The 72089-nt window shown below is 44.2% G+C and overlaps 3 protein-coding genes and 1 pseudogene across 3 annotated transcripts; 3 read left to right on the plus strand and 1 right to left on the minus strand.

The window, feature by feature from the left end:
- Positions 1–14631: 14631 nt before the first annotated feature.
- Positions 14632–17198, plus strand: LOC147982554 (uncharacterized). Its single transcript, XM_087516343.1, has 2 exons — positions 14632–14645; positions 16760–17198. The coding sequence occupies exons 1-2, from the start codon at positions 14632–14634 to the stop codon at positions 17196–17198; spliced, it is 453 nt and encodes a 150-aa protein (XP_087372469.1).
- A 6612-nt stretch (positions 17199–23810) lies between these two features.
- LOC125549571 (wall-associated receptor kinase 1) lies at positions 23811–26609 on the plus strand. Its single transcript, XM_048712951.2, has 3 exons — positions 23811–24859; positions 24976–25134; positions 25393–26609. The coding sequence occupies exons 1-3, from the start codon at positions 23866–23868 to the stop codon at positions 26388–26390; spliced, it is 2151 nt and encodes a 716-aa protein (XP_048568908.1). The 5' UTR covers positions 23811–23865; the 3' UTR covers positions 26391–26609.
- Positions 26610–33403: 6794 nt separating this feature from the next.
- On the plus strand, positions 33404–34946 carry LOC147982555 (uncharacterized; annotated as a pseudogene).
- Positions 34947–53058: 18112 nt separating this feature from the next.
- LOC125549570 (uncharacterized) lies at positions 53059–54276 on the minus strand. Its single transcript, XM_048712950.2, has one exon. The coding sequence runs from the start codon at positions 54274–54276 to the stop codon at positions 53263–53265; it is 1014 nt and encodes a 337-aa protein (XP_048568907.1). The 3' UTR covers positions 53059–53262.
- Between the last annotated feature and the right edge of the window lie 17813 nt (positions 54277–72089).

Here is a 72089-nt window from a genome sequence, read left to right on the forward strand (position 1 = left end):
GACACAGATTTGATTTTTCAACCAATTTATATGCACTGGAGAATGTGCATGTAGTTCAAATTTGAATTATGCACATAAAATGCCTGGGAAACCCTGTTAATGTATAAAAATGTCCAAACGAACCCCGAAAAATTCCATAATTAAACACAACACTCATGTTGTTCTATGTTGACAATCGAATTTTTTTAAAGCAATAAGAGGCAACGTATATCATTTCGTCCCCAATGGTGGCACATTCCATACCGAAACCATCACGTTTGTTGTGAGAAGCTCTGGTTTGTGAGAAACTTATACCCAAACCTGCCCCAAATGGGACAAAAAATTTACCACAACATGTTGATGCTACTCCATGATAGCATGCCAAGTTTCACGAAGTTTAGACGACTTTTGGATTTACTAGAATTTGAAAGCCACATATCTAAATGTTTACGGCCGAGTGACGGTGGCAGGGTATTTGAAATTCATTCTCATTTCTTACATGGGACCTAAGCATGCCGCCAAGGACACATACTTGATTTTTCAACCAGTTTATATGCACTGGAGAATGTGCATGTAGTTCAAATTTGAATTATGCACATAAAATGACTGGAAAACCCAGTTAATATATAAAATGTCCAAATGAACCCCGCAAAATTCCAAACTTGAACGCAACACTCATGTTGTTCTATGTTGACACTCGATTTTTTAAAGCAATAAGAGGCAACGGATATCGCTTCATCCCCAAAGGTGGCACGTTCCCTACCGAAACCATCACGCTTATTGTGAGAAGCTCTGGTTTGTGAGAAGCTTATACCCAAACCTGCCCCAAATGGGACAGAAAATTTACCACGACATGTTGATGCTGCTCCATGATAGCAAGCCAAGTTTCATGAATTTTAGACGACTTTTGGATTTACTAGAATTTGAAAGGCAGGTATCTCAATGTTTGCGGCCGAGTGACGGTGGCAGGGTGTTTGAAATTCATTCCTATTTCTTACATGGGACCTAAGCATGCAACCAAGGACACATATTTGATTTTTCAACCAGTTTATATGCACTTGAGAATGTGTATGTAGTTCAAAATTGAATTATGCATATAAAATGCTTGGAAAACCCAGTTGCTATATAAAAATGTCCAAACGAACCCCGAAAAATTCCAAAGTTGAACACAACACTCCTGTTGTTCAATGTTGACACTCAAAAATTGTTGAATTCAATAAGAGGCAACGGATATCGTTTTGTCCCCAAAGGTGGCACGCTCCCTACTGAAACCATCACGGTTGTTGTGAGAAGCTCTGGTTTGTGAGAAGCTTATACCCAAACCTACCCCAAATGGGACAAAGATTTTACTGCGACATGTTGATGCTGCTCCATGATAGCATGCCAAGTTTCATGAATTTTAGATGACTTTTGGATTTTCTAGAATTTGAAAGCCAGGTATCTCAATGTTTGCGGCTGAGTGACGTTGGCAGGGTGTTTGAAATTCATTCCCATTTCTTGCATGGGACCTAAGGATGCAACCAAGGACACATATTTGATTTCAACCAGTTTATATGCACTGGAGAATGTGCATGTAGTTCAAATTTGAATTATACACATAAAATCCCTAGAAAACCCAGATAATGTAGAAAAATGACCAAACGAACATCGAAAAATTCCAAAATTGAACACAGAACTCCTGTTGTTCTATGTTGACACTCGAAAAAATTTGAAAGCAATAAGAGGCAACAGATATCGTTTCGTCCCCAAAGATGGCACGTTCCCTACCGAAACCATCATGCTTGTTGTGAGAAGATGTGGTTTGTGAGAAGCTTATACCCAAACCTGCCCCAAATGGGACAAAAAATTTACCACGACATGTTGATGTTGCTCCATGATAGCAATTCAAGTTTCATGAATTTTAGACGACTTTTGGATTTACTAGAATTTGAAAGGCAGGTATCTCAATGTTTGTGGCCGAGTGACGGTGGCAGGGTGTTTGAAATTCATTCCTATTTCTTGCATGAGACCTAAGCATGCAACCAAGGACACATATTTGATTTTTCAACCAGTTTATATGCACTTGAGAATGTGCATGTAGTTCAAAATTGAATTATGCATATAAAATGCTTGGAAAACCCACTTGCTATATAAAAATGTCGAAACGAACCCTGAAAAATTCCAAAATTGAACACAACACTCCTGTTGTTCAATGTTGACACTCAAAAATTGTTGAATTCAATAAGAGGCAACGGATATCGTTTTGTCCCCAAAGGTGGCACGCTCCCTACCGAAACCATCACGGTTGTTGTGAGAAGCTCAGGTTTGTGAGAAGCTTATACCCAAACCTACCCCAAATGGGACAAAGATTTTACCGCGACATGTTGATGCTGCTCCATGATAGCATGCCAAGTTTCATGAATTTTAGATGACTTTTGGATTTTCTAGAATTTGAAAGCCAGGTATCTCAATGTTTGCGGCTGAGTGACGTTGGCAGGGTGTTTGAAATTCATTCCCATTTCTTGCATGGGACCTAACGATCCAACCAAGGACACATATTTGATTTCAACCAGTTTATATGCACTGGAGAATGTGCATGTGGTTCAAATTTGAATTATACACATAAAATCCCTAGAAAACCCAGATAATGTAGAAAAATGACCAAACGAACCCCGAAAAATTCCAAAATTGAACACAGAACTCCTGTTGTTCTATGTTGACACTCGAAAAAATTTGAAAGCAATAAGACGCAACGGATATCGTTTCGTCCCCAAAGATGGCATGTTCCCTATCGAAACCATCATGCTTGTTGTGAGAAGATGTGGTTTGTGAGAAGCTTATACCCAAACCTGCCCCAAATGGGACAAAAAATTTACCACGACATGTTGATGCTGCTCCATGATAGCATGCCAAGTTTCATGAATTTTAGACAACTTTTGGATTTACTAGAATTTGAAAGGCAGGTATCTCAATGTTTGCGGCCGAGTGACGGTGGCAGGGTGTTTGAAATTCATTCCCATTTCTTGCATGGGACCTAAGCATGCAACCAAGGACACATATTTGATTTTTCAACCAGTTTATATGCACTGGAGAATGTGCATGTAGTTCAAATTTCAATCATGCACATAAAATGCCTGGAAAACCCAGTTAATCAATAAAAATGTCCAAACGAACCCCGAAAAAACCAAAATTGAACACAACACTCCTATTGTTGTATGTTGACACTCGAAAAAAATTGAAAGCAATAAGAGGCAACGGATATCGTTTCATCCCCAAAGGTGGCACGTTCCCTAGCGAAACCATCACGCTTGTTGTGAGAAGCTCTAGTTTGTGGGAAGCTTATACCCAAACTTGCCCCAAATAGGACAAAATTTTTACCACGACATGTTGATGCAGCTCCATGATAGCATGCTAAATTTCATGAAGTTTAGACGACCTTTGTATTTACTAGAAATTGAAAGCCAGGTATCTAAATGTTTGCGGCCGAGTGACGGTGGCAGGGTGTTTGTAATTCATTCCCATTTCTTGCATGGGATCTAAGCATGCAACCAAGGACACATATTTGTTTTTTCAACCAGTTTATATGCACTGGAGAATGTGCATGTAGTTCAAATTTCAATCATGCACATAAAATGCCTGGAAAACCCAGTTAATCTATAAAAATGTCCAAACAAACCCCGAAAAAAACCAAAATTGAACACAACACTCCTATTGTTGTATGTTGACACTCGGAAAAATTTGAAAGCAATAAGGGGCAACGGATATCGTTTCGTCCCCAAAGGTGGCACGTTCCCTAGAGAAACCATCACGCTTGTTGTGAGAAGCTCTAGTTTGTGAGAAGCTTATACCCAAACTTGCCCCAAATAGGACAAAATTTTTACCACGACATGTTCATGCAGTTCCATGATAGCATGCTAAATTTCATGAAGTTTAGACGAGTTTTGGGTTTACTAGAATTTAAAAACCAGGTATCTCAATGTTTGCAGCCGAGTGACGGTGGCAGGGTGTTTGAAACTCATTCCCATTTCTTGCATGGGACCTATGCATACAACCAAGGACACATATTTGATTTTTCAACCAGTTTATATGCACTGGAGCATGTCCATGTAGTTCAAATTAGAATTATGCACCTGAAATGCCTACAAAACCAAGTTAATATATGAGAACGTCCAAACGACCCCTGAATAATTCCAATTTTTTACGACACACCTATAGTTGCATGTTCGCAGTAGATAAAAGTTCTAGCAATTCAAACGCCATCCTTTGTAGCCGTGACATCATTACGTAATTCAAATCAAGATGATAAATCAAGTAGATCACACACAATTTATTATCACCGACCGTGTGAGATGCAGCACAAAATATCTTGGAGCACCATCAGTGTATAGTACACCTATGGCTTACGCGAGAAGGTGCATCGGCTACAGTCCATAGCCGGCGTGTCAAGCACACCAGCTTACTCCCCAAATATCATTTCACTGTTCATTCATCGGCGGTGAAAGATGGGGATGTGAACCCACGTCGCGAGGGCAACTTCGGCGGCCCACTCCGGTGAGATCGCTGCCACAGCCGCCAGGCGCGTGCTAAGAAGCTTCATGAGGGTGACAACAGTCTGCGTCCGGGAGGCCAAGGCAGCCCAAATGGCTGTGGTTGCTTCTTAATCAGCGGCAGCAGCATCTGCCTCGAGGATAGCAACTGGGGAGAGTGGCACAACAGTTGTCTGTTCCGCAACGGCAGCCTTAGACCTGATGGAGGCTGCCCACTACCATGTCGAGGCCATCCATGCCCAGCTCATGGCGGTCACCGCACAAATTGAACGAAGCTTCTCCGATAACGGTCGGCAACCCACGGCCGAAGAGTTGGCAATCGCCGAGAGAGTTTGAGCAGCCGTCCGTTCCTACGCGGCATACCTTGCCATGACGGAGCCCGCGAGAGCCCAGATCGCGGCCGCCCACGCCCAGCTCGTGGCGGCCTATTCCAAAGATATGGCAGACACGAATGGCGAGATGCTTGCCGAGTATGGTGCAATTGATGACCTGGAGCCACTTCCCCAGGAGACCGTCGGGCACGAGCTGGACATGGAGGCGACGACGGAGATTGACGAGCACCAGCCATAGTAGTACTCTTTGTTTTGTTTAATTAAGAGTGCTAGTCTTTAATTTGTTAGAGTAATGTTTAGGTCAGCTAGCTCTGTTTAATTGCTGAACTTGCTAGATTAAGAAATTAGTCTCCTTTGTGTACCCAAATTATGCAATGACGTGGATGACCACTGTAACCAGGGAAAATTCGAACCAAAATTTTTGACGTTCAAACTCAATACACACGGCTTAAGCTATCTAAATTGTTTGTCATGTTCACATATCGTACACAGTTCTGAATAAGCGATTCCAAATTTTTGGCTTCCGTGGAAATATCTACCTCCCTGCCCCTCCCCCTTACCAAAAGCCACATATCCCCTGCTTCCGCTTCCTTTCCAAGTTGAAACCTTCACTCCTTATTCGCAGCGCCGCCTCCTCGTCGGCGACCCTCCTCCACGCTGCTCGGCCTCGCCTATCCAGGCAGGTAATCCAAACCCGACCCCCATCCTCCTTCTCCTTCCACATCCCACATGCCTCGACCGCTGGCGTGACATCTTCCACCCAAATCACCGACCCCTTCACCAAATAAGCGCTGCCCTAAGCCATGGTGCACGCAGTATTGCCAGGATCCCAAGGAACATTTGGCAGCGGAGAAGCAAATCGCGGCCGCACGCGCGGATTAGGTTGCGGTGGCTGCCATTTGTGTTGACCCCTAGATCTTGGAGGAGCACCTCGCCGTCGAGGCCACCGTCGACGCCTCACGCACCGACGGCGCGATGCGGTTTGTTGTTTGGTTCAATTCTGCAATGTGATGTTCAATTGTTGTGGGTGCATTCTGTTATTGTATACCATGTGAGAAATAAATCAAATTTGGCTGTACTAAATACATGAGAAACAAATACAATTTCTATATTTCCATGTTGTTAAGCATGCTTGGTTTGTTTAACTGTCTGATCTTCTATAAGGAGTATGTTATATTGTGCAATATGGTGCTCAGTTAACGTTTGGTTCATGTTTTGTGGTGTTTATTTAACTGTTTTGTTTGGTTCAATTCTGCAATGCGATGTTCAATAGTTTTGGGCGCATTCTGTTTTTCTATACCATGTGAGGAATAATTGAATTTGGCTATAGTAAATACATGGCAAAAAATACAATTGCTATATTTCCAAGTTGTTAAGCATGCTTGGTTTGGTTAACTGTCTGATCTTCTATTAGGACTCTGTTATATTGTACAATGTGGTGCTCAGTTAATGTTTGGTTCATTTGTTGTGGTGTTTAGCTAACTATTTGGTTCAATTCTACACTGCAATGTCCAATTGTCGTGGGTAGAATTTTGTATTGTTGTGCATGTGAGGAATAAATCAAATTTGGCTGCACTTAATACATGAGGAACATATACAAGTGCTATATTTCCTAGTTCTTAATCATGCTTGGTTTGGATAAATGGGTTTTCCATGTGGCTTGAATTAATCTGATGAATCTGCAATGTGCTTATTTTTCATCAACATATTTTACTGATACCATGTGAGCCCTTACTTACCCTGATGACTAACTACCTTATATGTGTTGCAGGGAAACAATGGGAAGCTGAGGTTTACAATCGAGGTTAGCACGTGCATGGTCTGTTGTCTAATAGCACATTATTGTGCAATTGCTGGAACCATTCTAATATTTAGGTTTTTAACAATTTGGGCTTGCACATATAGGTCCTGCTGTTAGAGGTTTTGACCCACTGTTTGATCATTTTTGCATGTGGGGAAATGAGTTGTCCATGAATATCAGTCAAGTCAAGAAACTCAAAAAGATTGTTAGGATAAAGAAATTAGCGACAAAAAACAACAAGATCTTTGTCTGCACAACGAAGAAGACATCAGTTCACTACAGGATGGTACTAACTATTATACCTTGCCTTTTTTATTCATTTGCCCCATTTCCAATATAGAGAGGATATTTATGCACATCCTTGTTTTTAGGCCTTTCCAAAGCAGTTCACTAATGATTACCTCTCAAACCACATGTATGGTCAGGAGGCGAGGAAGTTATTCGTACAACACCCACGGTTCAATATTGAAGTGTTCCTGAAGAGGACGAAGGATGGACGGTCAATCATCTACAGGCATTGGCCTAAAGTTACAAAGACCTTCAACATCAATGAAGGCTCAATATTCGCCTTCTGCTTCAGTAGTTTCCAGATGAGATACATCTGTCTATGTACCGTCTATGATGCTAATTTTAAAAGGTTATAGATGTTGCATGTGAAACTTGGTCCTGGTGTAGTTGTGTAATGGGGTTGCTAAGTGCTGGAACTATATGATGTTGTACTCTGATGTATTTCAATTATGAAAATGAAATATATTGTGTGCTTAATATGAAATGTCAATTAGATTAATAAATGAATTATGAATAATAGAATAATTAGCCTGCTAATTGGGTTTTTCTATTGCAAACGGTTATTGAGAAAACACCGTGTGTGATGCATTCAATAACGCACACAGTTTCTAGGAATAAACCGTGTTGGATTAATGAACAATCACACATGACATCCTCTTGAAAACTGTTTCCGTTAAGCCATCTGGCGCAAACGTTTACCACATTAAAACTCTATGTGATGGACAGCCCTTGACACACAGTTTCTTCTAGGCACCGTGTGTGACAAATTCAAAATTGTTAATACCATGTGCAATGGAAACGCTATCACAAACGATTTAACTGGGAAAATTGTGTGTGATGTACTTGTGAGCAGAAACGTTTTTCTTGAGGTGAATGTGTGGGATGTATATACAAATGGAAACGTTTAGCGCTGGCTGACTGTGTGGGATGTACTTACGACCGGAAATGATTTCGCCTGTATAATTGTATTTTTGAGCACCACTGTATGTATTTCTGTATTTGAGTGCTCGCCGGTCGCACACGACCTCATTTTGCCGAGCTTGTGTGCCAGGAGAGCATATCCCCGACAGTTTCTGGGTCATGTGGGAAGGACCCCCCCTATCGCCCACACTCACTTGGCGACGGTTCCAAATGCCATCACGGAAAGGGTTAAAAACCGTTTGTTTAGCACCTCGTTGTACTAGTGTAGAGTGAAAATATTATAGTTAAGGTTTTTCGGCAATTTATGTCGTAAAAGAGAGATGTCAACCATAAAACTAACTCTCTATGGTCCGCTCGGGTACGACAGATCCCCTTAAATATAATATTATAATTCCTTTTCAAATATTCCAAGCGGCCACAATTCAAATGTCCAAGAAAAGCTCCTCGTAGAAACTAGGCGTAGAAAACATACTGAGCCAATATGATCCGGATTGGAAGTACGGCTAATATTGAAACTTGTCCAACATATACTACAAAATGGGTAGTGTAAAATCAGATGTTCAATTGTTTAATCCAAGGCCGAGTCACAAAGGAGACATCTCAAGTTGTTACCAATGTTGCAATTTCTCTTCTTCAACACATTTCTAGCATTTAGCTCTTGTGACAAAACAATCCATGAAAAAACCTTCTACTCATAACCACATAAGATTTCCGAATCCATTTGAAGTGTTTTGATACAATGATGTCGTTCAATAAAAAATGTCATATTCTGTGGAAGAATAATGTGTGACCCAACTATATGACCATTCATCACAGATCCTACAGACGGATTGATGGCATGAATAGTTTCTCTAACAAGACGTAGGTAATTGAAGGATTTTGTAAATAGGGGTAGATTAAGTAACTCACAAAGCTCATCTTGGTTTATGAAGAAATGATGAAACCGAGATTCCTACATTAATGCCTTGAGATGTAAATAGGGGAATATCTCATTTAAAACCCCACTATTTTATCCACCTTGACATGGAATAACATATCTACCAATACTCCCATGAAAGGAATATATTATTCTGAAATTTTATGTAATAACACCTACCAGTCAAAACTCATCTTCGTCATCTCAAGTTTTTCCTCATGTACCTAACCACATGCCCCAAGCTGTACAGAGACATATAGGAGCAACATTAACCTACGTGTGTGTCCTGAGCGAGCGAGTAAACCTGAAAACAATCATCGCATACATGAGATCTCTTCTCATGGATAGCTTAATCCCGGCTTCTCACAAGTTAGAGAATCTCAAGCAGATCAGCTAAACTGTGTCCTCTAAAAAAATAGTGTACGGTAAGCCCTAAAACGAATTTGTGCGAATTTATGATATGATTTAGATGCGGGCAAAGCAGATCCCGTAAAAATAAACGAATATACAAAAGGGTCCCTGTAAATAGCACAAAACAACCTCACCCATAAAAATTAAAAGCAATCGGATCTTTCTTGCGTCAGCCAGCTAGCGGCAGCAACGGCCAACAATAGACAGCTTGCTCACTCGCATGGCGGCCTGCGCACGTCCTGCAACGGCAGCTCGCTCACTCGCCGGCCGCCAGCGCGTGGCCAGTAGCGGCAATAGTAGCTCGTGACGACAGTTCCGGCTAGCATCGAGGCGGCAGCTCACGGCGGCGGCGGCTCCGTCTAGCGTGGCGGTGGTAGGCAGCAACTGGCGGCGGTGGCTCCGGCTAGGGCGGCGGTGGTAGCTCACGGCGGGAGCTGAAACTTCCCTCCTGCAAACTGTTTCTATGTTTTTTAGGTCCCTGTAAAAAAGAGTTCAAATTCCATATATATTGAGGAAATGGGCCGGTGTATCTGGGATCCCACAAAACAATTCCGGGACTGTTGAATATACATGATCTATTCGGGCCTGCTAAATGTTTCCATCCCGTAAATTGGCGGTTATTTTGCCGGATGAACCTGTTTACGGGATCTACAAGAGGTTCTCTTAAAAATTTATGAGATGCTAACTATGGTCTATCTAGTAATGGCTAATTATACTATGAATTAGAATGTCCACTACTTGAATATTCGAGGGCTTCCTTTTTAGTTGGTAGATTGAAAACTATGGAGAAATGCTACCTTATGATACGTCTTCAATGTATCTACTTCTCCAAACACTTTTGCTCTTGTTTTGGACTATAATTTGCATGATTCAAATGCAACTAACTAGGACTGACACTGTTTTCAGAAGAACTACCATGGTGTTGTATTTTGTGAAAGAATAAAATTTCTCAGAATTAGACGAAATTTTGTGGAAAATTGTTTTGGAATATATAATAAACACTGGCTCAAAGATCCACTGGAGGAGGCCCATCAAAGAGCCACAAGTCCCCCACCCCCACTCGAGCGCGCCACTTAAGCATGTTGGCCCCTGAGACTCCGTTTGCCCTACCTCCAAGTCCATAAATACTGTCTTCCCGAGAAAAAAATCAGAGTCAATTTTTTAGGGCTTGACCCCTAGTATCAACAATGTTCTGATATTGATCTTGCTATGACTCTGATATGTTTAATGCTTGTCACTGGAGCCTAAGTGCAATGATTTTAGATATGGACCTATTATGTTTTCATGAACATATTTGAGTTCTTGATCCTATCTGTAAGTTATATCAACCTGATATTGGTCTGAAGTATAGACCCCAAGGTGATAATAATTGGGATACTCTAAAGGGATGACTGTAACTTCAGGAGTTCATATATTCACTTTGTGTTAATGTTTTGTTCCGGTTCTCTATTAAAAGGAGCGCCTTAATTACCCTTAATTTCCATTAGACCCCACTGCCACTAGAGGGTAGGACAAAAGATGTCATACAATATATTACCGCAAGCATGTATGGCAATATACGGGAATACATGCCTACATATCATTAATGCATTCCAGCTATTGTGCACCGCTCAAGGTTGTGACTGTTAGATGATGAATCTCATCCAAATATCCATCGCTTTCCATGCCTATGCTTTTCATAATATTTTGTTGCTTGAATCACTACTGCTATTGTTGTTTCTATTGCCAGAATATAGCTACAGTTACTACTGCTATGAAAACTATCATATCCCTGTGCCACTAATAAATTGTTGCAAGGAAGTGACTTCTCATGTGTGGTTGAATTGACAACTGAACTACTATGTCTTATAAATATTCTTTGGATCCCCTTGTACCGAAATAATAAATTTGGGTGAAATACTACCCTCGAAGGCTGTTGTGATCCCCTATACTTGTTGGTCATCAAACTTATTTTCTGGCACCATTGCCGGGGAACATAGCTATATTTATTAAGTTCACATGGGAGTTAAATATCTGCTACAATTTAATCTGATAGACTCTAAGAACAAGATCATGCCCTCTAAGATGAGGGGAGGTAAGGAACAACCAACTCGGTCTACAATTGATCCACCTACTGTTTTTTAGGTCAACTTGTGATACCACCATCTGCTATTGAATCTGATATGTCACAAGTAACTGATAATGCTTCTACTATTGACTATACTCATGTTGATGCTTCTACTCTGCTTGATGAAATTGTGCCGCTTGGTGAATTATTCGATGCTTATATTGCTAAAGCGGAAGAATCTAAAATTACTGAAAACAAGGAATCACCTGCTACACCTAGTACTCCTGCTAGAACTAAGATGTTTGATGTACTTGATGGTTAGACTTTTCCCGAGGAGTTAATTAGAGAACTTATTGTTTATGATATTCGTAGTGGCATAGAAGGTTTCATGGCTATATTGAAAGAAAAAGGCATGAACCAAATGATGAAATATGATCATAAATTTGCAACTTCTCATTTGTTTACTAATAAGGAGTACAAATTCTCTATTGATCCTGAATTTATTACTTTGGTAGGTTCATATCCTGCATTACCCACTCTACATGAACATATCCCCCTAAAAATAGTAGTATGAGTCTACTATTCACAACTCATATTCATCCTCTCAACTACCTCCTTGCGTACATAAACGTGTGCCCGAGCTGCAGAGAGAGAAATATGAGCAACAATAGTGTAAGTGCGTGTGACTGATTAATCGAGGGAACCTAGCAAAACCATCGTACGTATGAAATATCTTCTCATGCATAGTAGTTCTTGCTAGTTGAATAAATGATATAACTAGGTTGTAATTGGACTTGATCTAGATAATCGATAATTGTAAATATTGTGTTATTATATTTCACATTAGGATATCTATTACTCAGTTATACCTGGGGGTCCTTTTAGTTTGTAGGTTGATAAACATGAAGCAATGCAAGCTCATCAGGTGAGAACCGGTTTCCTGTGATGCATGATATTGGTGTAGGATTCTATAAATTTCTTTGGTTGATTGAATGTGCAGATGTATGTGGTTATTTATTCATGGCGATGGCCCTTTCTTTTATGTAGCTAGTATTTTTATATTAATGTATGCATTCGGTGCAAACATTAAAAAGTTGAAAAGTTGCTCATGCTTATCTTATTGTATATAATTATCAATTGAAGTCATTAATTCAACATTGGAATATTTCTCCTTTCTTCCATAAGGGTCAGACTAGACAAACGTTAGAGTAGCCCCTCCCCCAACCACACCTCCACCCAACCCAATGCCACCACCTCAGCGTGCACAGAACCTCCACACAACTAGGGGAGCAATCGAGGCCCCACTGCGACCCTCACCGGCGGCCACATAGGCTCTTCTGGTGGATGCCCCTGGGCTGGCGAGAATCCAGGGGTGGATTAACGAGCTTCTCGGCTCGTTAAGTTCATGCTCGTTAAGCTCATGCTCGTTAAAGCTCGGCTCGTTGAGCTTGGTAAAATTAACGGGCTGAAAACCTTGCTCGGCTGGGTTCGTTTGTAGCTCGTTAAGCTCGTGAGCACTCGTTAACAGATTCTGATGTGTTACAGTCTACATGTGAGTATGTAGATGTGATTTTTAAGAATGAAGATGGTGACTACAAAAGGAAATGCACTAATTTGTTGCCTCCTATGTCGATTCGATTGAATAAATTGGCTAAGGTGCTACAAAAATTTTCTCACGTAGACGAAATATGTGTTGTGTTGTAACTAATGAGCTTAGCGAGCTACTCATGAAACTCATTAGCTCGTTCGTTAAGAGCGTCAAGATTTACGAGCTGAAATTGAAAATTGGCTTTGTTCATTAAGAAGCAAGCCACGAGCATAATGAGCCGAACTATCGAGCGCTCATTAAGCTTGCAAGCTACGAGCTTTTGGTCCAGCTAGGGTGAATCCCATGATAGAACTATCAATTTCTTCTCTATGCTATGGTTGATCTTGCGCCATATCCTCATCTCGGGTGATATCTAGTCAAGCTTGCAGAAAGGACTTTTTAGCATTAAGAAGGTACATTTTGTTTCTTTGATAAGGTAGCGCGAGGATTTATAGAGATTAATTCGAAGAGGTCACTGATTCACTTTGGAGGTTGGCCCTGGCCACATAGTACATTCCAAGAGCACGAACGAAGACTAGTTTGTGAGATAATAAATGTGTGTGCACCAGGACAAGAGAGGATAGTTAATTCAATGGTATGATAGATTAGCCAACACATGGCAAAGGACATTGTAGTTCATAGAAGAAAAAGGAGGTAACTAAACGATCAATGCGTAAGGATGAGCGATCCAAAGGCTACATGTACCTAAGTTAGCAAGATAGGGGACATCAAATATCAGTTGTTCCATTGCCATGGTTCACTGGTGGTTTCTTAGGTAATAATATTATTGTGTTGTTGGATGTCATGTTGGGCGTAAGGTGAAAAGGAGGTTTCTTCTATGAAGTTTGATATATTATTCGTTGTTGCCTTCATCATTGTATAGATAATATGAACATCATTTACATCTTGGGAAAATATGATTTGACTTTGGTGCAAATTCAATTCTTTTTTGTATTAGGTTAACGGAAGCTACAATGATGTGTGATGGTGAAGGACAACAAGGATCGTGGTATGTGTGCCATAATGCAAAACAAGTATCTCTCATACTACTCTCCAACTGACGCTATTCGAGTCCTTCTCATCCCTTGATTTTGTTCACAAAGATGTTTGGGAATTTTAGAGAAACTGTAAATATTTATTTCTTACACTTCAATTTTTTCATTCCCCCGTATTCTTATTACTACCATATCATAACTGATCCATATGCTCGATGTCTTCTCATATTACTCCAATTCATGATCTCAATTTTGAATTAAATCAATGTAACTATGATTGATTGTTGCCTAGAGTGGTAAAATGTTCTCTCACTCACACTCGTCATAGCTTGTTATTTTTTGGTGGTGCACATGTCATTGTTTTCTCTAACAGTAGTTTTTCTAGAGAATGTTATCCTATTTAATTTTTCTACATGAGTCTATACTATACAGCAAAAATAATAGAAGAAAATTATAGCCAGAATGTGCAGCTTGATAAAACACGATCAGATTTATGAAAAAAAATCAGTATATCAAATTTATATATATGAGTGAATTATTTTCTTTATCCACATCATAAAAGATTAGGTAAATATGGAACTAGCACTGGCACTGAGTACTGGGTCAATAGGTTAGTCCATCAAAATAATATAAAAGTGCACCAAAACCATGTAGAATTTAGGTAAATATGGCATGAATATTTTATAAATTATAGATACGTTAGAGACGTATCAGCCACCAATTTTGTTGGAGTTAGTGAAATTTATGTTGCCATCGTCAACTACTGGAGGTGCTACAAGCACAACACTGCGGCTACGGGGAGCGGCGGTGACATGCAATTGGAGTTGATGCAACGAGCAACGTTGCGGTGACGGCGAGCCGCGGCCATCTGCTACAGGAGGTGAGAATGGTGGCCAGGAACGGCGACCGCGCTAAACGTGCGGGGCGGAGGACGGTGCACGTACGATATTATTCAGGAAAAAAGAGGGAGAGACGGTTGACTTCTTGAGACGCAGATCCAACCATGCGAGGAGGCCCAATCCAACGGCCACGCGTAGACCCGCCAAAAGAGCGCTTACCTGTTATTTACTTGGCCACGCCTCTTTTTTAGCTGACATAAAATATTAGGTGTGGCTAGGTCTCGGTCGACTATGACTTAACAAAGTCTCAGTCAAGTGACAGAACATGGAAGAAAGAAAAAAAAATTAAAAAAGAAAATTTTGCATGGTTCTTCATGTAAAATCTCGCGGATATCGCATCGACTGACACTTGGTTAAGTGTCAGTCAACTGAGACTTGGCAATCCCGTAAAATATTCTTCACTTTAGCTAAATGTAAGTCGCCTGAAATTTGATTTGGGTTAGTCAATTTTTTTGGCTGTTATTCTGATTTAAGATTCGTGCTCTTTTGACTTGTTGTATGAGTTGTTTTGGTGTGTATTTTTAGTTTCGTTACTTCCTAAACGGGCTAAAGCCATTATATGTGCGCCCCAGCCCTCTTTCTTTTTCTTTTTCTTATTTGTTTCTTCTTTTCTTTTTCTTTATTAGTTGCGTTTTTTGTGTGGGTATTTTTGTGATGTTGGTGAATGTAAAATATATACGCACAAACATTATAAAATATATATCAAAATTGTACTAGTATATGATTATTTTTGCATACTACAGACAAGTACAAATTCAGTGCAAAGGTTTGCTGTTATTTCTGGGTTTTTTTTCATTTTCTTTTTTCATAAAGGGTAATACCTATACCACTAATTCATTCTTTTCGTAGAAATCTTCATTCATTTTATATTATATGCTGGTTCTTACGTATTTTCAAAAAGCGTATTCTTCGTTTAAGTTATATTAATGCATCCCTCCTGACGAAATTTCCCTTTTGCGAAAATTTCTCTATTATATGCTGGTTCTTGCGTATTTTTAAAAAGCGTAATTTTTCTGTATGTGGTGTGTGAATTTTGTCGTTGTTTGTTTTAGTTTTTATTCTTATTTTCTTTCTTATTTGTTTTGATTTTGTTTCAGTTTTATTTCATTTTCTTTCTTCTTAAATGGTAATACCAAAACCACTAATTCATTCATTTCGTAGAAATCTTCATTATTTTGGTTTTGTTTTTTGTTCAATAATTCATCCCTTCTTAGGAAATTTCCCTTTTTGTGAAAATTTCACTATTGTACGTTTATTCTTGCATATTATAAAAAGCACAATTTCTTTGTATATTATGTGCTAATTGTTTCATTGTTTGTGTAAATTTTTGTTTTTCATTTTATTTCTTATTAAAGGGTAATGTCAATGCCACTAATTCATTCTTCCTTAGAAAATATCGTTGTTTTGATTTTTTTAGTTTTTATTTGATTATATTTCTTCTCAAAGGATAATACCAAAACCATTAATTCATTCTTTCATATAAAACTTCATTCTTTTGACTTTGTTTTTGTTTTTGTCTCATTAGTTCATTCCTTCTTAGGAAATTTCCCCTTTTTGTGAAATTTCTACTAATATAGTTGTCCTTGCATATTATAGAAAAGTCCAATTTCTATGTAAATTGTGTGCAAATTGTGTCATCATTTGTTTTGTTACTTTTCATTTTATTTTTCTTTATATATTTTCATTTCTCTTTAATGGTAATACCAATGCCACTATTTTTTCCTTAAAATAATTTGAACTGTTTTATTGTTAATGATTATACAATTTTTTACGGCTTCTGTCAGTCACAGAGATCCAGATAAGTCAAAAATATGTATGGCATATGTGTAGTAGTTCAATAACCCCTAGCTACTTTTTTAAAGTTGGAAACCCCTACCTAGCTTAGATGTGTCTATACGTGCATGCCCGCATGCCGCCACATCAATCCGCAACCCACCCGCAAACATCCACCGATGGCCGTCAAAAGGAAGGCAACGGACTCCGACTCCGGCGATGAGGATGCTCCCGAGGGCGGTGAGTTCCCTTCGCCGGTCGACCTGGCTACGCTGTGGGACAGGATCAAGTCCGATCTGCTAACCTTCCCGGAGGCGGCGGTGCTGGACGCACGTCAGCTCGATGATGCCGTCAACAGGGTCATCAGGGAGTCCTCCCCCTCCACCGCGACCCCGACCGCCCAAGGCATGGTTCGCTTCGACGACGAGTACATCAGAGACACCTTCCACTGCGCCAAGTGGTTCGTGACCTCCACCGCCGAGGACCACCCACCCACCGGGGTCATCCCGCCAGGCTGGCTGGAGGAGCGGCAGAGGATGCTGGATGAGGAGATGAAGCCGGAGAAGAGGGTCAACCCCGACAACTCGCGCTTCCTGCTTGCCAAGATCCGCGTCGACTTCCTCACCAAGGGCTTCGTCGAGCTCCCCAAGCCCTACCTCGACTACATGTTCCCGCCCCCCACACGCCCCCGCTCTGGATATAATACACGCCCATCAAATTAAGCACATCATGGCTCCTACTTTGTCGTGTGCACATGCTTGCGGTGGTCATGCCTGTAGAATTTATGCATGGCTGCGTCCTTCTCTTATATAGACTGTGTTACTTCGGAACCTATTTTCTGTTTTTGGTGAGGTTCGGCATGCTGTGATTTTGTGTTGTCTGTTTCATGTGCTGGAACTCAGGTAATATCCATGTCAACCATGTTTATACCACTTCATTAGCTTCTGTTATGCCTTGTTTTTCGTTGTGGATATGAAAACTTGGGCGTGGTTCTGTTTATCGCTCTGTTGATTTTGATAACTTAATAATCTGTCAAGTTTGCATTTTTTAATCTGCCGGGATCTGTTGACAGGTCACCTTTTAAAAATCAACAATCTTCCAGTTTTTCCTTTTATGCAAAAGAAACCATATAGTTGAGTATCGGCGTCTTTCATTGAACTAATAAAACAATGGTAAATGTTTTCTAGTACGACTTGGGAGCCTGTCCTGTACCTAATCACTCTTGGTCATCGATTCTTTAGCACGACCTGCTATTTCTGTTGGCATGTATAATGTAGCCTTTAGGTGCAACACGTGATTGGGTGCTCCTCGAGATACACTCACGACCTGCTATTTCTGTTGGCATGTATAATGTAGCCTTTTAAAAATCAGCAGGCCGTCCTTGAGCCGGCCCGCTCATCTTGGACCTGGGATCCTTGACCAGGATGTCGCAGCTCGCCGAAGAAATCTGGCCGGAATCAATCTAAAGGGGATCTGCCAGAATCAAAGTTTTAACTAGCCGGCTATAGCATAGCCTTTCAGAACTCTCCCACTAAAGCAATGCACTTTTAACATCAATTTGAAAATGACGCTAATAGCCAGCTATTTCCCGCTATACCGCTAAATTCAGAGTCATTAGCCCACTAAGCCGCTATACAAAACTAACTTTCTGATTAGGACACCTGATTGGTGCTGGGTTTTGATGTACGAACATTTGTATATGTTAAGTATCTGGGATATATTATATATGATGCCTTTTTGTATACTTATTTTTTCAATTCTTCATGATTTATGAAAAATGCTAAATGGGCTTAGCTCTGCTATAGCTTTTCCTAGCTTCTGGCTGAGCCGCCGCTAAATGGCATAGCCCGCTATTTAAATCATTGGCCAGAATGCGGCAGAGAGAAAGTGGGAGAGAAACAGCCGAAAACTTAGCTTTGATGGGAGAGGGAGGAGGATGTGGGTTGCCTCGTTTGCTCGAACGGTGTCTCGGATCGAATGTCTCCGGAGGGTGATGTGTCAACGTCGCTGTGCACCAAGATTTGTGCACTAGATCAAATGAAAATGAACGCATTTGTTCCAGTCAACCAAAACAATGACGTCAGATTTTTATCATTTACCTTTACGTTTTAGGAAAACGAAGCAACCATTTTCTTTCAGTCAACAAAATAATTAAAAAAAAGGTAGGTGAGCTCGCAAAAAAGGCCCAACCCAGTCCCGCCATGTCATGTAGAAGAAGAAGAATAACGAATGTCTGCGCACGTCGACGGAAAACCTTATGTGAAGCTCATTGTGTCAAATTCGGTTTCTTTTTTAGTTTTATCTTTATCTTTTTGGTCCCTTTTTCATTTTTGGTGTTTCATTGTTTTAATTTTTACTTAATTTTCCTTTTGCAAAAATGTTTGGATTTTTTAGAAATATTTGGAGATTTCAAAAACAAATTTGGGTTTCTACAAAAAGTTCAAATTCCAAAAAACGATCAGGTTTTTTTACCTTTTCTCATAAATTCAAAAAGAAAATCTGTAAATTTAAAAAAACTCATTATTACTCAAAAAAAATTTCGAATGTCTAAAATGTTTTGATTTTAAAATTTCACTCCCAAACTCAACAATTTTTGCATTTTGTAAATATATTGGGGTACTTCACAAAATGATCGCGCTTCTAATTTTTTTAGGGTTTCAATTTGATCACTTTTAAAAAAAATCAATTTTTTTTAAAAAATCAAACATATGCAAAAACGTTTGGAATTTCATAAAAATCACATTCAAATTATTTGTTTCTAGTTTTCTGAGAAAAGAGTCACAATGTTCAAAAAATTCGAAATTTCAAATTTTGTCCTAGTTTTGAAAAACTACTCCCTCCGTTTCTAAATATTTGTCTTTCTAGATATTTCAACAAGTGACTACATACGGAGCAAAATGAGTGAATCTACACTCTAAAATATGTCTATTTACATCCGTATGTGGTAGTCCATTTGAAATCTCTAAAAAGACAAATATTTAGGAACAGAGGGAGTATTTTGGAATTTCAATTTTTTTATAGTTTTCCGAAAATAAGAGTCACAATGTTCAAAAAATCAAAATTCCAAATTATGTCCTTGTTATCAAAAACTATTTTGGAATTTCAAATTTTTTGTTCTAGTTTTCCGAAAATAAGGGTCACAATGTTCAAAAAATATTCCAAATTCCAAATTATGTCCATGTTAAGCTATTTTGGAATTTCAAAAAAACATTTTTTCAAATATTTATTCGTATTTTCCAAATGCCTTCAAAGTAGTGAAAAACTGAAACACTACAGTACATGAAAGTGCTAGAATGAATATCCCGCTGCTGGAAAGTTCTTATAACTTTCGCGCTCTCTCGCAGAAGAAAAAAAAATGTGCTGGAACAACTAATAAACAACAACCGTAAGCTATGGTGGCTAGTACCAGTTACCACGCGTGTTCTCACATAGTCGGATACAAATCTCGCGGACTGGGGTGTATGCATATGTACACCCACAAGCCTTGGTGGTAACCTAGTTTGTCTAAGACATGTTTAAAGCTATCCCCGACTAGTCCTGTACATAAACTCCTAATACCATACGGCCAAAGCTCAAGCTTAGCTCTAACCGGACTAGGGATGTGTTTGGTTCCAGGGATAGCCCAGCAAGGACAAGGATAGCCCAGTTTTTGAGGGATACCAGGTGTTTGGTTCGTGGGCGAGAAGGGATATGGACAGCCAGATTCCTGGAATATTCGCTGAAAATCCGGCTCCGCACGTACGCGAGATTTTCGCGGATATGGGGAACCACCGAGCCCGGTGAGTTAGGCCGGCGAGCACGGACGACGTAGACCCGGGCTTGAGGAGGGCAAGCGTCGGCGCCGTTTGGCCGGGGTTTGAGTAGGCAGCGCTGCTATTGCTCGAGGAGATAGCGGCTATAGACAAAGGCGAGCGTGCGCGACCGAAGCTTGACGAGGGCGTCGTCTATGCTGTGTGTGCCGTGATATGAATGGATGCGTGGTGTGCATGTTGCTGTGTATTGTACCGACGCATGGTGTGCGTGCTGCTGTGTACTGATTAGTTGGGTGTGTTCTATTGCAAGTTCTTGTTTATGTATGCTTGTTTTGTGTCCTCATATATAGATCGTGTTACAGTTCAGGACATGTTTACATAGCGCATCAAGCTAAACTTTTCCATGGATGTACATCATTCTCGATGTGGTTGGTCCACTTATAATGATCTGGGTTTGCAGAGAGAAAGACTGCAGAGACATTGTTGCAATAAGCCACAGTGGCCTAGCCCACACCGTCGTGAAGTTCACCGAGTAGCTACCTGAGCCAGCAGCAATCCGCGACGACATTAGCGATAGCTCGATACTCGCCTGTGCACTAGAGGGGTACAAGGTTGGTTGACGCTTCGAAGACCATGAGACGACCGAGTCCTCAAGCTAGATGCAGTAGAGGGACATCTAGCGCCGCATGTCCAGGTACCGAACCCACTCGGTTTCATTTCAGAGTAGCCGATGATGATGTGTGTAGAGGAGGCATGAAGATGAAGGCCGTGAGCAGCGGTGCCATGAATATACCCAAGCATGTGCTTCACCATCGCCCAGTAGAGTAGCGCAGGGCTTGCGTGTGAAGGCACACTTGATGCACGACATAAGCGATGTTGGACCGCGTGAGTGTGAGGTACTGAAGAGCTTCGGCGTTTCTGCGGTTGGTGATGAAGGCACCAGTGGAGGCAGAGACCTCGAGCTTCATGTCGGCAAGTGTGGTAGCGGGCGGTCAGTCAATCACTCCCACTAGCTTGAGGAACTCAGTAGCGTACTACTCATGTGAGAGGATGGAGCCTAGAGTCATGTGTCGTACCTTCGTGCCGAGGAAGAAGTGCAGAGGGCCCATGTCCTTGAGCGAGAACTGCATATGAAGACGATCGATGTCACGGGGTAGAAGCTAGGTAGTCCATGCCGTGAGGACAATGTCATCTATGTAGATAAGAAGATACATTGTGTCTTGTCGCAGTGGAGCATGAACAAGGAGGAATCCGATGTCATATCTCGAAAGACAATGCTTCAAAAATTGGGACAAAGCGTTGGTAGCAGGCACGAGGAGCCTGCTTCAGCCCATACAATGTATGTCGAGGAGGCAAACACCATGGGGATGTCCCATGTCAGTGATGCGTCTATTTTACATCATGATTGCCTACTGTTACTTTTTATATTTTGAAGTTATATTACCTATTATGATGCAATTCTAATGCCTTTTCTCTCTTAAAATGCAAGATACATTGAAAGTGGGATAGTACCAGGAGCTGTAATTCTGACCTGAAAAAACTACATTAGAGATAGCAATTCTCCAGAGCTCAAAATGACGTGAGATGTTTGGGTATTTATTTTGTAATATATAGAAAATAATAGAAGAAAGAAGTACTAGAGAAGAGCCTTGGTGGGCCCACAAACCATCGGGTGCCCTAGCCCCAAGCCGCGCCAGGGTGTCTTATGGGGCCAATAGCGGTCCACTGACGATGTCCTTCCCCTATATGAAGCCTTTTACCCTAGAAAAATTCAAGAGAACACTTGCGGGACTTTCCGCCGCCGTCTCGAGCTGACAGCTTGTTTAGTTGGGGTTAATTCAAGTTGGGGAAGGAGAATTGAAGGGGTACAAAACTTTACATCTATTATTTGGTTAGTGGGCTTGAGAATTCAGAAGACATTGGGTATGGGAATTGGGACTCCAATTCCCATTGTTTTATTAACAGGGGAGAGGGTGAGAGTTGAAAGGGAATTGTTATAGTGAATTCATCTTAACCCTTCATCATAACTTATGTTGTCTTTCCTGATCTAAATACCTCTTCAATTCCCACAAACCAAACAAGGGATTAATGTTTTCCCCAAATTCCTCATATATTTCCTATCATGTGTCAAACAGAGGATGGAATTAAACAACTCTTCCCACGTCTTATCTCAATACAATTCCCAGCTCTAAACTCCTATTCCACTTTCTAAATAGTGCCAAACACACTGTGAGAACCAGGACAGAAACCAGGACACACGTGAGGGGTGTGGTGGACCACATCCCCTTACCTTTCACTCAGTTGTCGGTTAGATTGATTCCAACAAAAATAAGTCATTTCATTTATTTTCATGAACTATGGTCCATAGTTTTTTTTCTCTCGGGAACTAAGTGATGTCACGACTCAAAACCCTCAGGTCATGGTTAAGAAAGAGTTATCGCAAGAAAAAAAGAATGAATTATTGCTGGGCCAAATTTTCATCCAACTGTTACCAACTTATGTACGTCATGAAATCTTGCTCGTGTTTTCATCATATTTAAAATGCATTATTCAGGTCTGCTGCTAGCTAAAGAAGTTCAGTTCTACATTGATCTGATGTGGTTTTTGTAGCCTCGCATAGAAAACAATACTGCCTTCACTCCTGCCCCCGATTCTTCATGCCAGCTAGTAACAATCTCTTCCAGCCCAACACAATTTTGTGATTCTGAGGCATTAGTTTGCTCTAACGGGCTAGGTTTGGCTGTGTGTTTGCCGATCATGGACGAATTGCAGGAGTATCCATCTAGTTTCATGATTGATGCACGAGATGAAGTTAGGCATATGGACGGACTCTCCAATCTCGAGTATAGTACTTTCTATGTTTCTCTTGATAAAGATCATATTGATGGTTGCCCACACAGTTTGTGATATTGCATATAATACAGTGTCCAGTAGGGGTACTTTTAACCAGTGCTCAACAAAGTTGCAATTTTACATGTTTAAAGTCGGAAGACTTAGGTGAAGACCTAAAAGCATTCGATTGATTGGAGATGCAAGTTTTCAATTAGTGTGGGAGGATTGCATTGTCTACCACTTGCTTTAGAGGAAAGCGATGTGCACAATCAGCTACAGAAAAGGATTCTTTTGAAGAGAAAATATATATTAGTATTGGCACACTTGGGTTCACCTCTTGCTGTCAAGTTGAGCATTCGTATTCACTCTTCTCCCGAGAAGCCGGGGTCTCCTGAATGAGATGGCACCTGGCAGACTAGATAGTATCAAGTTTAGCAAAAGCATGATTTTTTTTTTGACATTTAGCAAAAGTATCTATCTTTTCTTTTTGTGGGACGCAATCAATCATGTTTATTTTCTTTTCTTCTGGAGGAAGAGAATCAGGATTCCAAAGAGTCATAAAGTTTGATATGGGCACCTTATTCTATTAATGAATCTGTGTAAGTGGGAGCTCCATTGATGACTGACTGACCATCATCCGTGTGAAAGGCTTTGCAGGACCGCATCCATAGACAGTTTGTCTGTCCACTCCATGGAAGAATTCTCCAACTTGCTCTACCACTATATAATACTAGTAGTAGTAAGTGTAACAAAACACATAGCATCATCATCGACAGACACCATATATCACCACCACAAATTCACCATGACGACCTACCTGCTGCTGCTCCTCCTCTTGCCTGCGACAATCATGGTGGTGGCCAGCCAGCAAAACCCTCCTAGCACACCGGCACCGATCACGCTACCGGGGTGCCCCGACAAGTGCGGCCAAGTGAGCATCCCGTACCCCTTCGGCATCAAGGATGGCTGCTACCTCCCAGGCTTCCACATCATCTGTAATGACACCTTCCATCCCCCCCGCGCCTTCTTTCCCGCTGATAATCCTTTAGGCTGGACGCAAACCAGAACCCAAGTAATCTACTACTCCACCAGCCACATCCCCGAGCCAGATAAGCTTATCAACTCATCCTCGTCGCCTGTTGAGCTCTCGGGCGTGTCCCTGGTGGAGGGGAAGCTAGTGGTGCATGCCCCGTTCAGCTACGACTGCACACTCAACTTGTCGTGGAACGCGGCGAGAACGATGACTATGCAATTCCCGTATGAGAGTAAGTTCCTCCTGTCACATGGAAGCACCGTGCTGATGGGCATCGGGAGATCTGCCAAGGCCCGGCAGACCCTTGGTCCAAGTTGTGAGGCGTACGATGGAGTCTACCTCCCCGAGGGCATGAACACGACGGCGTGCTCAGGGTTGGGCTGCTGCCAGGTCGCCATACAGCCCGAGCCGCCGAAACCGGGCTTTTTCAACGTCCACGTCTATCTTGAGAGGGAGTACTACAGAACCAGAGGTTGCTCCTACGCCATGCTTGCGGACAAGTCCTGGTACAACTTCACGACCATGGACCTCGACGGCGACGTTTTCTTGCGAAGGAACGACGCCGGAGGGGTGCCCGTCGTGCTAGACTTCGTGGCCGGTTTCCATCCATGTCCGCGACCTCAGCAACCAGAGCCCAAGGGATATGCGTGCACCAGCGACAAGAGTAGGTGTGTCGAAGTCCCCTTGTTGTACACCGATGCGTACATCTGCAGGTGCTTGGACGGGTACGAAGGCAACCCTTATATACCAACTGCTGGTTGCCAAGGTAACATACCAGACCTTGCATCAATTCCTTCATCTAGTAGGAGTATCTGTGGCATTAATTCATCTACCTATCTATATTAACAACTTTGCGTGCATGCATGCATGCCTTATTTGTAGACATTAACGAGTGTGAGAGGCCGGATTTGTACCCTTGCCACGGGATATGCCAGAACATGCAAGGAGGATACAAATGCACCTGCCCTGCCGGAACCAGGGGCAATGCCACACAAGGGCGTTGCACCGATATATTTCCTCTACCAGCAAAGCTGTCACTAGGTAACCAAGTTAATTACCCTCAACCTATCATCTAAAGAACCAATTTGGATACGCATATGATTTGGCAAATTTGTTTGACTCTCTTTATATATTGCGGCATAGTTTGATCCAAGTTTTTACTAACTGACCTTATATATCGATCTGTTTGTTGATCACATAATCATAAAGGTTCACTTGTGTACAAGGTCTATAAATTAAATGGTTTGATCTATAATAAGGTATATAACGTGGTTTCTTTGCATTGCTCCCCATATATAGGTGCAACCGGCGGTCTTTTTCTCATAGCACTTTTGGGGTTTGTCGTCCTTCTCCGTAGAGAGAAAAAGAAGATGAGACAATTTTTTGAGAGAAATGGCGGCCCTGCACTAAAAGAGGCAAAAATTATAAAGATCTACACAAGAGACGAGCTCAAGCAGATTATAAAAACTACAAATTTTATAGGCAAGGGTTGCTATGGTGAAGTTTACAAGGGCTTTCTTGATAATCAACTAGTTGCGGTAAAGAAGCCCATTAAGGACAATATCGCACCAAACGAGCAATTTGCAAACGAAGTCATTATTCAATCTCAAGTCATCCACAAGAATATTGTTAGGCTCGTAGGTTGTTGCCTGGAAGTTGATATGCCGATGCTAGTTTACGAGTTCCTCTCCAGAGGCAGCCTCGATGACACTCTTCACAACAACAACGACGACGACAAGAAGGAGGTGACTCTTGACTTAGATAAACGTCTAAATATTGCTGCAGAATCAGCTGATGGTCTTGCTTACATGCATTCAAAAACTAGCAAGACAATTCTACATGGTGATGTGAAACCAGCAAATATACTCTTGGATGATTATTATGTACCAAAGATATCTGACTTTGGTATATCAAGGTTGATTGCAAAAGATAAAGAGCACACCTTAACAGTCATTGGCGACAGGACTTACATGGATCCAGCATATCTACAAACTGGCCTACTGACAGAGAAAAGTGATGTCTACAGCTTTGGAGTTGTACTATTGGAACTTGTAAGTGGGAGGAAGGCTACATATTTGGATAATAATAGCTTACTAAGAAACTTCCTTGATTCTCAGAAAAAAGAGATGATACCAACCGAGTTGTTCGACAAAAAATTTCAAGAACCGAGAGATTTGGAGCTTCTTAGTAGCATTACAAGGGTTGCCATGGGATGTCTTAGTCTTGATGTGGATGAAAGACCAGCAATGATGGATGTAGCAGAGCGCCTTCTCACATTGAAGAGATCTCTTGTGTAGTTAGAGATATAAATGTACACTTTGCATGCTTTTAGATTCTAGTATGAAGAACATGTGTGCTTTGCTCAACAAGATAGGCATGAGTTTCGTGAACTGTTTCCATGAAATAGAAGCAGGGGAGGTGTGCCTTTGTTTTAAGAAAACTGTGTGAACGCATTTGTAAGATCTGGGAGTAAAGGCGTTTTTATGGCAAGGAAACTCAATGGATTAATAAAATTTATCTTCTTGTTATTAGCCTTTTCAAATGTAATGGTCACTGCTGATTGTTGATAAGCTTGAATATCCGACAGCCGCAACATATTGTTGATTAGCTTGAATAAAATTGATCTTCTCGTTACTAGCCTTTTGAATGAAAATCGAGTACCAAATATTACTCGGCGGAATTGTAGACTATCCATGTTGCTTCATAATATGCATGTTCAATACATTTGGAGAACTCTGGGGTAATGATGTCTTGAAATGCTTCATGTGCAAAGATGACACCACATTTTCTGGAAGCAGCACCACCATTTTCTTCTTTTTTATTTTCATATAAAAACCACTCCACTCATATACATACAACAAACTAGTTCCCAGAAAAATATGTACAATAAATTCAGTTTGAATATTGCAACCAGCAGACCCCCCCCCCCCCCCCCCCCCCTTGTTTTCCTTTTGAGCACGCACAACCCCGCTTGTTTTTTAGCACTCGCAACCCCGCTTGTGGACCCAGTTGTAAGCAGGTGTATAGTATAGAAATCATATCCACCAGCCACCACTCATTGCCTCCCAATGCCATCTGTTTGCTCTTGGGCCTCAGTGGAGTAGAGATGGCTGAAGCTTTTGTTTTGGTGTCGTGCTTTCGGGTGGAAGCTGGTGAATGTTTTGGTGACGTGGTTTTAACTAAAACCACGACAATAATTCTATGATTCATGCAGGACGGCACCAGTTTCTTCTTCAGGAGCCAGCGGTTATAAAGTGAACTTTTATCGATGAGTCAATCATGTGATAAAAGAGGTACTCTTCGTACAAAATAGGTTTGATTGTTGGTATCTAGGTTAGATAGAGGAAAGGTTTGAATTTGAACTGTACACGAGTGACGGGTTCCAATTTTGAAAAATACTTGGAAGCTTTTTTAATGTACCTGAACAGTCTTTTTTATTTTACACCCGAAGTACATTAATAGAAAAATGCAAGCAAAGCGTATGAAGGCGTACCAACAGCTGCTCAACCTAGTTAAAAAAGAAAGTGACCATTTCGATCTTGTCACACTAAACCGCCGAGAGCGTTACTAGTAGTTTAGGTCCGGTCCATGATGGTTGTCACGGGAGAGCGAAATCTGACTTAGGAAATGCGAGATATAAATGATCCCTGAGAAAGGGCAAAAAGTTTTTAAAAAGAAAAGAGTGAATTACAATAGCAACCATCCTACTAAAACAACTTGTTACTGTATTTACGTTGCCACACGACCACCGGTTGACTTGATCTTGTCAGCACTAGAAAATGACCGTGCCGAGCTGGAAGATAAATAGAGCATCCATGTTATAGCCACAAGTCAAAGCAGCGAAACCATATCGCAGCTAGCTGCCTCCCCTCCGTTCGCAGCTAGCTCCATCAGACCATCGCCCACTCTCTCTTCACTGCCCGTCACCCCCAATCATGTCTCATGCACACACCATCTCCATCGCTCACGGGCCTTTGCATTGTCGTCATCACCGACTTCCCTCTTCTCCATTAGACCATCACCCTTCTCTCCTCGCCACCCCCAAAATAAAGGTCATGAGATGCGTTGCCGGCCCATGGGTTTCAGTTATAGGAAGACATAGCTTCTGTTATGCTGGCGAGCACAAGGGAAGATGAAGTAACAGAAGAAATCAGTATGGGGTCATCAGGTCTAGTGCCGACGGTGTGTCAACAATTGTCATGGATGAGCTCGATTCTAATTTTCTGTGGCGATGCAAATGTTTTCTAACATGGTGCAACCTCATGTGTATTTTGCTACAAAAACCTAAGCGGCATGCTACAATGACCCATAATATCCGTTGCATGCAGAGGAGCAAGCCTGGATACAACACTGAAAGGAGATGTTGCAGGGCAGGGAAAATGTTGGTGCTGCGAAGACCAGGCGATGATATTGCAAGCCAAAAAGTGATGCTGCAAGGTCGGCGTCGCCGATGCTGCGGGTCAAGGCGCATGCGGGTACTGCAAAGACTAGCGGATGATGCTACAAGCCGGTACGGGCCACTTCAAGACCATCATTGACGTCTTAAACGGTGAGTCCGTGAGGTGATTGGAGAAGTGCAGATTGATCCAATGGCTGTTGTGCTGGCCGATTCCCGCCATATTTTTTTAACCGACATAAAATATTCCTATAGACACCCCACCCAGAGTCGGCCGTCTATCTCGATGTCCAGGTTAAGGTAGGGTTCTCGCCTCTCGCCTATCGAGATGACAACGCCATCGCCACCCTAGCGTTAACCCCCCAGATCCACCAAAACTGCAATCGTTACGCAGTTGACCAGTACGTAGATCCACGGATGGCAGGCACGGAGGCTTCCAGCTTTCCAATCGTGATTGAGATCCTGCTGCGGGAGGCGCTCAAGGGTGATCTGCTGACCTTCCCGCTAGGCTGGATCTGGATCTACGATCAGCAGAAGAAGCTGGACGGCAAGGTTCCACACAAGAAGACCGACGCAGGCCACAGCGAGGAGCTGCTGCTGGCAAAGATCAACGTCGATTTTCTGACCAATAGCTACGTTGACGTCCCCGCCGAGCAGCTTGCCGCCCACTACAGGGAACTACCTGGATTCGCTGGACCTGACAATAGGAAGTGGTGGAGGGATGAAGCAGCTCTCAATAGGTGATCGTCAAATCCGATTGATTCAGCTTGATCACACTGTGGATCGATTCCATGTCGTCCTTCCACTATCTTTATTTATCATGGCTTATATCTATCTATATGTAAAGTTATGCCGACTAGTTACTATAGGCATTGTAGTAAATCTTATTGAGTTCATGCACCAGCCAGTTGCTCCAAAAGTCCGAACTGATGGAGCGAGGCGGGCAATATATTTCAACACTCTCCCTCACGTCTTGCCTATTGTAGTTGTTAGGCCAACTCCACCGCGCGACCCCAAACGGACGTCCGTTTTGTCCGGTTTTTGTCCCTTTGGGTAGGGATTTGGGGTCGTGTCCGGGCCTGTCCTGGGATGCGGTGGCCGTGCGCCCAGCGCGCGGACGCATCCCGGCCGCATCCTGTCCGCGTATTATTTCTTTGCAAGTCCTTAACTTTATTTCATTATTCATTTTTGGTATATGAAAAATACATCATCACATTTTGACTCGTAAAGCAAGACCAAAGAAAACAAGAACCACAAGAATACATTTTAGAAGATACCCAACTTCCATAACTGCTCCCTTGAGTTGGGTTAGGGCCTTCTCGATGCACTCGTTGTTGATCTGTGGAGGAGGAGGCTCGATCTGGCATCCTCCTTTCTTATTCAAGCCAGAAGTCGATGTTGCTTCCTCCTCACATCTAGTCTCGTGTCTAGCCTCTAATCTAGCAACAAGTGCACTTGTCTCATTTATAGCCTCTATGCTAGCTAAAAGTGCACGAACATGTACTAAATTTTGCTCTATCAATATATCGATGTACTCTTCTTCCCAATACCAAAACTTGCATCCATTCTACACAACAAAATTTGAAGTTAGCACAACTAGTTAAATCTAGAGCACAAACCGACGCTAAAAAAAGCGCATACCCCATCGTTTAAGCACTTGATGAACACCCATCCGGGATGTTCCGGCGTTGTAGACACGAGGCGCACGACCATCCTTGGGCAGTGGTCGCACTTAATGAGTGGCAACGGTGCGCCGGCGAGCTTTTGGGCAAGCACCGAGCCCAGCCGGCCGCCATTCGTGTATCTGCCGGCGGACCACCGACGGTGCAGATCCGAGCGGCTAGAGGAGGAGCCACTGCCTGCATGTGACCTTGCGGCCCTGCCAGGGCCTTCCGGTGAGGTGCCCGGCCAGTCCATGGCTCGGCCCGGCCTCCCACAGCCGGCTGAGCTCAAGACCGACCGGATCCGCCCCAAAACTGGCCGGCGGGTGCGCAAACCAGGTGGCCGTGGTCGCGTCCGAGCCCGGCGCCGAGGGGAAGGGGTTGGGCGAGCTCGCGTCCGAACTGCACGACTGCAATGGCAGCGGCGGCGGCGGTGGCGACGACGGGAAGAGTGGGGAAGAGTGGAGGGGGTGCGGCCGGAGGGAGGGAGGGGGGCGGATAGAAAAAGGCCCGTCTTGTGCCACCGACGGGCGGGCCAGGGGAGGACACGCGCAGACGACCTGCGTGTCCGCGTGGTGTCCGTTTCACCCCAAAAGCGGCGCAAGTTTGGGCCGGGAATGGGTCGAAAGCGGACACAAAGCGGACAAAAGTCCGTTTGCTCCCGCGCGCTGGGCCGCCTTTTTTGTCCCTTTTACCCCAAACGGATGGGGCCGGACAGGATAGGGTCGCGCGGTGGAGTTGGCCTTAGATGTGAGATCGATTTAGGCGGTAGAATCACTTTTTTAGTATTGCATTGGCAGGATCTTGAACTCCAGACCACTTGGCTCGTATACTATATTGAATTCATGCACCAGCGAGTTGCTCCAAAAGTCCGAACTGATGGAGAGAGGCGACAATATATTTCAACAAATCTAACTTTACATATTAATTTATGTAGCACTTTTGTGTTTGTTTGTTATGCTGATAATCGCCATGCTGATCTCAGTGTAACACGCTGGTTGTGTGAATAATGATGTCCACTTGGTTCCGGGTACCACATGGTTGCACGTGAAAAATCACCAGCTGGCAGCTGCTTACAGTCCAGGTCTCCAGGACTACAGGGTTCACGTGATGGCAAAGAGGTGAAGTCCCCCGTGCCGCTCCCGCGAGCGGACCGGGCGGAATAGTAGATCACCGCACCGCTCCCCTTTCTCGCCTTCCTTCTCCCTCGCCGCCGTCAGGGGACGCCGCCGGGCAAAGCCCGCGCGTGCGTTGGCGGCGGCGGGGCTCCCTCCCTCCTCGCGAGGCTCCTGGGCGGCGCGGGACGGCCGGTCGTCGCGGCGGCGCTTGGCTCGGCGGCAGGTCAGGCCGCCGACGGATCTGGGCGGGGCTCCTCTACGCGGCGCTGGCGGCGGCGTGGTCTGCGCGGGGCCGCGAGGCGCGGGCTCCTCCTCCTCCCAATGTGATGGCGCTGAGGTGGCGCCGGCGCTCGGGCGTGCGGCGGGGTCCGCGAGGGTGGTCGGCGCGCGACGTCTTCCTCCCTGATTTGATGGCTCCACGGTGGCGTCAGTGCTCGGGCGGAGGCTTGCTTCGGCAAGCGATGGCGGGCGCTGGGCTCTCGGCGGCGCTCCGGCGTGTGCAAGCGACGGCGGTTCCTGTGCGGTCGGCGGCTCCGTCTCTGACCCGGATGGCGCAGGGGATGGCGGCGGCCCGGTGTGGCCGGCTATCTGGATGTTGTGGTGCCGGCGGCTCGCTGATTTGCCGGTATTCCAGGGTCTGCTTGGTGGTCCTGGTAGTGACGGCAGCCCGTGTACGAGAGTTGGATCCCTTCGAACTGATCTAGGTGAAAACTTGCCTTTGGCTTCTGCTAAGGCCGGCGGTGGCGGCGCTATCTGCATCGTTCCCTTCTTGAAGGCATCGCCGCGGAGAAGTTCAAGGCCACTCTCTGCTACCTCCGGGGGAAACCCTAGATCGGATGACGGCGGCTCTCTGGTGTAGTTCATTCCTTGGGGGCGTCATTCTTGGAGGTACACACGTGATCGAGGGACCAGAGGACGGATTCTTTGGTGGAGCGGTGCTTCATCCTACACACTGATGTTGACGAATCTTAACGGCGTGGCGCAGTGCAGATTCGGAGTTCGCTGTGGGAGGATGGACTCACGTAGGAGGACGACGCTGTCAGACGTCATGGTGGCGTCGATGGCAGAGAGCCCTGGCACAGTATATGCAACAGTGCGGCTCTGAAGATGGATTGGTGGCAGGTGGCTGCGGCGGCCTCATACCCGACAGGCGTCCTGGTTGAGGAGTGCGCCGGACTGGTAGGTGCCCCATACCCGGCAAGCGTCCTGGTTGGGACCTCAGGTCTTAAATGTTTAAGTTTGGTTGCGATGTTTGTTTGGTATTAGGCCCAGACTATCTGCGCCCCTTCATCAATTGGATAGGTGCAGCGACAGTTGTTGCTTAGACGGTGGCTTCAGTCTTGCTGTTGTATGACTTTGTAAGGTCTTGTGAGAATACTTAATAAACTGGCCGTATGCATCGCCCAGATGCAGAAGCCGGGGTAATTCTCTTTTCTAAAAAAACAACATGGTTGCATTACAGCGGTGGTAGTCCAAAAGTTTGTGGAGTGTGGATAGAAATGCAATGGTTCAATTCAAAAAAGGTGCATCACGAGCTTCAGCAAGCTTTGATTAAGATGCCAATGAAATAGGATTGCACCAACAGGACAGTTCCTCCATGGCTCTGAATTACAAATAGATTCAGGAACCTTGGGATCACAACTCACCTTAGTAGAAGTCTTGGGCGTCATGCAAGTTATCAAGTGGCACCAGGTAGGAGGGCGACGGCACCCCCCCCCCCCCCCCCCCAAACCCGAAATATCATAATGCAGGTCTCCCCGCATGGGGCTCATGGCATTTGAAGTCGCTTAACCCACAGCTCATTGGCGAATCCTATAGTGAAATTGAGACTGCTCACGTAAAGCTTCAGACATGGCTTCAATATGGAAAGATAGGATGTTAAAGTAATCCTTTTGTTCATATCACATGTAATAAGAAACTTACACAAAATCCCACCGAATATTTGTTGTATGATTCTGTCTGGATTTCTTCTGATTTTCCTTGATTACCAAGGCATGTAACCCCTTTATATGTGTATACAAGGACGCCCATCAAGGTGCGTGAGTTACACAGCATAATCGTTTTCTTGGTATCAGACTTGCTCGATCCTCAACCCTCCTCCAAGCCGCCCGCCTCCCCTCCCAGGTCCAGCCGCCATGTCCACCTCCCCAAGCACCACCTCCTCCCTCACCTCCCCATCCCTCCCCGCCACCACCACCTCCACCACTGGCGCCCTCACCACCGTTGCCATGCCCGCCACCGCATCTCCCGCCATCAACGTCGCAAGGGTCCGCACACATGTTCCTGTTACCTTGGACCTTCAGGCTTCCAATTTCACCAAGTGGAGGATGCTCATTAGGGTTCTCCTCGGCAAGTATGACCTTCTCTCCCACGTCAACACCGCCACCGCCGAGGAGGACCGCACCGCGGACTGGATGCTCGAGGATTACGTCGTGCGTTCTTGGCTGTACGGGTCCATCTCTGATGAGATTCTGGACATTATGATGGCGGAGGATCAAACGGCGCAGGAGGCCTGGACGCTCGTCACTAATCTCTTTCTGGATAATCAGATGACTTGAGCTGTCTATCTGGAGGCGGAGTTCCGCAGCCTCGTCCAAGGTGATCTCTCCGTCACCGCCTACTGTCATCGCCTGAAGGCCCTCTCTGACGCTCTCAGCGACGTCGGCACCCCTGTCTCTGACCAGACCCTTGTCCTCAATTGCCTCCGTGGGCTCAACGCGCGCTTCTCCGACATCACGACGATCGTGACTATGCAGAGTCCTCTTCCCTCGTTCAGCCAGACGAGGTCGCTGCTGACACTCCGCGAGACCCAGCTCGCGAACTCCATCGCGCTTGGCAACCAGACCGCCCTGTACGGCGGCTCCTCCTCCCATGGCGCCGGCGGCTCTGCTCCTTCTGGTCACCACCGTGGTAATGACCGTGGTGACGGCTCTCGCCATGGCAACACCACGGGTGGTGGCTCTTCTGGTGGGAATCGCAACAACAACAACCGGAGGAAGAAGAAGGCTGCTGGAGGCGGCAACAACGGCAGCGGGCACTCCAACTTCAGCGACGGCCAACACCAGCGCGGGGCGCCCTCCTCCGTCGGCCCTTGGGTCTGCTTTAACCCGTACACCGGGCACGCCCAACAGGTTCACCGCCGCCCGTGATGCGACCCAACGCTGGGGCTGGTCTGCTTGGCCCGCGGCCTCCAGCGCTGCCACCGGCCCAGGCCTTCACCTCCCTCGCCCCGCTCCATGGCCAGGCGTTCGGCACCAATCCTCCACCGACACCTGCTTATGGCGGCACGCCGGCGTGGGACTGCTCCGCCCTCCTTACTGCCCTGAACAACGCCGCCACCCCTTCGACCGTTGGTGAGTGGGTCATGGATTCCGGCGCCACCGCACATATGGCGTCCGATCCCGGTATGCTTCACAACCTATCTCCCTCATGTTCCTCCTCCCTTGTCACTGTTGGCAATGGCTCAACCTTACCCATCACTCATACTGGCCACGCATATATTCCCACTTCCGCCCGTTCTCTTGTTCTTCGACATGTCTTACTAGTACCTCATATTGTCAAGAACTTACTTTCTGTTCGTCGTTTTACTATTGATAATCTCTGTTCCATCGAATTTGACCCGTTCGGCTTTTCTGTGAAGGACCTTCACACCAAGGCCGTGATTCTTCGTTGCAATAGCCTCGGAGATCTCTACGTCTTCCCGTCCTCGATCATCAACCACCATGCTCATGGACTCCTCGCCACCACCTCGACCGAGCTTTGGCATCGTCGCTTAGGACATCCGGGACGTGATGCCATGTCCCGTCTTCATAAGAACTCTTTTATTTCTTGTAATAAAGCAGCCTCGCATGTTTGTCATGCTTGCCAACTTGGCAAACACGTGCGCTTGCCATTCACTAGGTCTACTTCAATAAGTGTCGAACCCTTTCAGTTGATACATTGTGATCTTTGGACATCACCACTTTTGAGTAATTCTGGTTTCAAATACTATCTTATTATTGTCGATGATTTTTCTCATTTCATGTGGACTTTTCCCCTTCGCCAAAAATCTGAGACTGCTCAAACCATTATTAACTTAATCGCTTCCATCCGTACGCAATTTTCGCGCTTTCTCATTGCCATGCAAGCCGACAACGGGACAGAATTTCTCAACTCCACGGTCACCACATATTTCTCCACCAACGGCATTCATCTCCGTCTCTCATGCCCCTATACGTCCGCTCAAAACGGCAAGGCCGAACGAGCAATCCGCACCATCAACGATGTCACTCGAACCCTTCTTTTCCAGTCATCCATGCCACCATGCTATTGGGCTGAAGCTCTTGCCACGGCAACATACCTTGTCAACATACGCCCCTCCCAGTCTATTGGTTTTTCGGTACCATACATACGTCTATACGACACACCACCGAACTACTCTACTCTCCGTGTCTTCGGTTGTCTATGTTACCCTAACCAATCCGCTACCGCCAAACACAAGCTCGCCCCACGATCCGTTGCTTGTGTCTTCTTAGGTTACCCAACTAATCACAAAGGCTATCGTTGCCTCGATCTATCAACTCGCCGTGTCATCATCTCTCGTCATGTGATATTTGACGAGACTATTTTCCCCTTCTCCCACTCTCCCGATCGGCCCTCCAATTCTGTTGCTGCCCTCGATTTTCTTCTCGACCTAGCCACCACAGAACACCCTACCCTACCCGTTATGCATGCACATCCAGCACCCGCTATGCATGGCACCCCCTCCCATGCGACTCCGCCCGCTCGCACCTCCCCGCCAGCTCGCACCCCGCCAGCTCGCCACACCACGCCAGCGGCCCACTCCACGCCCCGATCCCCCGCATGCTCCCTACCCAGTCACCCGCCAGGGTTCGCACCGCACCCGGCGCCCGACATGCATGCAACTCTGTCACCCGCTTTTCATGGCGCGTCTTCCCCATCCCCTACGTCAGCCCCTGCCCGTACTCCTCCCGGGTCCCTCTCTTCCGAGACGCCCATACCCTCTTCTAACCCAACGACAGACTCCATCCCTATCTTGAGCGACGCGTCCCCGCCGGTAGTTATTCACCGGCCTCCCTCTCCGTCCAACACCCATACTATGGTCACCCGGGCTAAACGTGGTCTATTTCAACACACCGATCATCTCAACCTTTCCGCCTCCCACTCCACTCCCTCCCCAATACCTAAAACATACCGGGGTGCACTCCATGACCCCCACTGGCGTCGTGCTATGACCAAGGAATTTGATGCTCTTGTCACTAACGGGACGTGGTCTCTTGTTCCACGTCCTCCTCGTGCTCATGTTGTTTCAGGGAAGTGGATTTTCAAGCATAAATTTCACTCGGACGGCAGCCTTGCCCGGTACAAGGCAAGATGGGTGGTACGTGGCTACTCTCAACAACAAGGCATTGACTTTGACGAGACATTCAATCCTGTTGTTAAGCCTGCCACCATCCGCATCGTCCTCAGCATTGTCGTCTCGCGGTCATGGCCGATCCACCAGCTTGATGTCAAGAACGCCTTTCTCAATGGCAATCTTGACGAGGAGGTTTACTGTCAACAACCACCTGGCCTCGTCGACGCTCGCTGCCCGGACTATGTGTGCCGCCTGCATAAATCGCTCTATGGCCTCAAGCAGGCCCCACGTGCTTGGTACCAGCGCTTTGCGCTCTTTGCACACCGGCTCGGCTTTGTGGCATCCAAGTCGGATGTCTCTCTCTTTATCTACCAGCGTGGATCCGACCTCGCCTACCTCTTATTATATGTGGACGACATTGTCATCACTGCATCGACAGACAGGCTCCTACGAGACCTCATCCAGCGGTTGCATGCCGAGTTTGCTATGACCGACCTTGGTGCCTTGTCATTCTTCCTCGGTATCTCCATCACTCGGACACTCTCGGGCATGGTTCTCTCTTAGCGACAGTATGCTTGGAGCTTCTTCAGCGCGCTGGTATGGTTAACTGCAATCCTGTAGCCACTCCCATCGACACCAAGTGCAAACTTTCGGCTCCGGATGGTCTTCTTCTTTCCGATCCCACGGAATATCTGAGCTACGCCGGTGCCTTGCAGTATTTGACACTCACTCGTCCCGATATAGCGCACGCCGTACAGCAGGCCTGTTTGTACATGCACGCACCGCGGGAGCCCCATATGCACTTGGTCAGGCGCATTCTTCGGTATCTCAAGGGTACACTCGATCTTAGCCTGCATATCTCCAGCTCCTCCTCCACGGCCCTCACGGCATACTCTGACGCTGACTGGGCTGGATGTCCCGACACCAGGCGCTCCACCTCTGGCTACTGTGTGTATCTTGGCGATAACCTCGTGTCTTGGTCGTCTAAACGACAGACCTGTTGGAAATATGCCCTAGAGGCAATAATAAATTGGTTATTATTATATTTCCTTGTTCATGATAATCGTTTATTATCCATGCTAGAATTGTATTGATAGGAAACTCAGATAATTGTGTGGATACATAGACAACACCATGTCCCTAGTAAGCCTCTAGTTGACTGGCTCGTTGATCAATAGATGGTTACGGTTTCCTGACCATGGACATTGGATGTCGTTGATAACGGGATCACATCATTAGGAGAATGATGTGATGGACAAGACCCAATCCTAAGCCTAGCACAAAGATCGTGTAGTTCGTATGCTAAAGCTTTTCTAATGTCAAGTATCATTTCCTTAGACCATGAGATTGTGCAACTCCCGGATACCGTAGGAATACTTTGGGTGTGCCAAACGTCACAACGTAACTGGGTGGCTATAAAGGTACACTACAGGTATCTCCGAAAGTGTCTGTTGGGTTGGCACGTATCGAGACTGGGATTTGTCACTCCGTGTAAACGGAGAGGTATCTCTGGGCCCACTCGGTAGGACATCATCATAATGTGCACAATGTGACCAAGGAGTTGATCACGGGATGATGTGTTACGGAACGAGTAAAGAGACTTGCCAGTAACGAGATTGAACAAGGTATCGGGATACCGACGATCGAATCTCGGGCAAATATCGTACCACTAGACAAAGGGAATTGTATACGGGATTGATCGAATCCTCGACATCGTGGTTCATCCGATGAGATCATCGTGGAACATGTGGGAACCAACATGGGTATCCAGATCCCGCTGTTGGTTATTGACCGGAGAACGTCTCGGTCATGTCTGCATGGTTCCCGAACCCGTAGGGTCTACACACTTAAGGTTCGATGACGCTAGGGTTATAAAGGAAGTTTGTATGTGGTTACCGAATGTTGTTCGGAGTCCTGGATCAGACCTCGGATGTCACGAGGAGTTCCGGAATGGTCCGGAGATAAAGATTTATATATGGGAAGTCCTGTTTTGGTCACCGGAAAAGTTTCGGGGTTTATCGGTAACGTACCGGGACCACCGGGAGGGTCCCGGGGGTCCACCAAGTGGGGCCACAAGCCCCGGAGGGCTGCATGGGCCAAGTGTGGGAGGGGACCAGCCCCAGGTGGGCTGGTGCGCCCCGTACAAGGGCCCAAGGCGCCTAAGGGGAGGAGGGGGGGCAAACCCTAAGGGCAGATGGGCCTTAGGGCCCATGCCTGGTGCGCCTCCCTCTCCCCCTCCACCTGGCCGCCACCCCTAGGGACGGAACCCTAGGTGGGGGCGCAGCCCCTCCCATCCCCCTATATATACTTGAGGTTTGGGCCGCCCAAGACACACGAGTTCCTCTCCTTCTTGGCGCAACCCTACCCCTCTCCCTCCTCGTCTCTTGCGGTGCTTGGCGAAGCCCTGCTGGAGTACCACGCTCCTCCACCACCACCACGCCGTTGTGCTGCTGCTGGATGGAGTCTTCCTCAACCTCTCCCTCTCTCCTTGCTGGATCATGGCATGGGAGACATCACCGGGCTGTACGTGTGTTGAACGCGGAGGTGTCGTCCGTTCGGCACTAGGATCTCCGGTGATTTGAATCACGACGAGTACGACTCCTTCAACCCCGTTCTCTTGAACGCTTCCGCTTAGCGATCTACAAGGGTATGTAGATCCACTCTCCTTCCCCTCATTGCTGGTTTCTCCATAGATAGATCTTGGTGATACGTAGGAAAATTTTGAATTTCTGCTACGTTCCCCAACAGTGGCATCATGAGCTAGGTCTATGCGTAGTTACTATGCACGAGTAGAACACAAAGTAGTTGTGGGCGTCGATATTGTCAATTATCTTGCGGTTACTAGTCTTATCTTGATTCGGCGGCATCGTGGGATGAAGCGGCCCGGACCAACCTTACACGTACGCTTACGTGAGACCGGTTCCACCGACTGACATGCACTAGCTGCATAAGGTGGCTGGCGGGTGTCTATCTCTCCCACTTTAGTCGGATCGGATTCGATGAACAGGGTCCTTATGAAGGGTAAATAGAAATTGGCAATTCACATTGTGGTTTTGGTGTAGGTAAGAAAATGTTCTTGCTAGAAACCTATAGCAGCCACGTAATAACTTGCAACAACAATTAGAGGACGTCTAACTTGTTTTTGCAGCAAGTGTTTTGTGATGTGATATGGCCAAAGGATGTGATGAATGATATATATGTAATGTATGAGATCATGTTCTTGTAATAGGAATCACGACTTGCATGTCGATGAGTATGACAACCGGCAGGAGCCATAGGAGTTGTCTTTATTTTTTGTATGACCTGCGTGTCATTGAGAAACGCCATGTAAATTACTTTACTTTATTGCTAAACGTGTTAGCCATAGTAGTAGAAATAATAGTTGACGAGCAACTTCATGGAGACACGATGATGGAGATCATGATGATGGAGATCATGGTGTCATGCCGGTGACAAGATGATCATGGAGCCCCAAGATGGAGATGAAAGGAGCTATATGATATTGGCCATATCATGTCACTATTATTTGATTGCATGTGATGTTTATCATGTTTTTGCATCTTGTTTACTTAGAACGACGGTAGTAAATAAGATGATCCCTCATAATAATTTCAAGAAAGTGTTCCCCCTAACTGTGCACCGTTGCGACAGTTTGTTGTTTCGAAGCACCACGTGATGATCGGGTGTGATAGATTCTAACGTTCACATACAACGGGTGTAAGACAGATTTACACACGCGAAACACTTAGGTTGACTTGACGAGCCTAGCATGTACAGACATGGCCTCGGAACACAAGAGACCGAAAGGTCGAGCATGAGTCGTATGGTAGATACGATCAACATGAAGATGTTCACCGATGATGACTAGTCCGTCTCACGTGATGATCGGACACGGCCTAGTTGACTCGGATCATGTAATCACTTAGATGACTAGAGGGATGTCTATCTGAGTGGGAGTTCATAAGATGAACTTAATTATCCTGAACATAGTCAAAAGTTCTTCGCGAATTAGGTCGTAGCTCACGCTTCAGTTCTACTGTTTAGATATGTTCCTAGAGAAAATTTAGTTGAAAGTTGATAGTAGCAATTATGCGGACTAGGTCCGTAAACTGAGGATTGTCCTCATTGCTTCATAGAAGGCTTATGTCCTTAATGCACTGCTCAGTGTGCTGAACCTCGAACGTTGTCTGTGGATGTTGCGAACATCTGACATACACATTTTGATAACTACGTGATAGTTCAGTTAAACGGTTTAGAGTTGAGGCACCGAAGACGTTTTGAAACGTCGCGAAACATATGAGATGTTTCGAGGGCTGAAATTGGGATTTTAGGCTCGTGCCCACGTCAAGAGGTATAAGACCTCCGACGATTTTCTTAGCCTGCGAACTAAGGGAGGAAAGCTCAATTGTTGAGCTTGTGCTCAGATTGTCTGAGTACAACAATCATTTGAATCGAGTGGGAGTTGATCTTCCAGATGAGATAGTGATGTTTCTCCGAACTCATTACCACCAAGCTGCTAGAGCTTCGTGATGAACTATAATATATCAGGGACATATATGATGATCCTTGAGATATTCGCGATGTTTGACACCACAAAAGTAGAAATCAAGAAGGAGCATCAATTGTTGATGAAACCACTAGTTTCAAGAAGGGCAAGGGCAAGAAGGGATACTTCATGAAACGGCAAATCAGCTGCTGCTCTAGTGAAGAAACCCAAGGTTGAACCCAAACCCGAGACTAAGTGCTTCTGTAATAAGGGGAACAGCCACTGGAGCAGAATTACCCTAGATACTTGGTAGATGAGAAGGCTGGCAAGGTCGATAGAAGTATATTGGATATAGATTGTGTTAATGTGTACTTTACTAGTACTCCTAGTAGCACCATGGTATTAGATACCGGTTCGGTTGCTAAGTGTTAGTAAACTCGAAATAAAAGGCTGCGGAGTAAACGGAGACTAGCTAAAGGTGAGCTGGCGATATGTGTTGGAAGTTTTTCCCAAGCTTGATGTGATCAAGCATCGCACGCTCCCTCTACCATCGAGATTGGTGTTTGCGTTGAGCATAGACATGATTGGATTATGTCTATCGCAATACGGTTATTCATTTAAGGAGAATAATGGTTACTCTGTTTATTTGAGTAATACCTTCAATGGTCTTGCACCTAAAATGAATGGTTTATTGAATCTCGATCGTAGTGATACACACGTTCATGCCAAAAGATATAAGATAGTAATGATAGTACCACCTACTTGTGGCACTGCCACGTAAGTCATATCGGTATAAAACGCATGAAGAAGCTCCATGTTGATGGATCTTTGGGCTCACTCGTTTTTGAAAAGTTTGAGACATGCGAACCATGTCTATTGGTGTATATGCATGAAGAAACTCCATGCAAATGGACCGTTTGGACTCACTTGATTTTGAATCACTTGAGACATGCAAATCATACCACATGGGCAAGATGACTGAAAGCCTCGTTTTCAGTAAAATGGAACTAGAAAGCAACTTGTTGGAAGTAATACATTTTGATGTGTGCAGTCCAATGAGTGCTGAGGCATGTAGTGGATATCGTTATGTTCTTACTTCACAGATGATTTGAGTAGATGTTGAGTATATTTACTTGATGAATCACGAGTCTGAATTATTGAAAGGTTCAAGTAATTTCAGGGTGAAGTTGAAAGATCGTCGTGATAAGAGGATAAAATATCTACGGTATGATCATAGAGATGAATATCTGAATTACGAGTTTGGCACAGAATTAAGACATTGTGGAAATTGTTTCACAACTCATACAGCCTGGAACACCATAGTGTGATGGTGTGTCCGAACATCATAACTGCACCCTATTGGATATGATGCATACCATGATGTCTCTTATCGAATTACCACGATAGTTTATGGGTTAGGCATTAGAGACAACCACATTCACTTTAAATAGGGCACCACGTAATTCCGATGAGATGACACCGTATGAACTATGGTTTAGAGAAACCTAAGCTGTCATTTCTTAAAAGTTTGGGGCTGCGACGCTTATGTGAAAAAGTTTCAGGCTGATAAGCTCGAGCCCAAAGCGGATAAATGCATCTTCATAGGACACCCAAAACAGTTGGGTATACCTCCTGTCTCAGATCCGAAAGCAATAAGGGATTGTTTCTAGAATCGGGTCCTTTCTCGAGGAAAAGTTTCTCTCGAAAGAATTGAGTGGGAGGATGGTGGAGAGTTGATGAGATTATTGAACCGTCTCTTCAACTAGTGTGTGGCAGGGCACAGGGAGTTGTTCCTGTGGCACCTACACCAATTGAAGTGGAAGCTTATGATAGTGATCATGAAACTTCAGATCAAGTCACTACCAAACCTCGTGGGATGACAAGGATGCGTACTACTTTAGAGTGGTACGTAATCCTGTCTTGGAAGTCATGTTGCTAGACAACAATGAACCTACGAGCTATGGAGAAGCGATGGTGGGCCTGGATTCCAAAATGGCTCGAGGCCATATAATCCGAGAGAGGATCCATATATGAAAACAAAGTGTAGACTTTGGAAGAACTACTTGATGGTCGTAAGGCTATTAGGTACATATGGATTTTAAAAGGAAGACGGACAATGATGGTAAGTATCACCATTAAGAAAGCTCAACTTGTAGTAACAATGTTTTCCGACAAGTTCAAGGAGTTGACTACGATGAGACTTTCTCACTCGTAGCGATGCTAAGAGTCTGTTGGAATTATATTAGCGATTACTACATTATTTATGAAATCTCCTCATGTCCTGCACATACCGTAACTATCTGTGTGTGGAGAACTAAGTTATGCAGCAGCCCCATATATTGAAGTTACTGTAATATGAGCCCCATCTATCTTAGTGTTTGCGGAACCATCTATCCAAGTTGCTGACAGTGTTATGTGCAGGACTAAGTTATCTAAGTTACTGGTACTGGTACAATGTGTATTAGCAGCTAGCCCATCTATCAAATTTGTTTTTTGAACCATCTATCCAAGTTTACTACAAACTGGGAGCACTTTTCCTTTCTAAGAATCTCATATGCTTAATTTTTCTCAAATTGAATATGATTCATTATTCGGCAACACTTTATGAAAATATGTTTTTTGTTTGATATCTTCCAAAGTTTTGCTCCTGAGCCTGACAAGCTCCGCAAAGCATACTATTATCAGTTATCGGTTGTTTCTCTCTGCGAATAAGACAGCGCATACGGAAACATCTGCATAGTATAAATAGTCTCATAAAGTCACAAAACATGACCCAAGGCATGTCATGTTGATGCATGTCCCGCATTCTTTCCCATGAATTATGTTTGATAATTTATCTCCAAATCAAGTCTTGCAACTCCACAACTTGCATACGAATTCTGTTTGAAATCATAGTAGAGCAACTAAATAATAAAGTCATGTATGGAATGTGCGTAATAAGCATGTGATTCAGAATGTGATCCCACTTCAGGTGACTGTGCTATTTACAAATTGCGTGAATTTCTACAGCTATGGTGGCTGCTTAGCAAGCGGCATGCTCGGGAGAACATCGGCAAGATCTCCGCCGACCTTTGATCCATCACCTCACGTCTCACACCTATGTTGATGCCTCCGTCGCCACATCCACCGCCACCATTACCTCCTCCCAAGCCGAATTGGTTTCATAGCTTCATTTCAGGGGATGTAGCGCTGAGCCCCCAGCAAGACTATTTATTTTATGTTTTCTCGCAACTTGGTCGCCTATTTGTATGCACTTTGTGGTTGGTCGTTGCCTTATAATTCAAAGCAGGGAGACCCTCTAAATATCGTCAAATAATAACGTCATGTTTCCAGGAAAAGATGAACACCACCACTTCTCCATCACCAGGATTTGCTGCATTTAAGTCCATCTACGGCCTTCTCTTTAGACATTGAGTCGATTAAGTGTCTAGGTGCATTTCTGAAAAAAGCAATACCTCAGGTTTATAGTCCTTCAGGGCATCCAATAGCGCGCGACACGAGGTGTCGGCCGATTTCCCAAACACCGGTAGTTCCATGTTAGGAGTTCCATTGCTAGTGGTGTCCCCCTCGAAGCAGTGTTGGGGAACGTAGTAATAATTCAAAAAAAATTCCTACGTGTCACCAAAATCAATCTAGGAGATGCTAGCAACGAGAGAGAGGGAGTGCATCTTCATACCCTTGAAGATCGCTAAGCGGAAGCATTACAAAAACGCGGTTGATGGAGTCGTAATCGTGGCGATTCAAATCGCGGAAGATCCGATCCAAGCGCCGAACGGATGGCGCATCCGCGTTAAACATATGTACAGCCCGGGGACGTCTCCTCCTTCTTGATCCAGCAACAGGAGAGGAGAAGTTGAGGGAGAGCTCCGGCAGCACGACGGCATGGTGGTGGAGCTTGCGATTCTCCGGCGGGGCTTCGGCAAGCACTATAGAGGAGGAGGTGTAGGAGGAGGGAGGGCTGCGCCAAGGGAAGGGGTCTAGCTTCCCTCTCTCCCCCTCACTACATATAGGGGGAAGGGGGGAGGAGGAGGCGCCCTAGGGTTTCCCTAGGGGACGGCAGCCAATGCAGATTGGATCTCCCTAGGGAAATCCTAGGGAGACTTGCCCCCCAAGCCAAGCCAGGTGGGGGCTTGCCTCCCAAGCCAGGTGGAGGTGCCCCACCTCTCCAAGTTACATGAGATGGGGTGGGAGGGGCGCACAACTCCTTAGTGGGCTGATGTGCCCCCTCCCCTTTGCCCATAAGACCCCAATGCTTGTTGAGGCCACCGAAACCCTTTTCGGTCACACTGGTCATCACCTGGTACGTCCAGAACAACTTCGGACTCCAATACCCTTCGTCCAATATATCGATCTTCACCTCCGGACTATTCTGAAGTTCCTCGTCATGTCTAGCATCTCATCCGGGACTCCAAATAACCTTCGATAACCACATACTATTCCCATTACAACTCTAGCGTCACTGAACCTTAAGTGTGTAGACCCTACGGGTTCGGGAACCACGCAGACATGACCGAGATACCTCTCCAGCCAATAACCAATAGCAGGATCTGGATACCCATATTGGCTCCCACATTTTCCACGATGATCTCATTGGACGAACCATGATGTCGGGGATTCAATCAATCCCGTATACAATTCCCTTTGTCTATCGATATGTAGCTTGCCCGAGATTCGATCATCGGTATCCCCATACCTCATTCAATCTCGTTACCGGCAAGTCTCTTTACTCGTTCGGTAACGCATGATCCCGTGGCTAACTCCTTAGTCACATTGAGATCATTATGAAGATGCATTACCGAGTGGGCCCAGAGATACATCTCCGTCACGCGGAGTGACAAATCCCAGTCTTGATTCGTGTCAACCCAACAGACACTTTCGGAAATACCTGTAGTGCACCTTTATAGCCACCCAGTTACGTTGTAACGTTTGATACACCCAAAGCGCTCTGATGACCCACAATTGTAGGGCATCTATCGTAGCTTTTCGATAGGTAAGAGTGTCGAACCCAACTAGGAGCAGAAGGAAATGATAAGCAATTTTCAGTAAGGTATTCTCTGCAAGCACTGAAATTATCGGTAACAGATAGTTTTGTGATAAGGTATTTTGTAACGAGTAGCAAGTAATAAAAGTAAATAAGGTGCAGCAAGATGGCCCAATCCTTTTTGTAGCAAAGGACAAGCTTGGACAAACTCTTATATGAAGGAAAGCGCTCCCGAGGACACATGGGAATTATCGTCAAGCTAGTTTTCATCACGTTCATATGATTCGCGTTCGGTACTTTGATAATTTGATATGTGGATGGACCGGTGCTTGGGTGTTGTCCTTACTTGGACAAGCATCCCACTTATGATTAACCCCCGTTGCAAGCATCCGCAACTACAACAGAAGTATTAAGGTAAACCTAACCATAGCATGAAACATATGGATCCAAATCAGCCCCTTACGAAGCAACGCATAAACTAGGGTTTAAGCTTCTGTCACTCTAGCAACCCATCATCTACTTATTACTTCCCAATGCCTCCCTCTAGGCCCAAACAATGGTGAAGTGTCATGTAGTCGACGTTCACATGACACCACTAGAGGGATGACAACATACATCTCATCAAAATATCGAACGAATACCAAATTCACATGACTACTAATAGCAAGATTTCTCCCATGTCCTCAGGAACAAACGTAACTACTCACAAAGCATATTCATGTTCATAATCAGAGGGGTATTAATATGCATAATGGATCTGAACATATGATCTTCCACCAAGTAAACCAACTAGCATCAACTAGATGTTGATGGAGATTGATTCCCTCCCGATGAGAGGATCGTTGGTGATGACGATGGTGATGATTTCCCCCTCCCGGAGGGAAGTTTCCCCGGCAGAATAGCTCTACCAGAGCCCTAGATTGGTTCCGCCTCGTGGCAGCGGAGTTTCTTCCCGAAAGCTTGCTTATTATTTTTCCTCAGACGAAAGACCTCATATAGCCAAAGATGGGCATCGGAGGGCCAGCAGGGGGCCCACGAGGCATGGGCGCGCCCATGGGGTAGGGCGCCCCCCACCCTCGCGGCCAGGGTGTGGCCCCCCTCTAGAATTTTCTTCGCTCAATATTTTTTGTATATTCTGGAAATAACTTCCGGGGAGTTTCAGGACTTTTGGAGTTGTGCAGAATAGGTCTCTAATATTTGCTCCTTTTCCAGCCCAGAATCCCAGCTGCCGTCATTCTCCCTCTTCATGTAAAACTTGTAAAATAAGAGAGAATAGGCATAAGTATTGTGACATAATGTGTAATAACAGCCCATAATGTAATAAATATTGATATAAAAACATGATGCAAAATGGACGTATCAACTCCCCCAAGCTTAGAACTCGCTTGTCCACAAGCGAAAGCCGAAATCGAAAAATATGTCCACATGTTTAGAGATAGAGGTGTCGATAAAAATAAAATACGGACATGAGGGCATCATGATCATTCTTAGAACATCAACACACACACACAGATATATATATATATATATATATATGTAATATAGGACAACATTATTCTAATCCTGGGATTAGAATAGCTATTTGGATCACGGTGCCTCTATATAGGGCTCTGTCGGGCCCTCTCGAGCTCCCGAAAACGCAAAAAAGAGAAAACTTGACCGGCCCATTCCCACCCCACCCCTCCTCCTCCTGCACTTCATCGCCTCTTTCTGGATCCCCCGACCACCTCCCGCCGCCGCCCCCTACTCCGGCGTAGCTCCCGCCGCCGGCCCCTCGGCCCCAACGGGCCACCCCCTAACACCGCCAGACCCCCTGCCGCCTCCCACCCGACCCCAACGCCCACCTGCTGTTAGCCACCGGAGCTGCGACACACACCCCCACACTACCGGCCACCGAAGCCGCCACCCCCAGTCACGAGATCCGCCGCCGACGGCCTAGACCCTGCGCCACCCCGGGCCTCCTCCCCACTCCCCAGTTGTAGCCGCCGCCCACCTCCACCCACCACGCCTCTCCCCCATAGCGCCCGCTGAGCCTGCCCTGGCCCCAACCATCGGGTCCGACCGGCGACCGCTGCTGTAGTGCCCCCATCCTCCAGATCCGCCGCCACCACCCATCCTTCTCTTTCGGCTCTCGGCCTCTCCTACCCCCGCCTCTTCTCGTCACCGGCGCATCGTGCAACTGGAGCGCACGCAGATCGGGTGGTTCTCCCACGGTGTGCATCCTCCTAGCAGTATCGCCGCCAAGCCAAGCCACCCGACCACGCCGGTCACCTCTCCTCCAAGACGATACTCCACAACGAGGATCTCGATTGGGGTCGTCCAGGTGCTCGCCGTGGATGAGGAAGGCCAACAAACCACCATGGGCGGCGGTCTCTCTGATTTGCCCCACCCGTGTCCCTCCCTGTTTTGCCTCCTTGCCATGCCTGTGCCGGTTGCCCAACCATCCATCTCGAGCATGCAGTACAACGTCGCGCGCAGGAGCAGTCCGGCGGGTTGCTTGTTGAGCGGCGCCTGGTGCGGTGGCCGACGTGCAGGCGGGCTGCGTGGTGAGCGGCGCCTGGTGCGGTGGCCGACGGGCAGGCGGGCTACGTGGTGAGCGGTGCTGTAGTTTCTGGAGGCGGACGGCGGCGCTGTCGTGGGTGGCCGTGGCTTGTCAGCTTCCCTTGCTCGCAGCGACAACATTCTCGCTGGGTTTGGCTTTGATTTGGTTGGATTTGTGCAGGTGAGAATCGCACGAATGGAGGTGAGCAGCCCCGATCCTAATCCTTTTAGTTTCAGTCAATTTTCACTTCGTTTTGTTGTGCCGTGTTCTTTCCGAATTGCTAATTTGGTTTTCAGTTTTTGTGGAGGCTGCTGGCCGGAGAGATCACAAGACTGTACGCCCGAAGAGATAATCCGAATTTTACCGTATATGCTTGTACTACGTGTTTGCATTTGTGCATTTAACACTAATTATTTTTTCTAAGGAAAACTCTCTGATTATTGTTTGGTTTCCATCTCCAGGTAGTTTGGGCGAATGTCTTTTTAGACTGGGAATTTTCTATCTGCTACCTGTTCCAGTCCATCCGTCCATGCTGTGATGGAGCAGCGCTTGTGTAGATTTTTTGTGCTATATGATTAGAAGCATCAACTGCTACGTAATGGTAAGATTTTGTCAGCTAGTACTAAGGTGATGTAGAGATAATATTTGGTTTGTCGTTTAAAGTGTTCAAGTTTCATGTTTTCTGGCTCATGAACATTTGCAGTTTTGTTTCAGTCCGCTAGGCCTAGGGGAAATCATTCAACTTTTTACATGATTCAGAATTAATTAAAAACATTTGTTTAGATGGGTTTGCAGTTTCGGCTGGATGATTCAATAAATGCACCTATGAGGAATTGATATGAGTTAACTTTTCTACGGATTTTAGTATATGTTTTTTTTCTTAGGACCACCCCTAATTTTTGCACTGCGGTGGGTTGGCAGCAGGGCAGAGCAGTCTTGTAGCGTCGCCGGTGTTCCTCGGCCTCAGGTTACGGTGTCCGTTGGCATGCTTCTTGATGCGGTCTGTATCTCCTCCCACCACGACGGTCGGCAACCATGTCTTCACCGACGGAGCCCCTCTCCATCGATTTACATAGGTGTGTGGCAATTTATTTTCCCATGGCGAGTACATACTTTTAGTACGGAATTTAGTTATCTGAGTTTATATATATTAAGTGTCCATATTTAGATATTAATCATTGTGCTTCTGATTCTGATCTCGGCCCCAAATTTGTCTGTTTTGGACATATCTATGCTACAGGCATAATGCTTGTTTTGAGCCGTACGGCGTACGATGCCGCCCAGGTACCTAGCTCTGTCCATATACAACCGCCAGTGATTTCCATCTCTCCCTGATTCTCCTCTCGATTCATATGTTGTGTTATGTTACGTGATCGTAAAATTGGGAAGTGGACCTTACCTATGTAATAATAATGCGTATTTGTTGAAGCTTACTGGCACAACCTATTCACATCTGTACTGTAGCGGTTCAAGCAAAAGTTATCTCCACGGGTGTGGAAAGGACCTTCACTATGTAGTAGTAATGCGTGGTTTTCTTCATGATTGTTACTAGTACATGAATGAAATAAACATCTGCTTGTCAATAAAAACTTGATAATTGTCCGGTGCAATTAATGTCAACCAGAAAATGTATCATAATCTTCCAGGCCTTGTATTCAGAAATAGTTGCATGGTTGCCTAAAAATCAGTAAATATGAAAAGGAAAAGTGGTTAAAGTGGGAAGCTCCCTCTTTCAACTTTACATTTTTAGGTAGAAGTGTGTCCTAGAAACTGGGTGTGTGTGCCTATGCCTACCATTTGCACGACATGAGAGTTCCCACAATCAGTTAATATGGCCATCCGCCTATCTATAAGAATATATGCTGCCAGCACTTCTGTTTTTTGTGGTCTTCCGAAGTTGCTTCCTTGGAACATCGAGCTGTTATTATTTTTGATGTTGCATTTTTTTTGTGGATGACAGTACTCCCTGTTTCTTACAAGCTGAATCTCATCTTCTCTGTCCATTTGAATTTTTATATCGAACATTCACATTGTCCCTGAATGTCCCAACTATACTAAGGAAAAAAAGTAAAACTGTAGCATTTTTTTCCTGTATAACTTGTTTAATTATTTCATCTTAATTTGTTTCTTTCAATATCATATAAGCTGATTCTCCTAGTGTATTGACAACATGATGTCGTGTTGAACAGAAGGGTTCAGAATGGAAACTACGGTTCTTCAAGTACGGGCATGGGTTTTATGTAAGCAATCGGTCTTTGGTGTTACCTTTTATAAATCATGAAAGGTGACTTCAGTATTTTGGGCATGTAGCAGAGTCTCCAATCAAAATCTACAAGCAGTGACCAAGGCGAGGTGTAGAACGGGACTATGAGTGCTTGGTCGAGCATCTGCTGCCATCGTCGAAAATGAAGAACTCGATGGTTAATAGAATCCATATTATAAATTATCACGCGTGCATATGGGATTTCCCTGAGATATTGCCTCCATTAATTATGTTTTGGTGAAGAAATTTATCTTGTGATAAACATAGGAGGGTGAAGACTATGGTTGTCCTTGGAATTGAGACTCTGTGAGATGAATGTTTCTACAGTACTCATCCTAACTCAACTATTTACTTTATCCTTGATCCTCTGGTAAGGTAGAATCTTGAGATCAGTATGAGCTAGTCAGCCACCGAAGAGGCTGACGAGATGGCCTTCAGGATCGTTTGGAAATAATGTAACAAAATAGTTTGGAATATGTTGTGTAATTTAATATATTTGGCAACCGTTTCACGATTTAACTCCTACACTGACATTGCATTCAATTGGTGGACCATGCGTTGATATACTCTTGTTTACGTCTCCTAAATTTCCTAGATCGGCTGTCAAATTCCTACGGCTCTCAACTAAATTAGTAGAATATGTTTCTCGTTTGCATTTGATTCTAAATTAGTAGCTAAGGAATGACTGCAAGATTCCCTTTTCCCAAAAAAAGACTGATTATAGAGAGACATCTGCAGTAGAGCACGTTAAAAAGTTTGATCGATGTCAGTAGAGCTCATCCATGCAGTAGAGCCAATGTACTACACAGTGGTAATTACCTAATCTTTGGCCATAAATTTACGGGCATGCATGGTGGATGCGTGCATGTCTCTCATGTCCGTCGCTTCCACATCGTAAGATTACGTTGCATGCAAAGATTATTACATCGGTGCTCCATGGATGGAAGCGTGCGGACTGGTTTGCACGGTGCACTGGCTGGCTGGGGTGAGGAATAAGAATTCCTCACCCAGGATGACGAATAGCGCGAGTGAATCATTTTTTTATCCTCATCATAAAAGATTTATCTACGATGGACTTTACAAAAGATAAAAAAAACTCATATTATGTTTATCCACAGCTTGATAAAACTGCATGTATATAATTATTATCATAAATTGACAAATTTGTTGGATTTTTTATGTTTATGATTGGTTGGCGATCTTTGCATCTGCCCCTCTGACAGTTTTGTCGATCTTTGTGGCCGTTTCGCTATGTAGTTGGCGAATGTTTTTTTCTCTAGAATTTTTTCCTTGGGTAATGTTGTGTTCCTATTATGGCTGACCTTGCGGAGTTTCTATAGACCTCATGCAAAATTATGTACTCCCTCCATTTCTTTTTACTTTGTATATGAGCTTTGTCTCAAGTCAAACTCTTCAATGTTTGACTTACTTTTATACACTTACAGTACTCCCTCCATAGTACTCCTAGTTGACTTTCATACGTGCAAGCATCACGGGCCTGTATAATTTTTTAGGCATGCTGCACTGTAGCTGTCTTAGACGTTTGGGCGTCTTGGTTCATGCAGTGTGTTTTATGGGCTACGGGCGAGAGTTTCATGTTGGATGTCCGTATCTATTTGCGGTGTGTATCCAGGTCGGTATGAATATGTGTCACGTGATGCTTGGCATGTTTTTTTAGTTGGGATGCTTCACATATTTGTAAGTGTATTCTGTTTTTTTTTTTTACTTTTTGCACATGTATTCTATACGAATTTTGAATTTGCTTAAACATGTCCCATGCGGTTATTGGACGTGTATTCTTTACAATTTAATGATTTGAAGATTGCTCACCACGTCTGCCGCGAGGTTTGCATGTGTATTCTTGTTTGTATATACACATGTCATATGGCATGTACCTCCTCTGACGTGAATTGTTTGTACAAAATATAGTTGTATGTAACCTTTGAATTTTTTAAATCTCAGCCGTTAAAAAACATGATAAACGTTGTCAAAATTGTAGATTATGTGAATGCATGTGATGGCTCCTTTGTCCCTTGTTTTAGTAATAATATACGCAGTAATTAATAGATAGATGTATCCAGCACAGATCGACCTTTGTATTTCATTACATTCCAGCCAGCATCATATCGGTGCAATACAGATTACAACCCATTAATTATTGATTTGCATGATAAGGAAAGGAAATTACCAAATAAAAATATTGATTGAATATTTAATTTCGTGCAGATCCAAGGTACTAGATGCACAGCATATACCAAAGATTGACGCGGCGACTTCATTTCAAAATAAAACAAAAAGATTGACATGGAGGCTTAAATAGAAGATGCATGCATGCACTGGACTCAGACTCTGACTGGGTTTGGATCTCAGTACGGGAAGCCGGCGTTCCGTTGATCGAGCCCCTGCTGCGCCGTCTCCATCACGGCAGGGAACTCCGGAGGCGGCAGCATCACATTAAGCCATTGGTCTATCTCCATCTCTATCCCTGCGTCGAACCCCGGCGGCTTAGGCATCGTCATCTGCATCTGCTCCATATCCAGGCCGCCGGCCAACCCCGGCGGAGGAGGCATCTCCATCCCGGTGGCAAACTCCTGCTGCGGAAGCAGAGGCATCACCATCTGCTGCATATCCATCACGGCCTCGAAACACTGCTCCTGTGGCGGAGGCATCAGAAACTGGAACTCCATCCCAGCGTTGGCGCTGCCGCTGCTGCTACCGAACTCGAAGGTGCTGCCACCGAAGATCTGGGGCGGCGGCGGCGGGGCCACCTCCGCCATGCGGCTCACGTCGAATTGAAACGCCTCGAGGAGAACCTGGTTGGCGCGATCGGAGACGACGCCCTTCACCTGCATCAGCGCCGCAAAGAAGGCCGCCATGTCCCCGTCCCCCATGTCGCGCATCTTCGGGTCGAACCAAGCCGCAATCTGGTCCCCCGCGGCGCGCTCCTTGGCCATGGCCTCCTTGTTGCGCTTGGCCTGCTTCTTCACCTCGACCAGCTCCGTGCGTAGCTCGTCGAACTCCAGGTGCAGCTTCTGCAGCTTCTTGTCTTTGTCGGCACCGCCCTCCGCCGCGCCCTCTGCCGCCAGCAAGCGGTCGTCGGCAGCGCTCTCCTCCCTCGCGCCAGCCCCCACACTCTCCGACGCCAGGAAACGTTCCACGACGGAGTCGATGGAGGGGTGGCCGAAGGAGAAGACGTTGCCGCCGGGGGAGAAGGCGAGGGCGGCCACCTGGGCGCCGGTGAGGACCGCCAGATCGCTGGCCTTGGTGAAGAACCCCCCGCGGCGCTTGGAGTAGCTGATGTGCCGGGCATCCTTCTGCTCGATCCGGCGGATGACAGTCTTCTTCCGGCCGCTGCCACCTCTCCGGTTGGGCGGCGCCATTGCTCGCTTGCTCGGTGGGTAGGCTCAGAGAAAGGGAGGAAGAGGAGTGGTTGTGGGTGTGGCTTCGTCTCGGGGTCGATGGGTCTATATAGGAGAGGAAATCTCTTCGCTGGGCTACGTACATTAAAGCTCGTGATAGGCAATGAGATACAATTGGGTATGCGCTGAGCTGTATACATTAACTCACGCGTCAAAAGATAACTACATACACCGTATTATTTAGAAACTATTCCTTCGCACCCCAAAAGCAAGCGTTCCTTTATTTCAGGATTTCCGGCGATACGCTTTCAGTGGGAGGAGACGTTCCCGTCGACGACGAAGCGCCTACGGTGACTTCGTAAATCTCAAGATGATATGCCGGCTCAGTCTCTTGGAGATGCTCATAGGGTAGGGTGTGCGTGTATGTGTTCATAGGGATGAGTGTATGCGCGTGTATATAAGTGCTTGTGTCTGTATTGATGCTCAAAAAAAAATAACTACATACACCGTATTATTTAGAAACTATTCCTTCGCACCCCAAAAGCAAGCGTTCCTTTTTTTAGTATTAAAAGGAAGGGTTCCTCAAAAAAAGGATACCTACGTAATCATGCAAAAAAAAAATGATAACTACGTACTCGGTGACTATTCCTTCGCACGTGGTTGAATCGATCAGGACCTGACAACAAAATATGTATATATTGTTTGCCGCACAAAACCTATCGTTCCAAACAATGTACAATTGGGATTCTAAAAAAAACAATGCAGTTGGGAAATAATTCATCTGTTTCCTGGGCACATTTGTTACAACACAAAAAAAAAATATATGTGCATCTGATCACCATAAAAAAATTTCATACATTGCGGCACATCTACAATCTCGGCACATCAATCACCCTCATGTATATGTTTTTTTGGAGGATCCCTCTTGTATATGTTAGCGTGATATTTCCCATTAATAATTTCCTATTTGTCTAGGTGAACACTTTCAAATATATTAAAACAATTACACTATGCTAAATGTTTGGCTATGTGAAAACAAACCGAGGTGATGAAGCACTATTTTATATTGTTATAAATGGAGCACCGGAACAGCGCGATTTCGTACATGCATCCAGATTGAACATCCAGATCATCACCTAGGTGCATGATGCATATAACCAGAGATGGCAGAGTAGCACTGTCATGTTATGGCAAAATAATTGGAGAGAGACCATTCTCAAAGATAAATTTCCTGAGTTGTTCTCTTCTGCTATTCAAGAAGAAGTCTTTGTCACACAAGTCTGCTGGCAATAACAAAAATTGATGTTATTGCTCCAACAGTACCAACTCAATGTGAAATCTGAGAAATGGGCATACCCATGGAAAGCACCTAGTTATTCATCTCTACTATTACAAGGGAATTTGTTCCGTCGCCCCCTCCTACCCGGTTTTTTCCTCCCATGATCCCCTCCACCCTTTGGTTTCTTGCTGATTTTTTTCTAACCCCTACTGTTGCCGCACAAAATAATAATAAAAACAATTATTGAAGGAGAGTTCGTTCCGTCGCCTCCACCTCTTACCCAATTCTTTCACTTCCATCTTGCCCTCCCCCCTTTGCTTTCCTATTGGTTTTTTTATTAAACCCAACTGATGACGCACAAAATATAAAAAAATATTAAAGGGGAGTTCCTTCCGTCACCTCCACCTCCCACGTTGTCATCCCACCGTTGGTTTCCTGTTGGTGTTGACCCCAACCGATACCGCACAAAATAAAAACCAAAAAACATATTAATTCGAATTGTATAAATCAAATAGATACTTTCCTAAAACCCATCATGTATTAATTCAATCAAATCAAATCAAATCAATCTTATCAAAATCTCAACTAAATCAAAAAAAAATCTTTCCTTCTCCTACCCATACTCTCACCAAATTAAATGTTATGAAAATTATTCTATTATGTTCGACAAGATTGATATTGAACCAGTAGAGTACATACCCGCTGCAACGCACACACAATTAGCTAGTCTATTCAGTTGTACAAGGTCCTTAATCATGATCTCCCGGACCATGAGTGCTCGCTTCCTCCGAAATAAAAATTTCTTAAGGTTTCTATTCCATGACAGACTCAATTCAAGAAATTTTCTTCATAGGTACAAAATCATGTTCCTTCCAAGAACTGTGAGCTCTCAAGAGACTACATTACACCTTTTCTAGTACTACATGTTTTCTCTAGCCTTCTGGGACCCCGGTTGCTTCTCCACAAACAGAGGCCTATGTATGTTTGATGATGTCCTTTTGACCAGGATTAATCTACCCTGTAACTTTTCTGTTACTACTATCAGGGATACTGGAATATCTGGATATAAATAAATTAAAAAATAATCAAGAATGGATCAGCCAGTGTCACTTCCTGGAGATTTCTTCTGAAGAATAACTTGCTACTAATATCTCATAGAATTAAGAGCAGGCATGTCACAGAATTCGAGAACTGGATTGATCTTCATCTCAGCTAAACCATTATTTAACACAATGGATTTCCCTAGAACTTGAATTGGTTGAGCCTCATGCCTTATTCTGTATTAGGGAAAGAAGTTGCTGAACCCCACCTCGGTGCACCCACGGTGCACCTACACAAGAAAAAATATCAAAACATTTCCAAAAAACTGAAACTTTGTGGAGATGATCATCAAATAATGTTCGAGAGGCTTACCAAGTCTGGTGGTGAAATGACATGCGAGGAGAACTGTACAAAAAATTAAAATTACAAATTTCGGTCAGACAGTGCACGTACATTTTGCGTATTTTGTCTTTTTTGTATAGGCTCAGAGAAATGGAGGAAGAGGAGTGGTTGTGGGTGTGGCTTCGTCTCGGGGTCGAGGGGTTTATATAGGAGAGGAAAATCTCTTCACTGGGCTACGTACATTAAAGCTCGTGATAGGCAATGAGATACGATTGGGTATGCGCTGAGCTGTATACATTAACTCACGCGTCAAAAGATAACTACATACACCGTATTATTTTGAAAACTATTCCTTCGCACCCCAAAAGCAAGCTGAATCGATCAGGATGTGACAACAAAAAATTGTTTGACGCACAAAAGCAAGCGTTCCTCTTTCTTTTTGAGGATTAGCAAGCGTTCCTCAAAAAAGGATAACTACGTAACCATGCAAAAAAAAAGGAAAGGATAACTACGTACTCCGTGACGTACATTAGTAACTATTCCTTCGCAACATAATGTCCATGTATATATTGTTTGCCGCACAAAAGCTAGCGTTCCAAACAATGTACAGTTGGGATTCTAAGAAAACAATGTATTTGGGAAATAATTCATCTTTTTTCGGGGCACATTTGTTACAACACAAAAAAATAAATATACGTGCCTCCGATCACCATAAAAAAATGGCATACATGGCGGCACGTCTACGCGCTCACCACATCAATCACCCTCATGTATATGTTAGCGTGATATTACTTGTCTAGGTGAACACTTCCGAATATATTAAACAATTACACTATGCTAAATGTTTGGCTATGTGAAAACAAACAGAGCTGATGAAGCACTTTTTTATATTGTTATAAATGGAGCATCGGAGCAACACAATTGCATACATGCATCCAGATTGAACATCCAGATCATCACCTAGTGCATGATGCATATAACCAGAGATGGCAGAGCAACACTATGTCATGCTTTGGCAAAATAATTGGAGAGATACCATTCTCAAAGTTAAATTTCGTGAGTTGTTCTCTTCTGCTATTCAAGAAGTCTTTGTCACACAAGACTACCATCAATACCAAAAATTCATGTTATTGCTCCAACAGTACCAACTCATTGTGAAGTCTGATAAATGGGCATACCCAAAGAAAGCACCTTGTTACTCATCTCTACTATTACAAGGGAGTTTGTTCTGTCGCCCCCTCCCACCTGGTTTTTTCTCCCATAATCCCCTCCACCCTTTGGTTTTTGCTATTTTTTTATAACCCCAACTGACGCCACTTCGTTCCATCGCCTCCACCTCCTACCCAATTTTTTCACTTCTACGTTGCTCTTCCCCATTGGTTTCCTATTGGTTTTTTGTTAAACCCAACTGATGCCGCAGAAAATTAAAAAAATATTAAAGCGGAGTTCGTTCCGTCACCTCCACCTCACACCTGATTTTTTTCTCTCCCATGTTGTCATCCCCCCTTTGGTTTTCTATTGGTTTTTTGTTAACCCCAACCGATACCGCACAAAATCAAAAGCATAAAATATATTAATTGGAATAATCTAAATTGAAAAGATACTTTCCTAAAACCCATCCTGCATTAATTCAATCAAATCAAACATAATCAATCTTACCAACATCTCAATTAACTCAAAAAAATTCTTGCCTTCTTCTACCCATACTCTCACCAAATTAAGTGTTATGAAAATTGATGTAACGTATCTGTTCGACAAGATTGATATTGAACCAGTAGAGTACATGCCCGTTGCAAGGCACGTGCAATTAGCAAGTCTATGCAAATGCACACGGTCCTTAATCACGATCTCTGAGACCATGAGTGCTCGCTTGCTCAGAAATAAAAACTTCTTATGGCTTCTATTGCATGACAAACTCAATTCATGAAAGTTTCTTCATAGGAACAAAATCATGTTCCTTCCTATAAATGTGAGCTTTCAAGAACCTACACTACACCTCTTCTCGGACTACATGTCTGCTCTAGCCTTTTGGGACACCTATTGCTTTTCCAGAAATAGAGGCCTATGTATTTTTGATGATATCCTTTTGACCTGGATTACTCTACCCCGCAACTTTTGTCTAACTATTATCAGGGATACTGGAATATCTGCATACAAAGAAATTCAAAAATAATCAAGAATGGATCACCTAGTGTCACTTCCTCGAGATTTCTTCTGAAGAATAACTTGCTACTAATATCTCATAGAATTAAGAGTAGGCATGTGACAGAATTCAATTACTGGATTGATCTTCATCTCAGTTAAAACCAATATTTAACACAATAAATTTCCCTGGAACTATAATTGGTTGAGCCTCAAGCTTTTTTTGTATTATTCCTTTTAACTTTTGTATATATAATTTTTATACACAATAAAAATACCATAGAACAATTTTTCTATGGTTCTGGCATCAAGAAAGGCCTTGATGTATGGGGAGAATGCAACGATGGACACTTAGGAGCCACACAAAACGGCCAGCTCGCCCACCTACATGAACAATCCGGGCCGACGCTTGGAGAAGCACACTTGCCACACCTTCTTGCGGTTGAACCACTGATCTAGATCTCGTGTCACACCATGATTGGCCACCTAACCAAATGAGCTCGGAGAATGGAAATAGCAGAGGAGGTAGATGACTGTCTCGGGGTGGGGGCCTCTCGCTTATATATCCACTAAGATCATAGGAGGCAATGCACTACTAGACAGTACATTAAAAGGACGACTGTATCTCCTTTGCACATAGCCATACCGTTTAAGCACTCTTCTCAGATGATAGTGATCACGTGTATGATAATAACTCAACGGTCTTCAGTGTTTCAGTGAAGTTTTGACACATTTTTATGCAATTTTGTAATTTTTCTAATCTAAGTAAGCTCATCTCAACATTGTCAAAAGACTGACCATGATGATACGTACCGAGGTTTCCAAATATAAACTCTAAACGAAGAAGAACGAGGGTGATGATCCACCAATTTTTCCATTAGAAATTAGCTAGCTTGATTCCACTTAACTCTCCATTGTTGTTAATCCAGTTGCAAGAAGTAGCTATGCTTGAAAAAAGAATTCAGAGCCATAGTGAGTTGTTAGGTATAAGAAGATATGAGCTCATCTCACCTTGTACCTTATAACTAATCACAAACATGGATCTCGCTTCACGTATATCTAGGTTTTTATTCGATTGCTGGCTGGAGGCTCCTATCTTGTACACTATTAAGAGAATAAAGTTGGTACAACAATTTTTATGTGGTAGGGTGCTTCGCCACCACTAACGGACAAAGAGAGAATTACAAAGGGTATTTTAGGGTGGAAATATTATTGTTCAGGTCCGTCGGCACTCTGTAACGTAAAAGCGAGACGTCAACCTTAGACCGAACTCCCAAGGTTGCTCTAGTAGGTTGAATACCATTATAGATTTATTCATTCCATAGATTCCAAGAAACTATGATGAAATTATTGAAGAGAAGACCCCCATTTAAACTAGCCCTAGTTATTGATACTAAGGCAATCTGATCTGAATTCGTAGTCCAACTAATGTTGCAATGTATGCAACCACAGATTAAATGGGTAGGGGAAATTTAGATGTTCAATTATTTTATCTATGCTCGAGTCATAATGGAGACAAGCCAGGTTGTTACCAATGTTGTAATTTCTCCTATTAAACATATTTCTGGCGTTTACCCGAACTTATAGAAGAAGCCAAATTAGAACCATTTGAAGAATTAAGATAGGCTAATATATTTGAATAATAACATGTAATATCCTTTGGAAGAATAGCGTGGACCCCTATTATATGACAATTCATCATGGGTTTTTTTAATCAGATGGATGGCATGAATAATTCCTCACACAAGATGCATTTCATTGGAAGCTTTTGGCCATAGGAGTAGATCAAATAACTTATCAATCACATCTTGGCCGATGCATAAATGATGAAACGATGTGTTTGCATCAATGACCTATGTGTATAAATAGGGGAATATCTCAGCTGAAACATCATTGTTTCATTCATATTGCCGCATAGTAACATTTCTACTATTACTCACATGATAGGAAGAGATCCTTTTGAAAATGATAGTGATAGTTCTCGCATTCAAAACTTATCTTCCCGATCTCAACTTTCCCCTTGCAAAGGTAAGATCATACCCCAAGTTGAAGAGAGGCATATATGAGCAACATCAACCTAAGTGTGCATCTCAAACGAGCAAGAGAGTCTGAAAAGGACATCACACCCATGAAATATCTTCTCATGCGTAGTTAGTTCTTGCTAGTTGAATAATTGCGACTGACCTAGCTAATGCCTAATGGTGATTAATGCATCATCATATAGTCAATTGGGATGTTCATTACATGATTCTTCAGAAGCTTCATTTCATTTTTGACTTACATAAATGTGTAGGAACTGCCACATTATTTCATGGCAACCCTGTTGAGTGTGTAATAGCTACACATTCATTAATGCCTTCATTTCCTATTAGGTGTGCTATTTATATTACTATCCCGATTGTCACATATCATCTCAGATTCATGTAATGCATAATATAGGAGTAGGATTTGAGGTCCATTGTTAATGTTTTTTTATTGACTTGATATCTAGATATATGGGATTCATTATTTCCGCCCACATGATATATGGCCCTTCTTTTATGTAGCTAGTGTTTTGCCACCATGGTTTTTTCTTTCCCCTTTTTCTATTTAAATCATATCTAACTCATTGGCGCCGTTCAACCCATGCATTTAAAAACATAAAAACTTGATTCTATTTATATTAAAGAATATACTAGGCAAGTTACGTAGTTAGCTTGGAAATATACACCTTTTTCATATGAGAACACACATCAAATTTCAAACAAAATTTAAATGGGAGTGGTGGGCTGTTGGGAATAAGAAGACATGAGGTCATCTATTAGTTTTTCCTAACAACTCACAGATACATGAATCGCACCTCACCACAACAAGCTTTCTAGTGGATTACGATTGCACACCTCATGAATCCTTTACTAGTGAACAATAGACTAAGGTGGTATAATATCAATGGGGAAATAGTTTTTATAGTGATACTTACATGGTAATTTGTTTCACTACAACAAATGGAGAAAAGAGGAAAGCAGAGGAGTATTCTAGCACTACTGCAGAATGCTGCTAACGTGACACTACGATCAGAGAACCTTCGATGAAACTGTGTCCAGTGCCATAATTGCAAACAGTGGTGTAAAAACCGTTAAAAAGGTGCAAAAAATTTGTGATGGCGGAGCCATCAAACACGGTTCAGATTTTAGTTGCGTGTGCGATGCAGGGCATACGGTTCAGTTCAATTAACTGTTTGCGATGAGGAGGAGCAAAAGAAACGGGCAGCCAGATGGAGGTGTGTGTGATATACAGATGGTTCACTTGGATGAACTGTTTGTGATTAGGCAACACAAAAGAAACGTCCAGCCAGACGTGTGTGCTTGTGAAGACGTTGTGTAAACTATATATTACATGCATGATCATCTATCTCTTGTGACGCTTGCTCTGCTTGTGGCTCGATCCGAGCTCGTCGATTTGGGTAACGAGGCACTTCCTCATGTCAATGATTCTCCTGTGCATCTCATAGCATGTGTACACGCTCTTAGCTGCGAACTTGAGGTGAGGTTCATCCAGTTGCCGCATACAGGCCCTGTGCCAGGATAGGGGACTTGTTCTTTGGGTATCCAGCTTCATCTTTTCGTAGTAGGGGTCGATGATGGCCGAGGCGAGTTCGACCAGGGAGTCCTTCTTCATGCTGCCACAGACCCTGTAGTGGTCACGGATTTTGACAAGGTTCTTGCATGCCAAGCCCGTAACACTGAGCCCGTTTACATCGTCAGTGGTTTCCACCATGGCAAACTTGTAGTTGGTGCTATTGACCAAACTATTGAAATGGTGACAAGGCTCTATGGCCATGCAGTAGTGGTAGATGAGGACATGATGGCGCACGCACAACTGGGCGACGGCAACCTTCTGATCTATGCCGGGACGACCGGCGGTGTACTGGAGTTTGATGTCGATCACCTTTACTTGTCTCGAGCAAGCAACTGCTCAACGATGTTGATGTAGTTGTCCACCACGGCCAGGTCGATGGTGTACACCACCGAGATATTTGTCTCCCTCGCGTGGGTCTCCACTCTATGCTCGTCGAACTCCATTGGAGCGCCGCTGGACATCCCCTCTCTATGTGTCGTTGTGGGTGTGCTTGTTGTGTTGTGGGGCGCGATCGAAAGGTTGAAGAGAATAAGGTTATAATAGCCGCGGGAATTAAAGGGGAAGCTGGACGGCCAGGAATATCGGCAGGCCCTGATGGCAGTTGTAATTTGCAGCGCGTAACTCCATCATGCCGCACGTAACTGCATCGCGTGGCAACACGCGTGGCGCAACCGCATGCATATAGGGCCCCCGACATGATCGTGCGCACGCCCAACCATATATATATATAGCAGTTGAACATGCAATGAAAAGTTGTCCACAACCCAAGTGCGCCGACGGACGCGAGCAGAGCGCGCCGCGACGCCTAACGGCGAGCATAGCGCGCTGCTGCGCCTAATGACGTGCAGAGCTTGCCGAGGGACGCGAGCAGAGGCCGGCACAATGATCCGTGGCTAATCAGACGAACTATGCGAGCGATGTCGGAGACATCAAGCACGAATCAGATTAGAGTTGCGTGTGCGATACGTGGCATATAGTTGATCCATCCGAGCTGTTTGTGATGGAATAAGCCATGTGTGTTGCGGCCAAACGCTGGCTGGTATATAACCTTAAATTTAACCAAAAAAGTGTTAATGCATGTTACACAAATTGTATAGCTGGAAACTATGTTCAAATACGACTCCAACGATATAATCTTTGGCGACATGCATTCGTATTTTATTAGTTAAATACTACTTATAAACCAGGAGGGGGTATAGTAGGTACTTAAATGACAAATGTTTTTTGCATTAACTGTATGTGTACGTGACCTTTCGTCCTCCTTTTTCACGTCTTGTCACCCCGTTGCCGCAGACGGCTTATAGCGCAAGCTTGCGCAGCGCACGGGGGCGTTCTTTTGGCCAAACGGTGGCGCTAATGAATCGTCGGTGAGCCCGTTCCTGCGCAACCTCGCAGGTTCCCGCGCAAGGTTCCCGCCTGACTTGGTGAAATCCCCCAAAATCCCAATGCTTACCGGCCTGCTATAAAAACCCTCACGGCCGTTGAGTCATGCGTCGCATTTTCCCCTCCCTCCCTGTAGCTTATCTCGTGTGCTTCTCCCACAATCGCCAATGGCACCGGTCCGTCGTCGTCGCTCGGCCACTCTGATGTCATCAGAGGACAGCTCCAGATGGGAGGCTACACCGTGGTGGCGGCGCAGTCCCCGGCGTAGTGTAGTGCGTGTGGCGTCCCTGTTGGGTGTGGCGGAACACCCACCACACGCTCCACTGTCGCTGACCGTCGGCAGCTGTTGCCGGCCGCCGTTGCCGCCACACCACCGTCGAAAGCCAGGGCCATCTCCCGCTCCGCCGCCGCGGCCCGAAGGCAGGAGGTGGCCGTCGTGGCGGCCGCCCCAGTTCCGGCCACCATGGCCATCACCCGCTCCACCATCGCAGCCCAAAGGCGGGAGGTGGTGGTCATGGCCGCCACCCCATCGTCCGCCGCCATGGCCGCCAGCCCACCGTTGACCGTCGGGGTCATCACCCGCTCCGCCACCGCCTTGCGCGCTACACCGAGTTCCTGTGGGAGGAGGAGGCGCGCCTCGTCGAGGACACAAAGAGCCATACCGCAGCCATGGCCGCAGCACACGCCGACGCAGAGGCGAGGAATCAGGAGATCTACGAGCAGTCCGGCCGCTTCGAGCTGGCAAGCGTCGCTGAACGTGCAGCAGCAGCAGGCACTGTATTGCATTTCTCCAGATCGTCGCTAGGATCCTCCTCCTCCTCTGCCTCTTACTGAGCGCGCTTGGCAGAGGAGAGGTTGCCGGAAGTAGCACAAATCCCCTCCATGGTAGTAGTAGTATTTAGGGGCTATTTTGTTCAGTTCATCTTACTATAGATGTGTGGTCGAACTGTACATCGTACTTAAAATTAGCTAGTATATATAGTTGAACTAGCTATTTCAGTACGTGGTTGGTAACAATTGGAGAAAAGTTTGGTCGGTTCAGCTATCGAGTTGAACTGTTTGTATAAATTAAGAACGACTGCTAAATCTATGAATGAAATCTATGCTTAATTACTGAATTTTAGTTGCAAAAAATAGATAGTGCTAGTGATTTCTAGCGGTATATTTTGAAAAATCGCAGTGTTACAAGGATTGACAAATGGCAACGTTACTAGATCAACAAATGTAAATCTTTCCAGTTTGACAAATGGCAACATACCCAATATGACAGATACAATTTTTACCAAGTTGTTTGTACGTGGTTGCACACGGGTCATCCAAAATAACCGTTTGCGTTGAAGGGATGCACAAATTCTGCGTTGCAGATTTTCCCTCGACTTAGGGGGACGACCATAGCTCTCACTGTGCATACGGGTGTTCTATCTAAAACGTTTACGATCAAGAGCTGCAGAAATCTTGCACGGCGTACAGCTTGCACGCTTCCCGGTGATCCTGAGTGCAGCTCGTACGCCTTCTGTTTAGTCAAGCACTCAAGGACCTGTCTGCACGGCACCACCTAGCCATTAAAGGAGTGAGGCGTGGCGTCACGTGAATGGTTAACGGAGCGCACACAATTTTAATTATACAAAACGTTTGAGATGTTACGGCGGCAGCTATTTGTTTCAAAATGCGTTTGTTGGCTGTTATTCGAGTGTGCCTTTTCTCAAAATGGACACAAAAAATACCACAACATGTCGGGTGCCATTCCATTATAGCATGCCAAGTTTCATGAATTTCAGACGGGTTTTGGATTTACTAGAGTTTAAAAACAAAGTATCTCAAGGTTTTGCCGGCAATCAACAGTGCGCTGGTGTTTGAAATTCGTTCCCATTTCTTTCATGGGACCTAAGCATGCCCCGAAGGACACATATTTGATTTTTCAACAAATTTATATGCACTGGAGCTTGTGCATGTAGTTCAAATTCGAATTATGCACATGAAATGCCTAGAAAACCAAGTTAATGTATAAAAAATGTCCAAACGAACCTCGGAAAATTCCAAAAGTAAACACAAGACTCCTGTTGCTCTATGTTGACACTAGAAAATTTTTGAAAGCAATAAGGGGAAACAGATATCGTTTCGTCCCCAAAGGTGGCACGTTCCCTACCGAAACCATCACGCTTGTTGTGAGAAGCTAAGGTTTGTGAGAAGCTTATACCCAAACCTGCCCCCAAATGGGAGAAAATTTGTACCACGGCAGGCTGATGCTGCACCATGATAGCATGCCAAGTTTCATGAATTTCAGACGACTTTGGATTTACTAGAATTTGAGAGCCAGGTATCTAAATGTTTGCGGCCGAGTGACGGTGGCAGGGTGTTTGTAATTCATTCCCATTTCTTGCATGGGACCTAAGCATGCAACCAAGGACACAGATTTGATTTTTCAACCAGTTTATATGCACTGGAGAATGTGCACGTAGTTCAAATTTGAATGATGCACGTAAAATGCCTGGAAAACCCAGTTAATGTATAAAAATGTCCAAACGAACCCCGAAGAATTCCAAAAATGAACACAACACTCCTGTTGTTCTATATTGTCACTCAAAAAAATTTGAAAGCAATAAAAGGCAACGGATATCGTTTCGTCCCCAAAGGTGGCACGTTCCCTACTGAAACCATCACGCTTGTTGTGAGAAGCTGTGGTTTGTGAGAAGCGTATACCCAAACCTGCCCAAGTGGGACACAATTTTTACCACGACATGTTGATGCTGCTCCATGATAGCATGCCAAATTTCATGAAGTTTAGACGACTTTTGGATTTACTAGAATTTGAAAGCAACGTATCTAAATGTTTACGGCCGAGTGACGGTGGCAGGGTGTTTGAAATTCATTCTCATTTCTTGCATGGGACCTAAGCATGCAGCGAAGGACACATACTTGATTTTTCAACCAGTTTATATGCACTGGAGAATGTGCATGTAGTTCAAATTTGAATTATGCACATAAAATGACTGGAAAACCCAGTTAATATATAAAATGTCCAAATGAACCCCGCAAAATTCCAAACTTGAACACAACACTCATGTTGTTCTATGTTGACACTCGATTTTTTTAAAGCAATAAGAGGCAACAGATATCGTTTCGTCCCCAAAGGTGGCACGTTCCCTACCGAAACCATCACGCTTGTTGTGAGAAGCTCTGGTTTGTGAGAAGCTTATACCCAAACCTGCCCCAAATGGGACAAAAAATTTACCACGACATGTTGATGCTGCTCCATGATAGCAAGCCAAGTTTCATGAATTTTAGACGACTTTTGGATTTACTAGAATTTGAAAGGCAGGTATCTCAATGTTTGCGGCCGAGTGACGGTGGCAGGGTGTTTGAAATTCATTCCTATTTCTTGCATGGGACCTAAGCATGCAACCAAGGACACATATTTGATTTTTCAACCAGTTTATATGCACTTGAGAATGTGCATGTAGTTCAAATTTGAATTATGCATATAAAATGCTTGGAAAGACCAGTTGCTATATAAAAATGTCCAAACGAACCCCGAAAAATTCCAAAATTGAACACAACACTCCTGTTGTTCAATGTTGACACTAAAAAATTGTTGAATTCAATAAGAGGCAACGGATATCGTTTTGTCCCCAAAGGTGGCACGCTCCCTACCGAAACATCACGGTTGTTGTGAGAAGCTCTGGTTTGTGAGAAGCTTATACCCAAACCTGCCCCAAATGGGACAAAGATTTTACCATGACAAGTTGATGCTGCTCCATGATAGCATGCCAAGTTTCATGAATTTTAGATGACTTTTGGATTTTCTAGAATTTGAAAGCCAGGTATCTCAATGTTTGCGGCTGAGTGACATTGGCAGGGTGTTTGAAATTCATTCCCATTTCTTGCATGGGACCTAAGGATGCAACCAAGGACACATATTTGATTTCAACCAGTTTATATGCACTGGAGAATGTGCATGTAGTTCAAATTTGAATTATACACATAAAATCCCTCGAAAACCCAGATAATGTAGAAAAATGACCAAACGAACACCGAAAAATTCCAAAATTGAACACAGAACTCCTGTTGTTCTATGTTGACACTCGAAAAAAATTTGAAAGCAATGAGACGCAACGGATATCGTTTCGTCCCCAAAGATGGCATGTTCCCTACCGAAACCATCATGCTTGTTGTGAGAAGATGTGGTTTGTGAGAAGCTTATACCCAAACCTTCCCCAAATGGGACAAAAAATTTACCACGACATGTTGATGCTGCTCCATGATAGCAATTCAAGTTTCATGAATTTTAGACAACTTTTGGATTTACTAGAATTTGAAAGGCAGGTATCTCAATGTTTGCGGCCGAGTGATGGTGGCAGGGTGTTTGAAATTCTTTCCCATTTCTTGCATGGGACCTAAGCATGCAACCAAGGACACATATTTGATTTTTCAACCAGTTTATATGCACTGGAGAATGTGCATGTAGTTCAAATTTCAATCATGCACATAAAATGCCTGGAAAACCCAGTTAATCTATAAAAATGTCCAAATGAACCCCGAAAAAACCAAAATTGAACACAACACTCCTATTTTTGTATGTTGACACTCGAAAAAATATGAAAGCAATAAGAGGCAACGGATATTGTTTCGTCCCCAAAGGTGGCACGTTCCCTAGCGAAACCATCACGCTTGTTGTGAGAAGCTCTAGTTTGTGAGAAGCTTATAACCAAACTTGCCCCAAATAGGACAAAATTTTTACCACAACATGTTGATGCAGCTCCATGATAGCACGCTAAATTTCATGAAGTTTAGACGACCTTTGGATTTACTAGAAATTGAAAGCCAGGTATCTAAATGTTTGCGGCCGAGTGACGGTGGCAGGGTGTTTGTAATTCATTCCCATTTCTTGCATGGGATCTAAGCATGCAACCAAGGACACATATTTGTTTTTTCAACCAGTTTATATGCACTGGAGAATGTGCATGTAGTTCAAATTTCAATCAGGCACATAAAATGCCTTGAAAACCCAGTTAATCAACAAAAATGTCCAAACGATCCCCGAAAAAAACCAAAATTGAACACAACACTCCTATTGTTGTATGTTGACACTCGGAAAAACTTGAACGCAATAAGGGGCAACGGATATCGTTTCGTCCCCAAAGGTGGTACGTTCCCTAGAGAAACCATCACGCTTGTTGTGAGAAGCTCTAGTTTGCGAGAAGCTTATACCCAAACTTGCCCCAAATAGGACAAAATTTTTCCCACGACATGTTGATGCAGTTCCATGATAGCATGCTAAATTTCATGAAGTTTAGACGAGTTTTGGATTTACTAGAATTTAGAAACCATGTATCTCAATGTTTGCAGCCGAGGGACAGTGGCAGCGTGTTTGAAACTCATTCCCATTTCTTGCATGGGACCTAAGCATACAACCAAGGACACAGATTTGATTTTTCAACCAATTTATATGCACTGGAGAATGTGCATGTAGTTCAAATTTGAATTATGCACATAAAATGCCTGGGAAACCCTGTTAATGTATAAAAATGTCCAAACGAACCCCGAAAAATTCCATAATTAAACACAACACTCATGTTGTTCTATGTTGACAATCGAATTTTTTTAAAGCAATAAGAGGCAACGTATATCATTTCGTCCCCAATGGTGGCACATTCCATACCGAAACCATCACGTTTGTTGTGAGAAGCTCTGGTTTGTGAGAAACTTATACCCAAACCTGCCCCAAATGGGACAAAAAATTTACCACAACATGTTGATGCTACTCCATGATAGCATGCCAAGTTTCACGAAGTTTAGACGACTTTTGGATTTACTAGAATTTGAAAGCCACATATCTAAATGTTTACGGCCGAGTGACGGTGGCAGGGTATTTGAAATTCATTCTCATTTCTTACATGGGACCTAAGCATGCCGCCAAGGACACATACTTGATTTTTCAACCAGTTTATATGCACTGGAGAATGTGCATGTAGTTCAAATTTGAATTATGCACATAAAATGACTGGAAAACCCAGTTAATATATAAAATGTCCAAATGAACCCCGCAAAATTCCAAACTTGAACGCAACACTCATGTTGTTCTATGTTGACACTCGATTTTTTAAAGCAATAAGAGGCAACGGATATCGCTTCATCCCCAAAGGTGGCACGTTCCCTACCGAAACCATCACGCTTATTGTGAGAAGCTCTGGTTTGTGAGAAGCTTATACCCAAACCTGCCCCAAATGGGACAGAAAATTTACCACGACATGTTGATGCTGCTCCATGATAGCAAGCCAAGTTTCATGAATTTTAGACGACTTTTGGATTTACTAGAATTTGAAAGGCAGGTATCTCAATGTTTGCGGCCGAGTGACGGTGGCAGGGTGTTTGAAATTCATTCCTATTTCTTACATGGGACCTAAGCATGCAACCAAGGACACATATTTGATTTTTCAACCAGTTTATATGCACTTGAGAATGTGTATGTAGTTCAAAATTGAATTATGCATATAAAATGCTTGGAAAACCCAGTTGCTATATAAAAATGTCCAAACGAACCCCGAAAAATTCCAAAGTTGAACACAACACTCCTGTTGTTCAATGTTGACACTCAAAAATTGTTGAATTCAATAAGAGGCAACGGATATCGTTTTGTCCCCAAAGGTGGCACGCTCCCTACTGAAACCATCACGGTTGTTGTGAGAAGCTCTGGTTTGTGAGAAGCTTATACCCAAACCTACCCCAAATGGGACAAAGATTTTACTGCGACATGTTGATGCTGCTCCATGATAGCATGCCAAGTTTCATGAATTTTAGATGACTTTTGGATTTTCTAGAATTTGAAAGCCAGGTATCTCAATGTTTGCGGCTGAGTGACGTTGGCAGGGTGTTTGAAATTCATTCCCATTTCTTGCATGGGACCTAAGGATGCAACCAAGGACACATATTTGATTTCAACCAGTTTATATGCACTGGAGAATGTGCATGTAGTTCAAATTTGAATTATACACATAAAATCCCTAGAAAACCCAGATAATGTAGAAAAATGACCAAACGAACATCGAAAAATTCCAAAATTGAACACAGAACTCCTGTTGTTCTATGTTGACACTCGAAAAAATTTGAAAGCAATAAGAGGCAACAGATATCGTTTCGTCCCCAAAGATGGCACGTTCCCTACCGAAACCATCATGCTTGTTGTGAGAAGATGTGGTTTGTGAGAAGCTTATACCCAAACCTGCCCCAAATGGGACAAAAAATTTACCACGACATGTTGATGTTGCTCCATGATAGCAATTCAAGTTTCATGAATTTTAGACGACTTTTGGATTTACTAGAATTTGAAAGGCAGGTATCTCAATGTTTGTGGCCGAGTGACGGTGGCAGGGTGTTTGAAATTCATTCCTATTTCTTGCATGAGACCTAAGCATGCAACCAAGGACACATATTTGATTTTTCAACCAGTTTATATGCACTTGAGAATGTGCATGTAGTTCAAAATTGAATTATGCATATAAAATGCTTGGAAAACCCACTTGCTATATAAAAATGTCGAAACGAACCCTGAAAAATTCCAAAATTGAACACAACACTCCTGTTGTTCAATGTTGACACTCAAAAATTGTTGAATTCAATAAGAGGCAACGGATATCGTTTTGTCCCCAAAGGTGGCACGCTCCCTACCGAAACCATCACGGTTGTTGTGAGAAGCTCAGGTTTGTGAGAAGCTTATACCCAAACCTACCCCAAATGGGACAAAGATTTTACCGCGACATGTTGATGCTGCTCCATGATAGCATGCCAAGTTTCATGAATTTTAGATGACTTTTGGATTTTCTAGAATTTGAAAGCCAGGTATCTCAATGTTTGCGGCTGAGTGACGTTGGCAGGGTGTTTGAAATTCATTCCCATTTCTTGCATGGGACCTAACGATCCAACCAAGGACACATATTTGATTTCAACCAGTTTATATGCACTGGAGAATGTGCATGTGGTTCAAATTTGAATTATACACATAAAATCCCTAGAAAACCCAGATAATGTAGAA

Source organism: Triticum urartu, chromosome 3A, assembly GCF_056163025.1.
Source record: "Triticum urartu cultivar PI428250 chromosome 3A, HENAU_Tu73, whole genome shotgun sequence".
NCBI classification, from domain to species: Eukaryota; Viridiplantae; Streptophyta; class Magnoliopsida; order Poales; family Poaceae; genus Triticum; species Triticum urartu.

Excerpts from the sequence above, each read along its gene's own strand:
- LOC125549571 (XM_048712951.2), top strand. The coding sequence starts at position 23,866 with ATGACGACCTACCTGCTGCTGCTCCTCCTCTTGCCTGCGACAATCATG. Across the intron at positions 24,860-24,975 it reads ACCAACTGCTGGTTGCCAAG|ACATTAACGAGTGTGAGAGG; the intron begins GTAACATACCAG and ends CCTTATTTGTAG. Across the intron at positions 25,135-25,392 it reads ACCAGCAAAGCTGTCACTAG|GTGCAACCGGCGGTCTTTTT; the intron begins GTAACCAAGTTA and ends CCCCATATATAG.
- LOC125549570 (XM_048712950.2), bottom strand. The coding sequence starts at position 54,276 with ATGGCGCCGCCCAACCGGAGAGGTGGCAGCGGCCGGAAGAAGACTGTC.